Raw genomic sequence first — 72089 nt, 5'->3', positions numbered from 1 at the left:
ACTTGTCTTGTCCACAGCCAACCAAGGTTTGATCTTCAGCATCCCAATCAGTGCCCAGTTCACTGCTAGAAGTAATTCCTGAGTGCAGAGCCAGGAGTAACTCCTGAGCATCTCCAGCTGTGCACCTCTACATACACAGAAAAAAGCTTCAACATCTATATGTAAATTTATATTTGGAATCTCCAAGAAAAATTATATAAAAAGAGTCTGCTAAATTTCTTAAATATTGGTAGGCAAACAAGGACTATCTAGACAAATTCTAGCCCTCATCTCTGGGAGTATAAGGTCTTAATAATTTAATATTGCCAAGAGATTGGATCAAGCCTACCAGATGACCACAAATGTAGATATCTATGCAACACTTGTAAGACGATTTACGGCCCTCTAATTTCCAATGTACTTGAAATGTAATACTACCCTAGATGTGAATAAGACTGCCTTGGGCCAGAGCAATAGTACAGCAGGAAGGGCATTTGCCTTGCACGCAAATGACCTGGGTTTTATCCCTGGCATCCCATATGGTCCCCCGAATACCACCAGGAGTGATTTCTGAGTGTTAAGCCAGGAGTAACCCCTGAGCATCGCCATGTGATCCCCCAAAGAGAAGACAGGCAACAAAGCACAACAATAGCATTAGCATTATCTCTGCCTTGACTTTACATCCTATCACAATAATTTTACTCATATTACACAGATGTTACTGACATCACTCACATTTATCACCGCTTTTAAGTTTCAAGAATCTTAAACTACCCTCTAGATCACCTCTGCTCACAGTGTTTCCATCGAAATGAGGATCTGGTAAGTCTCCCCAGTCATCATTCAGCTACCAACCAGACAGTTCTTTCTCAGCATTCTATATTTCTAAGTGATCACCAGAGGCCACTCCATAATGATCATCTCCTGTGCACAGTACAAAAAGAGTTTCAAGCAGCTATCATTAAAAAAAAACAAACTAACTATTCCCACGTTTTAATTCAATGATCTTGCTGTTTAATGTATTAATTTTAAAAGCACATATTACTATATGACAAAGTTGGTTCCTTTTCATTTTTATAACTGTATTTCAGTGTAACTGGCATTATTTGTAGATATGTAGTTTAAGCACCAAAAGCTTATTCTGATCAGGGATTCAACGCATAAAAAATCAAAAGAACACATGATCCAAGGAGCTATAAAGTAAAAAACCCTGCTTGGTTTATTGATCCAATGAGAGAATTAGCAACGCTATATTGAGTACCTATTGTATTAGTCTGAGCAAGCTGAAATGACTGTTTTTAACCAACCAAAATGATGATTTCACACAATTCCAATCTAATGACAGGCCCAACATATAAGCCCACTAATAATGAATGAAAAAAATGGCTGCACTGTGAAGGTCACTGCCCGGAGGAGAAGTCAGGATTGATGAAGTGGTAAGAGGAGGCCAGCACACAGCAAGAAGACATCAGAAGACAAAGTGACCAGAGTGGATTACCCATTTAATTATTCCAAATACAAATGACCCAGATACACTGCAATGCTTATTGTTTTCTATGACCTAACATTGATCAGAACCCTCGCCCCAAAACCTTATTAATACTTCATTTCTTCCCCAAGTTACTTTATCATAATATGTTACTTTATACTAATAAGCCAACTTTAAAATCAAGAAGCCAGAAATACTGCCTTATATTTACATGCCACATCCATGTGCCTAATGTTCAAATGGCACTTTATAACTTCACTGTATCACTGTCATCCTGTTGTTCATCAATTGCTTGAGCCGGCACAGTAATGTCTCCATTCGTCCCTGTCGCATGCCAGTGTATGCTGATTGCATACTGGGGACTCTTTCACGGTCAGCGTAATGAGGACCGTCATTGTTACTAGTTTTGGCATATTAAACACGCCACAGATAGCTTGCCAGGCTCTCACTTTATAACTTACAAAAAATTTCATACCCATAACTCTACTTCATCCGAATCACATCCCTGCATAATATGTGGGGTATATCCACATTCTCCAGGTTACACAACATACACCCACCCAAAAGGACTCACAGAACCCCAGAATTAAAATTTTTAAAAAGGGGAAAAAAAGAAACATACAGCTTCTCTCCAGTAATGTACCTATGAATACAAAGGAAAGAGAAATAAAACGCTTTCCACACATCTCACATTCAATTTCTCTCTAGTTTGAAATTGCTTGTGCTGATGAAGGCTGTCTCACAGTCCTTACACTAATATGGTTTCTCTCAAGTGTGAATTCTCCTATGAGTAGTAAGTACTAAGGCTATACTACTACGGTATTATGCCTTATGTATGTCAGGCCTTCCCAGACTCCTGACATACATAAGGCTTCTCTGCACTGAGTACCCATATGTGTTTTAAGGGCAGATGATCAAATGAAGGCCTTTCTACATGCCTTACATTTCTAAGGTTTCTCGACAGTGTGCATTCTGTTATGTCTAGACAGCTCTGAGTATTTGAGAAAGGTCTACCTACACTCTTGACATACAAGAGTTCTACTATGTACAGTGAGCACTGAAGATGAGCTAAAGTGCTTCCCACATTCTTGACACTACTAAGGTGTTTCTCCAGTATGACTTCTCATATGCTGAGTAAAAACTGCTTGCTGAGTGAAGGCCTTTTCACAAACTTTACAATTATGAGGCTTCTCTCCAGTGTGAATTCTCCTATGTACTGTAAGATAGGAAGACATGCTGAAGGCCTTCTCACACTCACGCCCCTTTTTAGATCACGCCCCCTGAGATACAGGTCACACCCCAGTTTCTACGTTGTGGGCGCTCTCGGGACTCGAGGCCTGGGAATAGGGCCGATTGGAGGGAGCCAGACGGGATGGCAGGGCTCGAGGGGCACAGGATGGGGCGGCGGCTAAAGGTCTGATATCCAGGCAGCCGCGTGGGAACCGGGGGGCACCCGGGGAGGCGTGGCTGGGATTCCATGATTACCTGTATTATCCAAAGATTTCTAAAGGTAAAAACAACAACAATAATAATAACAGCAACAATAATATTATCCTAAGATTTCTAAAGGGCTGGTTTTAGAACCCAGTAAGACTACGGACCCTCTACTCACAGCAGTAGGCTAAAAAAGTTCCACCCTGCAGTGGCCAGACCTCCACTTTCAAGTCACATTCTAGTTCCAAGGAACTATCCTGCCAACATAATATTAATATTCAACATGCGAATCTTACCATCTCACTCGTTTTTGGTTACTCAATTCCGAAATCAAATTGTTGCAGTGAAAACCCCTGAAGCTGCGATTTCCTTTCTGAAATAAAACATAAAACACAATGGAAGAGTTAGTAATGTTGGGGCTTGAGTGATAGCACTGTGCTTAGGGCACTTGCCTTGCACAAGATAAATCCATGTTCGATTCTCAGAATCCCTTACAGTTCCCCAAGCACTGCCAGCGGGAATTCCTGAGTGAATGATTCAAGAGTAACCCCTGAGAATTGCTTGGTGTTAGCCAACAAGAATAAATAAAGAATCAGTAATGGAAAGTATTTGAAAGATATCCATTGTTTGGAAGCTGGGAGCAGCTTGCGAATTCACGAAGGAGTGTTTTGAGTTTTTTTTTTTATTTTTATTTTTTAAATTTTTTAATTGAATCACCAAGTGGAGGGTTACAAAGTTCTCAGGATTATGTCAGTTATACAATACTCAAACACCCTTCCCTTCACCAGTGCCCATCTTCCATCACGAACCCCCCCAGTATATCTGCCGCCCCCTCCCACCTCCCCAGTCCCCACCCTTGTACGTGATAAGTTTCACTTCGTTTACGCTTATCTCGATTACATTCCATGTTTCAACACACAACTCACTACCGTTGCTGGGGTTTCCCCCCAAAAAGAAAAAGACAGTCCTATTGCCAAGGAGGCATTTGATAGTTCTCCATTGCTAAGAATATAGAGATAATAAGTCCCGCTGTTTGTTACATAACTTTTCCTTTTCCCGATTGACCCGCGCCACCGAGTTCACGCCTGTTTAGTAATCGCCACGCTGTCTGACAAAGGGAAAAAAAAACCGAAGAGGATGGTTATTTCCCGTCATCAGCTGGCGTGGGGCTCTGGCTTAGTTGATAGTCTAGTAGAGTGTCTGCAAGCAGTTTCTGGAACCAAAGGTCTTGCGCTGATATCGGCTCCGGCTTGAGATACCACCAGCGTCCCGCTGGTCCATGTACATAATTTTTCCCCTTATATCCCATTCCCACGCCACCAGGTCTGTTTGCTTAATGGCCATCACACTATGTTTGACACCACGCCGCGTTTCTTCCCGAGAAAGAAGGATATTTCTTCTCAGCCGGCTTGGGGATATAGCTTAGTTCAGTCTAGAGAGATGGCTACCACTTTGATTGCCTTCAATATTTCAACAAAATACTTACTATTCTTGTTAGGATCTCCCACAAAAGTCTGACCCATTAAGAAGGAACCATTACATATTGCTGATACTAAGATGACATTAGGTCACGCGGCGCGTGGTTTTGGGTTTCTGTCTAAAGTCCAGGGAAAATTCTGTCTGAAATTCTATCACTACAATCTTTTACCCTTTTATGGTGCTCATAAGAAGGGAAAACCTAGAGAAATACCGGGCCCCCCGCATGGGCGGAAGTGGGAAAGCTCCCTTGTCCTCTTCCGTCATACTGGGGCTGCGGGCGCGGCGAAGTGGGAAAGCCCACGTGGCTGCACTCTCTTTAAGTGTCCGATGTGGGTGGAGACCAGTACTTCCCCGCCCTCGATCTCCCGCCAGCCGCGCCGCGCATTTGGGTGCATCTCTCCATTTTGTGCTCAGAGAAGTGGGGTGGAGGCTGTGCTGTGCTCAGGAGAGCTTGAAGGAGAGAGAGAGAGATTAAAAAAAAGAGAAACGCCGGGCCCCCGCACGGGGGACCTGGCGGAAATGCTCAAGTCACATACTGCAGGTTGCTGGCGGGCTGCTGGTGTCCAAAGCAGCTCCCTCCTCTTCCTCAGTCATACTGGGGCTGCGGGCGCGGCGAAGTGGCAAGTTTTGTTTTTAATGCAGACCTGGTGATATCTGGGAACATACGAGATGTCAGTGTTGCAAGCTTTGTCTGCCATGTGCAAGGCAACTACGCTTACTGTTGCATTAGCTCTCCGTCTCAAATCAGCATTTTTTCATAGGCTCATGCATTCACTATGTAAAAAGGAAAGCAAAAGACACTTCTTTTTTACTTCTTATTTTTTTCTTTTTGGGTCACACTTGGAGATCCACAGGGGTTAATCCAGGCTCTGCATTTAGGAATTGCTCCTGGCGGTGCTCAGGGGACCATATGGGATGCTGGGAATTGAACGCGGGTTGGCCGCGTGCAAGGCAAGCGCCCTACCTGCTGTATTATCGCTCCAGCCCCACAAAAGTTATTTCTTCGTGGATTAGATACAATAGTAGGGAGGGTACTTCCCTCACATGAAGCTGAAAGGGTTTGATCGCAAAGTTTCACAAATGTAACCTCTGAAAACTGCCAAGAATAAACACTGAAAATTCCGAGCCTCAAAGACAAAAATAAATTTAATTCACTGACAAAGCTTGCTAATGATATGAGGACAAAAATAAGCATGAAAGAAAGAGTAGAGTGGTAACTAGATTCCCCTCAAAGGGCATACCATCAGTACAGACTGAACAATAGACCGGTGAAGCACAGACAGGGGGCCAATGGCTGTGAATCCCATGAATATTCTACATAACTGACAGATAAGAAAATGACAACAAAGCCAAGAAAAGAAAGAATAGGATCATTCTATGATAAGCATTTCGTGAAATTAAGGGCATCGTGAGCGTGGCACAGACACCTGTATCCAGGAGCCCAAGGCTTCCATGGTCAGCAGCGTGACTCACATGAACTCAGGCATCCACACACATCCAAAGGCCCGAGCCACGGAGAGTCCTCAAACACTCACCTGCACACATGCCTCTTCTCCCCGGCTTTGGGGCTCCTCCTTCAAGCCAGGAGATCACTGCAGGCTGATCTTAGATTTTATAAGGAATGATCTTAGATTTTTAAAAGGAGTGATTTTAGCACCCACTAAGACTACGGACCCTCTACTCACAGCATTAGGCTACAAAGTTCCACCCTATAGTGGTTAGACCTCCACTTTCAAGTTACATTCTTGTTTCAAGTAACTATCCTGCCAACATAATATTAATATTCAACATGTGAATCTTACCAACTCACTTGTTTTTGGTGGCTCAATTCCCAAATCAAATTGTTACAGTGAAAACCCCTGAAACTGTGATTTCCTTTCTGAAATCAAACATAAAACACAATGGAAGATTTAGTAATGTCGGGACTGGAGTGATAGCACTGTGGTTAGGGCATTTGCCTTGCACAAGACCGACCCAGGTTCGATTCTCAGAATCCCATATAGATCCCCAAGCACTGCCAGCGGGAATTCCTGAGTGAATGATCCAGGAGTAAACCCTGAGCATTGCTTGGTGTTACCCAACAAGAATAAAAAAAAGAATCAGTAATGGAAAGTATTTGAATGTCATCCATTGTGGGGAATGTTGGGAGAAGCTTGCGAATCCACGAAGGAGCATTTTGTGCTTCATTTTTTTAACCAGACCTGGTGATGCCTGGGAACACAAGAGATGTCACTGGTTTCAACCTGTGTCTACCATGTGCAAGGCAACTACCCTTCCTGATGTATCAGCTCTCCCTCTAAAATCACCATTTTTTTCATAGGCTCATGCTTTCACTATGTAAACAGAAAAGCAAAAGACACTTCTGTTTTACTTATTAATTTTTTGCTTTTTGGGTCACACCTGGCTATTCACAGGGGTTACTCCAGGCTCTGCACTTAGGATTTTCTCTTGGCGGTGCTCAGGGGACCATATGGGATGCTGGGAATTGAAACCAGGTTGACCGCATGCAAGGCAAGCGCCCTACCTGCTGTATTATGGCTCCAGCCCAATAGAAGTTATGTCTTAGTAGAATCGATAGAATAGCAGGAGGGCACTTCCCTCACATGAAGTTGACAGGGTCTGACCCCTGAGCACCACCAAAAGTAGCCTCTGAAAACTACCAGGAATAAACACTGAAAGTTCCGAGGCCCAAAGCCAATAATAAATTTAATATACTGACAAAAATTGCTAATGATCTGAGGGCAAAAATAAGCATGAAAGAAAGAGTAGAGTGGTAACTAGATTCCCCTTAAAGGGCATACCATCAGTACAGACTGAACAACAGACCGGTGAAGCACAGAGAGGGGGCCAATGGCTGTGAATCCCATGAATATTCTACATACCTGACAGAGAAGGAAAAATGACAACAAAGCCAAGAAAGGAAAGCACAGGATCATTCTATGACAAGCAGTTCGGGAAATTAAGGGCATCGTGAGCGTGGCACAGACAACTGTATACAGGAGCATGAGGCCTCCAGGGTCAGCAGCGTGACTCACATGAACTCAGGCATCAACACATTTCCCAGGGCCCAAGACACAGAGGGTCCTCAGACACTCACCTGCACACATGCCTCTTCTTCCATGGCCTCATGGATCCTCCTTCAAGCCAGGAGATCACCACAGGCTTCAACCCAGGAACCCCTGTCCCCATAGAGAAATGATATTGGTGACAAGCCAACTCCATGTGTCCCAAACAAAACCACGCAAATTTCTAGAAGAGCTTGAACAGAAACTCCACTTCTGATAAGCCCCAAATTGGTAGTTATCAGTCACAGAAGTCCCAAGTTTTAATTTCAGTCTGAAATTGTTATGCTGAAGCCCCCCAAAAAGCACAGGAAGTGACTCCAAGCACTGAAATACAACAGAAACTAATGGCATGAGTCCCTAAAAAGAAAGTGAACTTATGCTCAGAGCGATAGTCGAGCAGGGCAGGCACCTGATGACGCACAGAGAGAGATTTGATCTGTAGCAACCATAAGGGACAGGAGTAATGCCACGAGAAATTCCTGAATATACAGCCAGAGTTATCCCTGAGCACTGCTGGGTATAGGACCCTAACATAATCAAAACTCAAAAAAAAATAACAAATGTAGTTGCAGGTCAGGTACAATAGAATACCTGCCATATAGGTGCTGAGCCATTTAGTCAACAGCACCCCTGTGGGCCCCTGTGGTCATACAAAAAGTAGATTTATTTAGCAATGGAACGAACTATTCACAGGAAGCTTATCGATAGTACAGCACATGGGGGGCTTTCCCATGCTCTTCACTGACCTGGGTGATCCCCTGAATCCCAGCAGCAAGCCTGACAATTGCCAAGTGTGGCCAAATAACAAAAACAGAAAAAGAGAAATGATAGTTATCAACATTGCTCACAATAATCCTGGACCATCAGAACCACTGTCCCTGGGGAACACAAAGACCAGCCCTGCTTCCAAGCTGCTCTCACCGAAGGCCCGTAGGTGGTAGCAGGTCTCCAGTGGCCCTGAGCACATACGCTGTGGGATAATAACAAATACAATAGAAAACAAAGCGGCAGATGGAGTTACACTACAGCGGGTCTGGCGACTGTCAATCCCCACTGTCCAATCTGGTCCGGCAAGCACTGCCAGCTGCATCATTGAGTGAAGTGCCAGAAATAACCCAAGAGAATCACTCGTTGTGACCCTCCTATCACCTCACAAATCAAAAGGCAATGCCTGCCACAGAGGCGGGGACGGGTGGTGGGGTATGGAATGAGGGGGTGGGAGGGATATGGGATCATCGGTGGTGGAGAAGGGGTACTGGTGGAGGGATGGGTACTCGAGCATTGTATGACTGAAACACAAGTACGAAAATATGGACATCTGTTAACTGTACCCGCACGGTGATTCACTAATTAAAAAATTTAAAAAAATTAAAAAGGAAAATGTTGCATAGATCAAAGTACAGTTACTTTGCAAAGACAATTACTATAAGTGAAACAGATATAAAGTACACAATAATTCCTGTCCTAAAATATAATGATCACTAAATGTTGCTCAAAAGAAAAAAAAAACAAATAAAACTGAAGACAGACTTGAATCCATGCCACCAGATAGGGTCCCTGAGATCTGGTAGGAATAACTGAACACTGAGATAGAAGTGCTCACAGAGCACTGCTGGTTGTGGCTAAATCCAAATAAAAGGAATCCAACACACAAGGACAAAGTAGCCTCAAATAGCAGAGAGTCGAAGCAATCAGACCAGGAATTACATCCCAGGACTCCTTCCTGAAACTCAAGAGACAGAGACCCTAGAAACCGGTATGTGCCTGTTACTGCATCATGTCACCACATCGTTCTCCTCCCACCTGGGGACAGTGTGTTAAATCTCGCGTCACAATTATCTGTAGCTTCTGTAATTCCCAAGGATCAGCAGTTGGCTCTGTGGAATCACCTGGAAGAGAAGTCAAACCCATGAGCTCCAGAATGGAGCACAACTCATGGCCCTGACCGGACTCCCTGCACTGGATTCAGAAAGGCCCTGACCAGCATCACCCTCAGGCACAGCTCACAGATCCACCCAGAAAGACATTGCCAGATGTTCCTTCCTCTCCAGGGGACACAGAAGTGCGTTGTAATCCACGATGCCCTTCGCTCTCAGGGAAGGTAAAGCAAGCAGCTAACCTGCTGTCCTGTTCTTAGGGCTCTTGGGTCTATCCTAACTGAAAATTCTTTAATTTCTGAACAAATATATCTAGCTGAATAGGTAAGAATCAGGTCCCAGAGTCAGATCAATGAAACACAGGGGAAGGTGGACACTGGCCTTGCACACAACTACCCGGGTTTGACCTCCCTCATCCCTACCGTCCACAAAGCCTACCAGGAGTGATTCCTGAGAGTAGATTCAGAAGGAAGCCCAGATTATGATGTATGTGATCCCAAATAAAAAACACACACTCAAGAAATGTAAGTTGTGGGGGCCAGAGCGATAGCACAGCGGGTAGGGCATTTGCCTTGTACGTGGCCGACCCGGGTTCGATCCCCGGCATCCCATATGGTCCCCCAAGCACTGCCAGGAGTAATTCTTGAGTGCAAAAGCCAGGAGTAACCCCTGAGCATCGCTGGGTGTGACCGAAAAAGCAAAAAAAAAAAAAAAAAAGAAATGGGAGTTGTGCAATAAGTAGGAAAAAGTACATCTTCTATCACAACTTTCTGGAATTTAACCAGAGTAAAAACATTTTTAGATGGACTCAGTGATAGCACAGAGCATGGGGTGCCTGCCTGGCATGCAAATCAATCAAGTTTCAATCTCCATCAGATGGAAAGGGTCCCCACGTCTTGCAGAGGGTGATCAATGAGCAGAGCCAGAAGTACTCATTTACGTCACAGGAATGACCAACTGAAAATCAAACTATTATACTGTAGCAGTCGGCTTCCAAGGTCAGGGCCTGCACTCTTCGCCTATCTCTTACACCAGAATTCAAATTCTATATTAATCCTGTGAACCCTCTGATAAGAACAAACTGGCATGCCCACGGAGGCTAGGACAATGCCCACCTTGTAGATTTCACGGCAGGGCTGCAGACACCTGGCAGCTCCTGGTGTGACCCTGAGCTGAAAACAGTTTGTAATTTCCAAGGTTTGCATCCGTCTGACTCAACTTTACACCCTGAATCCCTGAGTACTGCTGGATTTGAGATTGCCTCTCCCCTCTCCTCTGACAAAGGCACAGAGAAATTCGTCTGCCAACAGTGATATGTGAAATTCAGCAATAAATCTCAAGGCTCCACTCTTTGTTTTATTTTGGGCCACACCATGGGATGCTCAGAATTTACAGGTCAAGTTTTCACAGATTATGTCATTTTACTCATTCAGTTATGTGATCCTGTGTAAGAAAAGTAGGCGGAACATACTTTTAGCCCAAAAGAAATCTAAATGATGAAAGTCTATAATTTTGCTCAGAGACACCAAGCCCTTCGTTTCCAGCTGACAGCCTCTTGTTCGAAGTTTTCCAGCATGTTTACATCTAAGAACTTCCAATGAAGGTATGAAGAGAGGTGCAGGAGAGAGCACACTAGGCTGGAGCAAATGCAGGCCACATGGAAGCTCGAGAACCTTCACTGGTACCCACTGGCACTGCTAATGTGAAGAAAGCAGGGCGCAACCCTCAAACACAGCCAGTTGTGTCCTCAATTCCCAGCCCATTTGCTCGAGTAGTGAGATAGATCCAGGGATGTGGGGTCCTCCCTGCGGGCGTCATCCTGTCCCACAGGGAGGACCCTTCGTGGGGCTAAGGAGGGGATGCAGCCGAATGAACAGACACAGATGCAGAAGGAGGAGGAGAGAAAGAGAGAGAGTTTATTCTACTGCACTTACAATACTTATACCTCTTGGTGGGAAGAGGTGGTATGCATACTTGGACCCCCATAGGAACAATAGTAAAATGTTGAACAGGCATGGCCATTGGCTAGTGAGACAAGTGGTGAAATGATAAGATGACAGGAATCCCAAGCAGCCTCCGCTTGACTAGACGATAAGAGCCAAGCTCTGTAAGATGGCTCCCTACATCTCCCCCTGTTTTGTTTTAAATTAAATGTGGTCAGGGGAGGCATTGTCCAGTATCCCTTGTGACACAAAGACTCCATTTTTGTATGGAGAGGAGGGAAGGGATAAGTGGACTGGAAAAAACAGTAGGAGTAACGGCTCAAGAGAGAACGGGGGTTCTCCAAGGGTAGAGGAAGCTCTACACACATCCTAGCACTGGACACGAAAGAATGAAAGTACACATCTCAAGGGTGGGGGGGATGCGGGCGACACATGTGCCCAAGCAGCATATGCGCGCACTTCCTTTGTTCAAGGTGGCCTTTATAGGGTTTCTTCAACCTGCCCCCACGTGGGGCTTCTTCCCAGGTAAAAGTCCATTGCTAAGGAGGTTACCAGGGAAGTTGGGAGTGGTGATGGTCTTCTTTAGGCTGGATCACACTTTAATCAGATTAAGGGAGACGTTGAGGAAATTCGAGGAAATTCAAGGAACTTTGCGGGGAGGGGTCCAACCTCCTCAGGGTCCACTGAAGGTCTTATCAGGTCTGTTTTCTGTATCCACAAGGTGGGTCAGTCTCAGGATTCTCCTTCCCAGAGACTTTATTAATCTGCTTCATTGCCAAGGGCCTTTCCCTATCTACCTGCCTACATCATATTCCCCCCTAGAGATTTCACCACCTTAAATCTTTAAGGGGAAAATGGTCGGTGATCCATCTTCTGAAGCTGCTTCATGCTGACAGAGGGGCGCAGACCCTGCCTACACAAGGGGTGAAATCTCATACTACCTTAGTTTTAGTGGACCCCAGGCAATGAACTGGTTGGGTTCCTGAAGTTATCTGAAAGAAAAGATCAGATCAATTAGACTGAGGAATGTCACTTTGAAATGATTAGACCCTAGAGACATGGAAGGTCCTTTCTGACCTAGTAAGGACAAAATAGTTTGTTGTCTTAGAAAACATAAGAGTTAAAGCAACAGAAACCAAAGCAACATAATGCCATACCCATTTCTGTCATAAAAACAATGGAAAAGAATAACTGCTTCACCCATTGGTTGATAGAAAATGACTTCCTATGTCCAGATTTTTCTAGTGGCCTAGAAGCACCACGCCACTTCTCAGGTTGGAAAAGCTATCCATCCACTGAAGCTATCAATTGGAACCAATAGATATTCATACCTTGAATGAGTGTTTGATCATTTGCATGTCAAGCTGCCAATCCTTTCCTTCGTGAGTTCCTTGATGCTGAACAAGTGTTAGGAAAGAAAGCCCAGAATTTCCACTAGGTTCATTAATGAAAAGAAAGCACAGTTCTGAGTTCCTTCCCATGAAAGATGGCTTTCAGACTAGTGATAGCAAGTTCAACATTGAGTCCCAAAGACTAGGCTGCTTACTTTACAGTCAGCAAAACACATTTTACCTGAATTACCCAGAAGGGATACCTTTTAGATCAAGATTAGAATACATTTCCTAGATCACTCTGTAGAATTTAAATCTGATTCTTTAAAAGGCAAGTTACAGAAACATGGTTTTCTCTCCACCTTCATTTTAAAATTTGCCTGATGGCTTAACAAATCTGACTTGTTCTTTTGCATAAACACAGCAATATTGGAGAACTCTCCATTTGGGGTACCCCATTATTTACTGAGAAGTCCTGGGGGTTGGGCTAAAGACAGGAGGCACACCAATAATGGCATTAATTCTATGTGGCATGTCAGAGTTACCCAGGCCTGGCCATAAATGCCCCACGATGAACTGGATGGTCTCAAGTCTTCAGGCTGAACTGGAGGTGGCCTTGGGACTTATTTTCCATAGATGCATCCTGGCAGAGAGGAGTCCATCCCCTCCCTTTTTCGGGGCTGAGAGAGATCCTGGTTTCCAGGGTTTTTCTTGATGCTGAGTAGGCCCAGATTGTGTCAGTCACACAGATTCCCGGATTTCTCATTTTCCATAGCAGTGATGATTTCCATTCTTTCCTTAAGCCAACTGGCCTCTAGGGTCTCCCTGAAGTTTGTAGGGTACTTGAAACAGTACCTGTTAAATACTTGCTCCTGTCATTTAGAACAATCCCTTGACTCTTTCCCTGAAAGAGGGCTTTGGTGTCCCATAATTGATTTTCCTGTCTGCATGAGGGGTAGGCCCTATTACAGAGAGGAAAGACCTTTATCTGGTTTTATGCAAACCAACCTAGTGCCATGAAGCATCAAAAACATACTGAAGGTACAAAAGAAGAGAAAAACATTTCACTTTACTCACAGTGAGATGCAACACACCCATTTGTAGTGGGTCCTAGTCAAAGAAGCTAAAATCTGTAGAGAAAAGAGTGTACAATTTAACATCATATTTAACCCATTCAATCCCATGTTGAAAACCTTGATTCCCATTAATAAGAGCACTGTACTGGGAGTCCAGTGTACAGTTAAACATGTCTAATTCATTTAATCTCATTTGAAAAACCCTTGATTTTCCGCAACTTTTGAAGAATTCAATTATCTAAGAGCATTGTAACAGGAGTCCATACAATCCATCCAATATCTTTTCCACAGATCCTACAAAAACATACTAGAGCAATTCTGCATGTGATTTAAAGAGTTTCTTAGAACAGTGATCACTTTCCTTCCTTCAAACACAACCTAAAACCTTCTACACATTCTTTTACATTCATTCTGTCCTGTAACTTTCCTTCAACCCATTTCAAAATCAACTTCACTTTAACAGGATTACTTCCCTTTTTCCAACTGATGATATCTGCATCCATTATCTTTCTGACTTAAGACATACATCTATATTCCTTATAGTCGTCCCACAAATTTAAACTCTTATTTTACTGAACTCAGTACAACATGATTTCCCAAATTTGGACACTAGTTATCAATCATCTCATTTAAGAAGACAAAACTACTATGCCATAACATTTCAAAAGCATTATCAGTTCTGTAGATAATCAAAAAGTTTTAGAAAGTTCTCACAACATATATTCAGTTGGTAAAATTTCACTTCACATTAGAAATTAACCAGGAGACATCTTAGGATTCAGATTTCTAGGAAAACACAAATATAAAGATTAAAACACTCATAGATTACCATAAAACATTAAGGATCTCACACTTGTGTACAAAGCTCTCTGTGATGGTCCAAGCTAGGTATGATACCTGGTGACAAAGCTTTGCAATGAATAAAGTTATCAGAATAATAACATGCATTTTCATGTACTGGACAGACTGATTTAACAATAGTCAGTAAAATTTTCCACATTTTCCATGAAATTCTCCATTCTTATCTCAAACTTTAACCAAGGCGCAAGGCTATGGCTTCAGACTATTAGACTGACACCTGAGATTAATCTATTATAATTCTTTGCTAAGTAACTCTAGAAGTTTTAGTTACTGAAAGTCTCAGATCAAATAAAACACTTATAGAATAAATTTTGCAACCAATTTTATAACTCTAGAAACTCATATTTTAACTAAACCATTACTCTTTGAACCTGTTTTTACTACAATTATTTCAGCTCACATTCAAATAATCCAATGCAGATGTATATGTACATTGACACAACAGCATAAGACCTTTAAACCATCAATTTTTATGAAACATGAGTAAACCTTCTTTGGCTTAAGTTCAATAGTTCTTGTACCTTAGTTCAAATCATGAGCTTTCTAACTTTATCAATTCCACAGTACAAACATGCTTTCAAACACAGAAAGAGCCCTTTGGGTATATATATATATATATATATATATATATATATATATATATTTTTTTTTTTTTTTTAACCAAACTTTGATAATAACATAGAAAAAAAACATTTGGACTGTCAAATGTTTATGGAAACACAAGTTTATTTTGAGGGTTTCTGTACCTCTGTTGCTTGAAAAACAGCTAAATTCCTCATTAAAACTGGCTGAGGCTTATAAGGTAAACCTTGCACTCTCTGAATTCTTATTTCACTTTTTACTTTTCTGGCTCTAGTTCTGTAGCTTTTCCTAGATAATACAGATACTGGAATTCAAAAGAATTTCAACTGTTAATAACTATTAATGTTCTTCCAATAAGAAATTTAGACTAAAAATTTCAATTTTGTTGTAGGCGCCACATTCTAATTAGAAATCTTAGTTTAAACCTGATCTAACAAGTTCCAAAGATACCTACATCTTTTAAATTGCGGGGTTTCATATCACTCTGCTCTCCCTTGATTTTGTTTGCCCAGGTCTAAGAATTACTGACTTCAAACTAGATCTAACACTCGAGTATTCCACAGACAGACAGACAGTAAGTTCACTAAAAACACCACACGTACACGTGCACACGTCTGCAGTTGATCTATCGATCTGACCCTTCCGAAATGGCAGGGAGAAAACTGAAAGACCGAGAAAGGAAGGAGCAGTTCCCAGGGCAAAGTTAAGCCCTGTAGGCCGATTGGGAACATTGCTCCCCGTTTCCCTGCCTGACCAGCCAGTTTCCTGCCTGTTAAAAATGGGTCAAGAAAGCGCTTTTGTTGATATAAGCTGGAAAAACCTTCAAAATTGTTGAAACCTACGGTGGTCAGATGCTAGCATTTTTTCTTTCTTGGTCAAGACTAGTTCTGAGGCAGGGAACTAGTATCTTCTTATCAGATTTGGGGATAGACTACCTTAGTGATATACTTTTTCATGCCTGATATTATTAAACACTTAACCACATGATCTTGCATTTTCCTGCCTTCTCTGCTGACAATAATAAGCAGAACTAAGAGAAAGATAATGAGACAAATACACACACACTAAAGGCACATGCACAAAGCACACTCCTGCACTCGCTCGGACCGGTCCTTCTTTCACGCGGGTGCGCACCCCACTAACCAGTTCACACAGATTCCTGAACCTGCCCTACCGGCGTTCATGTTATCTTTGGTCTTATCCCCCTGACAATGGGGTTGCTCCAATGTACATTGGGCTCTTTCTAATTAGTAGCTGGCAAACTAAAGGCAAAACAGGGGCAATCATCAGGATGCAAGGGAATTGAGAAAAAGCAGTCTTTTAAATGGAGTACTGTCTTATACATTTCTGAAGGAATGGCTGCTGGGGACGGCAGTCCAGGCTGAAGCGCCCCAAAAATGACTATGGTTTTATTTACTGCTTGTAGATTCTGTAGCACTCGCCAACTGCCGTTTTTCTTTTTTATAAAAAAATGGGTGTGTTCCAGGGGGAGGAGGTGGGTTCTATGGGGGTGGGGTGCCAGGCTCTGCTGGCCTCGGCCTCGGCCTGTAATTTTTCAATGGGAAGGGGCCCTTGGTGTCAATTAGTAAAAGGTCCATTTGTGAGAGAATATCCCAGCCCCAGAGATTGACAGGGAGCCCAGGCAGAACATAAGGGCGCACAGTCCCGGATTTGCCCTCCTTGGTACGCCAATCAACCAGGGACGAACTTAACATAGGGTTTTGGGATTGGCCTATACCCTGAAGGTGAGTCAGCGAGGGGGTGAGGGGCCACTCTTTTGGCCAGTCATTTTTGGCAATGATCGTTACATCTGCACCAGTGTCAATCAGACCCGAAAGCTCCTTCCCGTTGATTTCTAAAGTCATCATGCCCTTGTCCAGGGTCAGGGATTCGGGTTTCGAAGGGGAGGGATCAGGGATGCCAGAAATCACAGGATAAAGTCTTGGAGGCGCCTCCCTGCGGGAGGGCTCAGATAGGGAAGCAGGATGGTCAGAGTCTACAGTAGTAGAATTTGAGGAGGCAGCCCCGTGCATGGGGGTGGCTTCATCCCCACAGACTGAGGGAGCCTTGGAAACAGAGGATAAGCAGGCCATAAAGCAATAAGAGAAAAGAAAGGGTCACTGGTAGGCTGTTTCTGCCACTTCGACAGAAATGAAAACACAGGACAAAGGGATTCAAGCCTCCCACCAGTGACTGTCTTCACAGGGAGGCTGTTTCTGCCAACTCACAGAAATGAAAACACGGGGGACTCAGCATGCTCCCTGAGCACCACGCGCTTCCCTCGCCTCCGGACTGCCGGCCCCAAGCGCCGCTGCCATTCTGTCTTCCGGCAAAGGTCTGTGACGTTCCCTTGACCCGCCCTTCCGGACCCAGCCTGCTCCGTGGCCCTGAGCACCCCACGCTTCCCTCCCCTCCGGACTGCCGGCCGAGTGGCTGGCACGCCGACCCCAGTCCATTGACCGCTACTGGGTTGTGGGAAAGTGGGCATGGCCTAATCATCGGGGGCGTGGCCTAAGGAAAGTGGCCGTGGCCTCATTACCGGCCAGCCAACGCTAACTCGGCGGCAGATAGTTTCCTCAACATCCTATCCAAGACTAACATCCTAGCTAAAACACATAAACAATAAACATCCTAGCTAAAACACAATAAAACACAAGACTTCACATAAGAATTGAAGGAAACATCTCAGTAGGAGACCAGGTTCTACAACCGGCAAGTAAAAAGGCAACCACTATTAACTGAGCCTATCCACAATCCTTTTTCGCAACAAAAGGAAACAGGGATACTCATCTTCAAGGGCCCTCTTTCATACCACAACAACAACATGAAGAAACAGCGAAAATCCCCACTGCAAGCAGAGGACGATCAAAGGAGTTCAGAAACCTCAATGGGCGCTTCCTACAAACTTGACCTCTCTGATAAAGAATTCAGAGTTGAAATCCTCAACATGTTCAATGAACTCAATGCAAAGATGGACAACTTTAAGGAAGACCTGGCAGAAACAATACAACACACAGCCGACAAAATATGGGAAGAAATGAGAGCAGAAATAAAAAACATTCAAAAAGAAATGAAGGATTCGGTACATGAAATCAAAAACTCTGGCTGCCCTCAACAATAGGATGACTGCAGCCAAAGACAGAATCAGTATGCTTGAAGATGAGCTGCAAAAGGCCTACAGGCAACAACAAACCATGGCTAGAGACCTCAAAATAGCTCTAGCCAGAATCAGAGTCCTAGGGGATGATTTCAAGAGGAACAACATTAGAATCATTGGACTACCAGAACCACAGGGAACCAACCCCAACGAAAAAGACAGTCAAACAAATCATTGCGGAAAACTTCCCACAGCTGGACAATGCGGGCATCCAGATTCAAGGCGCCCGAAGAGTGCCAGCTAAAAGAGATCCTAACAGAAAAACCCCAAGACATATCATAGTTACAATGATGGACATCGTTCAGAGAGACACAATACTGCAAGCAGCAAGGTCCAAGAAGGAAATTGCATACAAAGGAGCACCCCTTAGACTCACAGCAGATCTATCAGAGGAAACCCTCCAAGCTCGAAGGCAATGGTGGGATATAGTGAAAAAACTCAATGAAATCAACGCTTCACCAAGAATACTTTATCCGGCTAAACTCTCATTCAAACTAGAAGGAATCATACAATACTTTGGGGATAAGCACAGCTCAGGAACTTCATAGACTCAAAACCAAACCTAAAAGAAGCACTAAAGGGGCTATTGTAAGACAAGAACAAGCCCAACAAGCACAACAAACCCTTGCACAAAGATGGCACAAAATCCCATAACAATAATCTCCCTTAATGTCAATGGTCTGAATTCACCAATTAAGAGAGACAGACTGGCAAAATGGATTCAAAGACTGAACCCAACATTCTGCTGCCTGCAAGAAACACATCTGAATAGCCAGAACAAACACAGACTCAAAGTCAAAGGATGGGAAACAATCCTGCAAGCAAACAACTCCCTCAAGAACGCTGGGGTGGCGTTCTAGTATCGGACAACATAGACTTCAGGTTGAAGAAGATTAGAAGGCATAGTGAAGGCCACTTTTTATTAATCACGGGATGTGTACAACAGGAAGAAATCACACTCCTGAATGTCTACGCACCCAATGAGGGACCAGCTAAATACCTACAACAGCTGCTAAGAGACCTTAAGAAGGACATCTCGAGCAACACAATAGTAGTTGGAGACTTCAACACCGCACTGTCTCCTCTGGACAGATCAAGAAGATTAAAACTCACCAAGGAAATACTGGCTTTGAAGGAAGAAATAGAAGAGAGAGGGCTAATAGATCTATACAGGGCTTTATATCCCCCAAAAAAGGAATACACATTCTTTTCCAGTGCACATGGAACATTTTCCAGAATAGACCATGCGCTAGGCCACAGAGCATACCTCAACAGAATCAAAAAGATAGATATTGTACCAGCTATCTTTTCAGACCATGATGCACTGAAGATAAAACTTAATCGTGGACAGATGCAGAAAACCAAATCACACACCTGGAAATTAAATAGCTCGATATTGAACAATGAGTGGGTCAGGAAGGAAATCAAGGAAGAAATCAAAAGGTACCTAGAAACAAATGAGAATGAAGACACGAGCTACCAGAACCTGTGGGACGCAGCTAAAGCCGTTTTAAGGGGAAAATTTATAGCTCTGCAAGCATATCTCAGGAAGGAAGAAAGGGCCCACATAAATAACTTGACTTCACAGCTCAAGACCTTAGAAAAGGACCAACAAAAGGAGCCAAAACCAGGCAGAAGGAAAGAGATAATAAAACTTAGAGCAGAAATTAACGACATGGAAACCCAAAAGACAATCCGAAAGATCAATGAAACCAAGAGCTGGTTCTTTGAGAAAATAAACAAGATTGATAAACCACTAGCAAGACTCACAAAGAAAGAGAGAGAGAGAGAACCCTTATAAGCCGAATCAGAAATGAAAAGGGGGACATCACAACAGAAACCAATGAAATTCAAAAGATCATCAGAGACTACTTTGAAAATCTCTATGCCACGAAACAAGAGAACCTAGAAGAAATGGATGAATTTCTCGACTCCTATAATCTCCCAAGGCTGAACCAAGAAGACCTGGAGTACCTGAATAGTCCAATTAACATCAAGGACATTGAAATGGTAATCAAAAGTCTTCCCAAAAACAAAAGCCCAGGTCCAGACAGGTTCTCTAGCGAGTTCTTCCAAACATTTAAAGAGGACCTTTTGCCAGTCCTTCTCAAGCTTTTCCAGGAAATTGAAGAAACAGAAACCCTCCCAAACAGTTTCTATGAGGCTCATATCTCCCTAATACCAAAAGCAAACAAAGACACCACAAAAAAAGAAAAACAGGCCAATATCCCTGATGAACACAGATGCGAAGATCCTCAACAAAATATTAGCAAATAGAATTCAACAACCCATCAAAAAGATCATACACCACGACCAAGTGGGATTCATCCCGGGGATGCAAGGATGGTTTAACATCCGGAAATCAATCAACATAATCCAGCACATCAACAAAAGAAAAGATAAAAATGATATAATCATATCAATAGATGCAGAGAAAGCATTTGACAAGATCCAGCACCCGTTTATGATGAAAACACTCGCCAAAATGGGTATAGAAGGGACCTTCCTCAATATAGTCAAAGCCATTTATCACAAGCCTATGGCAAGCATTGTCCTCAATGGGGAAAAACTAAGAGGCTTCCCTTTGAGAACAGGGACGAGACAAGGATGCCCACTCTCTCCACTTCTGTTCAATATAGTACTGGAAATACTTGCAATAGCGATTAGGCAAGAAAAAGATATTAAGGGCATGCAGGTAGGAAAGGAAGAAATCAAGCTCTCACTATTCGCAGATAATATGATACTATACCTTGAGAACCCTAAAACCTCTACCAAGAAACTCCTAGAAACAATAGACTCATATAGTAAAGTTGCAGGCTATAGAATCAATACCCAAAAGTCCATGGCTTTCCTATATGCAAATAATGAGAGAGAAGAAAGTGACCTGAGAAAAGCAATCCCGTTCACAATTGCGCCTCAAAAAAATCAAGTACCTCGGAATCAGCTTAACAAAGGAGGTAAAGGACTTGTATGATGAAAACTATAAAATACTAATTCAGGAAATAAAAGAGGACACGAGGAAATGGAAAGACATCCCCTGCTCATGGATTGGAAGAATTAATATTGTCAAAATGGCAATTCTCCCCAAAGAATTGTACAAATTCAATGCGATCCCTATAGGAATACCCTTGACATTCTTCAAAGAAATGGAGCAAGCGCTCCTGAAATTCATATGGAACAATAAGCCCCCATGAATAGCTAAAGCAATCCTTGGGAAAAAGAAAATGGGAGGAATCAACCTCCCCAACTTCCAACTCTATTACAAAGTGGTAGTCATTAAAACAGCATGGTATTGGAACAAAGGCAGAGCTGCAGACCAATGGAATAGGGTTGAACACTCTGACATACACCCCCAAATATACGATCATCTAATCTTTGATAAGGGAGCAAGAAATGTGAAGTGGAGCAAGGAAAGCATGTTTAACAAATTGTGCTGGCAAAACTGGACAGCTACATGCAAAAAAATGGGCTTAGACCTCCATCTATCACCATGTACAAACATCAGATCAAAATGGATGAAAGACCTCAACATCAGACCAGAATCCCTAAGGTACATTGAAGATAAGGTCGGCAAAACCCTCCACGACATTGAAGCCAAAGGTATCTTCAAAGCTGACATGCCACTGGCCAAGCAAGTGAAATAAAGATAAATAAATGGGACTATGTCAAACTAAGAAGCTTCTGCAACTCAAAAGAAACAGTGACCAAAATACAATCTACAGAATGGGAAAGGATATTTATGCAGTACCCATCCGATAATGGGTTGATAACAAGGATATACAATGCACTGGTTGAACTCCACAAGAAGAAAACTGCCAACCCCATCAAAAAATGGGGTGATGAAATGAACAGAAACTTTTCCAAAGTAGAAATCCGAATGGCTGAGAGGCACATGAGAAAATGTTCAACATCACTAATTATCAGAGAGATGCAGATCAAAACAACAATGAGATATCATCTCACACCACAGAGACTGGCCCACATCCCAAAAAACAAAAGCAAGCGGTGTTGGCGTGGATGTGGGGAGAAAGGGACTCTCTTCACTGCTGGTGGGAATGCCGACTGGTTCAGCCCTTTTGGAAAACAATATGGACGATTCTCAAAAAGTTAGAAATTGATGGGCCGGCGCGAAAGCACAGCGGGTAGGGCGTTTGCCTTGCACACGGCCGACCCGGGTTCGATCCCCGGCATCCCATATGGTCCCCCAAGCACCGCCAGGAGTGATTCCTGAGTGCAAGGCCAGGAGTGGCCCCTGAGCATCGCTGGGTGTGACCCAAAAAAGCAAAAAAAAAAAAAAAAGTTAGAAATCGAGCTCCCATTTGACCCAGCAATACCACTCCTGGGAATATATCCCGGAGAGGCAAAAAGGTATAGTAGAGATGACATCTGCATTTCCATGTTCATTGCCGCTCTGTTTACAATAGCCACAATATGGAAAAAACCAGAGTGCCCCAAAACAAATGATTGGCTAAAGAAACTCTGGTATATTTACAGAATGGAATACTACGTAGCTGTCAGAAAACATGAAGTCATGAAATTTGCATATAAGTGGATCAACATGGAAAGTATCATGCTGAGTGAAATGAGTCAGAAAGAAAGAGACAGACATAGAAAGATCGCACTCATATGTGGAATATAAAGTAGCTGAGCGGTACAAGCTTACAATGTTGTGATTCCTGGCAGACATTTCTCTGAACTTAGTTACTAAAATACTGAAATACAGAAATCCAAAACTATGCTGCTGCTAGTGCGGCCTCCTGACCTCATATCTCTTCATTCTCAGCAATGGAAAACAAATTACCAAATGCTTTCTTTTCAGCAGATCGACTTTAGGGGGGAGAAACTCCAAATCAATAATAGTGAATTTTTTTTTTAAATATTGAATGTAATCAAAGTAAAGTGAAAGTAAAGTGAAATTTACCAGTTACACATGTGGGGTGGGGGGCTGGGGAGGTGGGGGGAAGGTGAGAGGTATATCGTGATTCTTGGTGGTGGAATATGTGCACTGGTGAAGGGATGGGTGTTTGAGCATTGTATAACTGAGACTTTAACCTGAAAGCTTTGTAACTTTCCACATGGTGAATCAATAAAAGAAAAAAAGAGAAATGAAAACATGGGACAAAGGGATTCAAAGCCTTCCACCAGTGACTGTCTTCACTGGGAGGCTGTTTCTGCCAACTCGACAGAAATGAAAACACAGGACAAAGGGATTCATTCAAGCCTTCCACCAGTGACTATCTTCACTGGTAGGCTGCTTCTGCTAACTTAACAGAAATGAAAGTACAGAAAGGAAAGGGTCACTGGCAGGCTGTTTCTCTAACTCGAAGGAAATGAAAGCACAAAAGGTACAAGAAGGGGGCGGGGGGGTGGGGACACTCATAACAAACCACTCAGATGCATGTCTGGCCGGTGAGGAACTTAGCCATAGTGGATCAGCCTGAGAGGTGACTTGCGGCCGGTGTCTAAACCAGCACCACCCTAGACCATATGTTCCTCGTGGAATCGCAGACAGCCCAATTGGACTCTGTAACCTTAAAGGGATCTTAAGGATGCCAAGTCGTGGAGCCAACAGACTCAGTACAGGGACGAGGATGTCCAAGACTGCACAATCACTCACACATACACACAAGACAAGGGAATTCAAGCCTTCTACCAGTGACCGTCTCATCCTTAACACGAGACTGTATTCGAGCCCGGTCCCATACCAGGGTATGCGCCAAGAAAGAGGCGACCCTCAGAGACACTCACTTTTCCGTGAATTCTCACGACGGCCGACGTGAACTTGACCAGGTGTTCGGTGGTCCCCTAGTTCCCCAAGCTGGGTGGCAGATGTGAGGTCCCCCCTGCGGGCGTCATCCTGTCCCGCAGGGAGGACCCTTCGTGGGGCTAAGCAGGGGACGCAGCTGAATGAACAGATGCATACGCAGAAGGAGGAGAGAAAGAGAGAGAGTTTATTCTACTGCAGTTACAATACTTATACCTCTTGGTGGGAGGGGGCGGTATGCATACTTGGACCTCCATAGGAACAATAGTAAAATGTTGATCAGGCATGGCTGTTGGCTAGTGAGACAAGTGGTGAAAGGATAAGATGACAGGAATCCCAAGCAGCCTCCGCTTGACTAGACAATAAGAGCCAAGCTATGTAAGATGGCTCCCTACACAGGGACAGAAGCTCGAGGGCTGAGCACCTGCTTTACTGGTGGGGGACATGGCACACGGCTCCTCTACATCCAGAGACACATGGACAGAGGGGAAGAGTCCCTGATAAACTCCAAGTTTGTAGCAAAAAAGGGGAAACTAAAAGATGAGGTAGGAGAGAAGCCCACAGTGGCCAAAAAGAAGTTTAGGAGGCACCCGGCAGTGCTCAGTGAACCCTATGACATACTGGGGAACAAACTTCTCAGCCGCATGACAAGCAAGTGCCCTGTCTGCTCTCCTATTGCTCGGCTTTTCTTTCTCTTTTGTGCTTATTGGGTCATATCTGGCGATGCACAGGGGTTATTCCTGGCTCTTTACTCAGGAATTACTCCTGGCGGTGCTCAGGGGACCATATGGGATGCAGGAAATTGAGTACAATTCGGCCGTGTGCAAGGCAAATTCCCTACCAGCTGTTTATCGCTGCAGCCCCATAGGCTTTTCTTTCTTCGTGGTCATTTGAGCCACATCTCTCAATGCTCAGACACTCCTATGGGGTATGGGAGGATTGAACCCAGGTCTGTCCTGAGAATATGAACACTGTCCTGGCTGCACTAAGGCTCTAGCCCCTTGAGTGAGACATTGAAGACCTAGTGCATCAGTCACTGCAAAGTCCGTTTCTGCAAGTACTCACCATAACAGAAGGGAGAGCCTCTGGTCCAGGAGAGATACCTCCGTCAATGAGGGATTGCACTGAAACCTGACAGGTGGAGCAGAAATGATTTTTCTGGGGAAAAATAAAATCAGAATGTTAGCAGAGATAGTAAATGGATAGGATGCTTTTCGTTCAAGCAGCTGAGCCCAGGTTAATATGCAAGAGCACATAGGTTTCCCCACCACAGCACTGCCACGAGCCACTCCTGAGCTAAGATAAAAGAGTGAGCCCTGGGGCTGGAGCAATAGCACAGCGGGTAGGGCGTTTGCCTTGCACGCGGCCGACCCGGGTTCGATTCCCAGCATCCCATATGGTCCCCTGAGCACCGCCAGGAGTGATTCCTGAGTGCAGAGCCAGGAGTAACCCCTGTGCATCGCCAGGTGTGACCCCCCCCCAAAAAAAGAGTGAGCCCTGAGCACTTGCTAGCTATGGACCAAAAACCCTTTCTTATGCTTAGGCTGCTGCTCTTGCCTAGCAGGACAGCCTGCCAACTGTTGTGAATACACCCTCCAAATTTTATATCTGTGTATCTTTTTGCTTGTTGGGTAACACCCAGCGATGCTCAGGGTCTACTCCTGGCTATGCACTCAGGAATCACTCCTGGAGGTGCTAGGGGGACCATATGGGATGCCGGGAATCGAAGCCAGGCTGGCCGCATGCAAGACAAATGCTCTACCTGCAAATTTTATTTCTCGGTGTCGCCATATCTCTTTTGATCATGACTCCACAAACTCTCGGACCCACTTGGGATTTGATGGCGGACCCCAGCACAACAGGTGCCTGGGGACAGCTCCAGAGATTCTTCAAAGGACCACTTTGCCTTTGCTTTTGTCAAAACTTTGCCCAAGGTGTCGACAGAACCCATGACCCCATACCTTTTAGACTCTCAGGAGTCCCCTGTTCCTCACTGGGGAGTCTAATGATGGTCTTCTCTCTGGGCCTGTAAATCACAGTCTGGGACTGTGTGGAAGACTGGATGCAGCACTACTGCCATGAGCAGGCCTGAGTGCAACTCGTCGAGATGGACCACAGGAGCCATTTAAAACATCTCAGAAAAAGTGCATTACACTCAGGACCAATGTTTTATGTTGTTTTCATTTTCTTGTTCGTACTGTATTTATTTGGGGAGAGGCCACACCACGCACTGCTCAGGGCTGGTTCCTGGTGGGGCTCTGGAGACCATGTGGGGTGTTGGGAATGGAGCCCAGCTGTCCACTTCATACAAAGTAAGTGCCCTTCCCATTGCCCTATCACTAGAACCCACCACCCAGCAGCTGCTGGACATCTCTGTGGTTCTCACAGTCAAAAGAGGCCCACAGCAAAGGGAACGTCCTTTGGGAGGATCACTGTGAGGAGACTGAAAGTCCTCAGACTAACTTCTGGGTGTTTGGATTTGACCAGAAATAGCCCTCTGTCAATATGTCACCTTTGTTCTCAGGTCATTAGGATGGTTTTTGAGCATATAAATAACATTAATATGTTTTCACCAGTTGTTTAAATTACATTCACTATTATGATCTTTTGACCCTCAGAGCTCAATGGAAAGCAGAAGTTATAATTCTTTCCTACACAATAGAATCTGCTAGATATAACAAGCAGCTATCTTATGCCAAAACTGACAGCTCCTTAAATTCACCCAATGACTCATCTTACAACAGAAAAGAGTTAATATGACATCAACATAAATGTATGACTTATGAAAGTTGTAGAATTAGCTCCATGTGGGACAAACAGTTGCAAACTGATAGAGCATTAAATAAATGTCACAAAGGCATGAGACATAGAAGTATAATGACATGGAAAAAGAAAAAGTTTGGCTCAACACAATTTTAAGTGACCATACCCAAAATTATATTTAAATAACAGCTGTTAAGAGTATGTTGGGAGGGTAAATGTGATACGGAGTAATGTATGATAATGCCTGTCACATGGACACTTTAGCATTTGGCAATATTCTGCAGCAGAGGACATATCCATAGAAACACGAATCACGAGTGATTTAATACTTGAAAACTTTTTAGAGATAAACAAGCGTCGAACCTTCACTCCTAACAGTCTAGATCATTATTAAATTTTGATAATTTTTTATTTTTGTCCCACTCTGACAATGCTCAGAGGACCCTGTGGGGTGCAGGGATTAAACCCAGTTCTGCCAAACGGAAAGCAAATGCTCTAACTGTTGTTCTATGACTCAGGACATTTGTTTTCAATTATTTTGATTTGAGGGACATTTGATGAAGATGGTGGCTCAGGGGACCCTATGGGTTTGTGGGTATCAAACCCAGGGCAGCCAAGTGCAAGACAAATGACCTCCTGGCTGTACCACTTCACAGACCCCTAGAATATGACATTGAAAAAAAAAAAAAAAGCCTAGAAACTCCCTTTCTGCAAGTACTCACCCGAACAGCAGGGGGCGGCCCTGGCCTGGGAGAGATGGACAGTGGGGATGGGATGGTGCTCAGAAACTTGGGAAGTGAAGCAGAAATTTTTCTGGGGCAAAAAAAAAACAATCAAAATAACCCTAAATAAACCAAAATAAAATAACCCTAGAAGGTTAGCAGAGCTAGTACAGATAATACTTGCTTCCATTCAAGCAGCTAAGTCGGGTTCAATAATTCAAAGCCCAAAGGTTCCCCCCACCACTTCCAAGAACAATGCCTGAGCTCATATTCAAGAGCAAGCCCTGAGGACTGTGTGCTGTGATGCAAAAGTTGCAATTAAAAATATTAATAAATGCAAAATTTCCTGTACAAAGGCACTGGAGACACAGTAAAGTGGGTGAGGTGCTCGTCTTGCAAGAGTTTGACTCAGGTTTCATTATGGGCATCCCAAAAGGTTCCTGAGCACTACAAGGAGTGATGCCTCAGTGCAGAGGCAGGAGGACTGAACCCACCCTGATGCATCCCCGTCTCCACTCTGTGTTCTCAAAAAGCTCTGTATCTACCTGCCCCCCCCCCAAATCTACTGAATGTGTTAAATCATGTGAGAATCAAAATGCACCCCCAAATGCTTTTAAGCCCCAAGAAATTAAAAAAAGGGCCTCCATGACCACCATCCTAGGGCAGGAGGCTTGTACCCTGCGATGGCGTTTGCCTTGCACACACGACCCGGATTGCACCCCGGTATCAATAGGGTCCCCTGACTACCAACAGGAGAGATCCCTGAGTGCAGTCAGGAGCGACCCAAGAGCAGTGCGGCCCTGGCTCAAAGAAAGGGCCCCCACGTCCCTTTGATTGGAAAACTTGACACTTTATCCCCAACTGTAATCACCCTAAGGATTGGAAGGGGCCAGCAAAGGGCCAACCTGGGACAGTCCTGGAGGACCGGACCCACCCCCCTCTGGCTGCCATGGGCGCAGCAAGTGTCCCGGCACTGGGGCCCACACGGCGGTGGCTGCACGCGGCCCCCAGACCTGCGGACACTTTCTTTCTGGCTGGGGACTGGAGCAAAGGTTGGCGGGGAGGGCCCCAAACCCCAGGGGGACCCTGAGTTGAAGGGCCTGGATTCAGCCCCGAGCGGGGCCAATGCGGCCCTAAAACACAGTGATACACAGTTAAAAAGGCAAAACAAATGAGAAAAACAGCATAGCAGCAGGATGGAGTAACAGGACAGCGGGTTTGGGGACAGTGGGTAGGTCGGGCGATCCCCACCATCCCCTCTAGTCCCCAAGCACTGCCAGGTATAATGTCAAGTACAGAGTAGAAATGACCCCTGAGAAACTCTGGGTGTGTCCCTCCTATCACCTTACCTTACCTCACCAAAGAAAACAAACCTGAATAAATCAGACTCATATTCAGGCACATCAAAGGGTTCCCAAGTCCTGGCATGAGGAATCCTTGAGCAGTGAGCTGCGAGTACTCCTTGGTCATCTCTGGGTATGGCTCCTAAACCCAAATTCAACAAACCAAACAGAGGAAAATGTCTTCGAACAGCAGAGCATTGGGCACTCCGACGAGCAACCACATCCCAGGGCTCCTTCCAGAATCAACGCAGAGACAGAGGGCCCGGGAAGCCTGTGTGCTCCCGTCACTGCATTCTGTCATCTTCTCATATTATCACTCTCCCCTTACCTGGGAATGGTCTGCAGGTTGGCAGATTACCATTGTCTCCCGCTTCTAGGAGTTGTGCCCAAAGACCTAAAGTACAAATCCGAGCTGTGAACATCAGAGAGGAAGTGCCTGTTCTGGGGCCAGAAATGTCCTGAATGGCCTCACCCTTTGGCACATGCTCACAGACCCACCCAATGGAGACACTTTTGTATGCTCCTTTCTCTCCAAGGGATGCAGAATTGAGTTCGCATCCGGGCTACCCCTGGTGAAGATACGGGAAGCAGCTGAGATGCTGTCCTATGTCTCAGGCGACTTGGGTCCATTCTAACTCAAAATACTATGAAATCGAAACAGGAATCCAGGGCAACAGATGAGAATTAGGACTGGGAGCAGAATGGCAGCATATCTGGGAGGGCATCTGTCGTGCAGAAGATTGTGGCTGACTCTGGTTGGATCCCCTGCATCTCACAAGGTCTCCTAGTGAGAGGAATGATTCCTGATCTCACATTCAGGAGTGAGCCCACAGCACTGCTGACTGACCCCAAAACAAAAACACACAAATCAAAGAGATTTTTTTTTTCCAGTTTTTGGGTCATACCCGGCGATGCACAGGGGTTACTCCTGGCTCATACACTCAGGTATCACTACTAGCGGTGCTTGGGAAACCATATGGGATGATGGAATTAAACCTGGGTCAGCCGTGTGCAAGGCAAATGCCGTACCCGCTGTACTATTGCTCCAGCCCCTGAAATAGTTTTGTTTTAATGAGGAAAAAGAACATCTGATGTCACAACTTTCTTGACTTTACCCAGAGTAAAAGCATTTTTATGACGGTCACAGAGATAGCACACAGCATGGGGTGCTTGCCTGGCAAAGAACTGACCCAGTTTCATTCCCCATCACCCACAGGTTCCCTAGCTGTGCGTGAGGGGATCAATGAGCACAGAGCCAGGAGTAATTCCTGAACAATGCCCTTCATAACCTCAACCAAAAATAAATTTATGGCCTGGAGTTACAGTGTGCCAGGATATTGGCTTTACACACAGCTGACCTGGGTTCAGTCCCTGGGACCCCACTGAGTACCATAAGCATCAAACACAAAAAGCATATAAAAATAATTATATGTTTAATGACTTGCCTCCATCTGGTTTTGAAGGACACAGATTTGGGGTTTAGGGCCACAAGTGGCAGAAATTTGGGATTATTCATGAGGTGCTTAGGGGACCCTGCATTGTGCCCGAGATTTCCCCATGGCAGGCTGCTGGCAAGGCCACGGCCTGCACTCCTGGCCTATCTCTGGCCCAGGAATTCAAATTCTATATGAAACCTATGAGCCTTGTGAGAGGAACCAACTAGCTCTGTGGAATCACCTGGAAGAGAAGTCAGAGCCCTGAGCAGCAGAGAGGAGCACAACTAATGGCCTCGACCAGAAAGCAGGGCTGGGAAGGAGCTGGGAAGGCCCTGACCAGCTTCACCCTCAGGTTCCAGCTCACACACCCGCCCAGAAAGACGGTATCAGATGGTCTTCCTCTCCAGGTGACACATAAGTGGGCTGGGATAAGGGCGCAGACTGGTATGCCAGAGGAGGGTGGGACAAGGACCAGCTAGAAGAGGCCGTGGCAGGGCTGCTGACATCTGAAAGCTCCTGATGAGACCCTGAGCCAAAAACACAGGCTGCAATTTTGAGTTTGCAGGGGCCAGAGAGTGAGAGACCAGTGGGCAGGGCACTTGCATGCATGCAGCAGACTCAACTTCACACCCTGAATCCCTAAGTAGTGATCCCCAGTCACTGCTGGATTTGACATCTTCATTCCCCTCCCTCCAATAAAGGGACAGAGGATGTCATCTGCCAACAGTGGTGTGTGATGTCCAGCAATATATCGCAAGAGTCAATTCTTTGATTTGTTTGTGTTGAGAGGCCACACCCTGCAATGCTGAGAACTTACAGGTCAGGGTTTCACAGTCTATATCATTCCCCCCCCCCCGATTTTTGGGTCACACCCAGCATTGCACAGGGGTTACTCCTTGCATTACTCCGGGCGTTGCTTGAGGGAACATATGGGATGCTGAGAATCAAACCTGGGTTGGCTAAGTGTAAGGCAAACACCCTATCCACTTTGCTATTGCTCCAACCCCAACTAGGCCATTTTATTCATTCAGTTATGTGTACTTGTGTAAGGAAAATAGTGGGGAAAGTACATCTGGACCAAAAGAAATCTAAATGATGAAAAGTCTATAATTTGGCTCAGAGTCCAACTCCTTTGTTTCCTCCTGATAGCCTCTTGTTGAAAGTATTCCAGAATGTTCGTATCTAAGGACTTCCAATGAAGGTCTGAGCAGAGGGGCAGGAGAGAGCACACCAGGCTGGAGCAGATGCTGGCCACAGGGAAGTTCGGGCACCTTCACCGGTACCCACTGTCACCAGTACTGTGAGCAGAGCAGGGCACAGCCCTCAAGCACTGCCAGGTGTGCTGACAGACCCCCACCCCATCTGCTCCCCAAGTAGTGAGACAGAACCAGGGACAGGAGCTCCAGGGCTGAGCACCTGCTTTACTGGTGGGGGACACGGCACAGCTCCCGTGCATCCAGAGACACATGGACAGAGAGGCAGAGTGCCTAACCAACCAGCTGCAAGTTTGTAGCAAAAATGGGAAAACAAAAAAAAAAATGAGGCAGAAGAGAATCCCACAACAGCTGAAAACAATTTGGGGAACACCAGGCAGTGCTCAGCAAACTCTATGGGGTGCAGGTGAATGAAACGCTCTGCCGCTTTCAAGTCAAGTGCCCTGTCAGCTCCTCTATTGCCCCGGCCATTACTTTCTGGATTTTCTTTTCTGGTATTTGGGCTCAGACAACCTTATGGGGTATGGGAGGATCTAACCCAGCTTCATCCTGAGACAGCACCCTCCTGGCATTGCAAAGGCTCCCACCCCTAGAGTGAGCCATTTAAAACCGAGGACAACAGGTCTGCAAACCCCATTTCTGCAAGTACTCACCCAAAAAGACAAGGGGCCACTGTCCCGGGAGAAACCAACAATGAGCGAATGCTTTGAAATTTGAAAGGTGAAGCACAAATTCTTTTTCTGGGGAAAAAATAAAATCATATAGATTTAGCAGGTAGTATGTGGATAGGATGCAGCTGAGCCGGGGTTTATATGCAAGAGCACACAGGTTTCCACATTCCAACTCTGTGGGGAGCATGAGCAAAGATCCAAGTGTGGGCCCTGAGCAATTGCAGCTGTAGCCTCCAAATTGCAATTATTATTAATAATAATAATGAATAAAAATACAGGTCTTGTCTTGCCCGTGACAAACCAAAGATTACTGGCATGCAATGTTTCACTGAGCACCACAAGAGTGATCCCTGAGTGCAGATGAAGGAATAACCCCTGAAAATTGCGATGTGTTCCCTCACACTAAAAAAAACTCTAAAAATTATGTAAAAGAAAGAAATAAAGGTATGTTGACCAATGGTCAGCCTAGATTGCATTATGGTACATCTAAGGGTACATCCTGGAAGTGACCAGCCAATTACCTGCCACATTTGGTTGCACAGACCCCTCTGGTCCAACACAGCTGGATGCTTTACCCGCATCCACCAGGGTCTCTTACAGCTCCGCATCTCCCAGGATCCCAAAAACCTACTGCAGGCGCAGGGAACCCGGGAAAATCAAACGGTCAGCCACACACTCCTGAGTCCTCGGCTGTGCAGAGGGCAGTGGAGTGGGAGAGCATCTGCCGTGCACGGAGCTAACGGGACTGAGCCTGACATTCCACAGTACCCTGAGTCCCGCCAGGAGAGTCCCGTGGTGCAGAGCCAGGAGGGACCCTGAACGCTGACAGATGTTGGTCAAATATTATGAAACAAAACTTTGTTTTTAATTAAAAGAGAGACTCGCCTCCCCCCCCTTTCCATGGGAACTGACCCTCTGACCCCGAGAACATTATCACCCCAATGACGAAGTGGCCCGCCAAGGACCGACCCGGGAACATTCCCGGGTGACCCGCCGCTCCAGCCCGTGACGCTCGGGGGCTCCAAGTGTCCCTGCAGGAACCAATAAGGAGGCGGCCACGCACGCCCCGCAGACCTGCGGGAAACTGCGGAAACTGAGACTCCCTCTTGTCTCTTTCCCTCTGGTTGGGGCCTGAGCGACAGGGCAGCGGGGAGGGAGGGACCTTGTCCGACACCCCACGGGGTCCCCCAACCCCCGGTGGATCCCGAGTGCGGAGCCTGGAGTCGCCTGAGCCCCGCCAGGCGCGGCCAGGCCTCCCCGGGACTCGCGGTCCTCCAGCAGCTCTGAGGTAAGTTCCCTCAGAAAACCCCTCGTCTCCCTGAAGGTCAGGAACGAGCGGGACGAACCTCGGCAGAACGCTGGGCCACTCGGGTGGGGCCGCCACCCCAAGCCACGGCAGTGATTGACCCCGCCGGTATCCCCTGTCCTCCCCAGGAACCCCCTTCCCCTCCTAACAGCTCCTCACGCTCCAAAATGGCGGCCTACCGGAAATTCCGCCCACCTCAGACAGGGTCTGTGTGACGTCACCTACACGTCCGGCTGGAGTTTTAAAGGGCCAGACTCCAACTAATCCTGAGCAGGTATGTTCTGGTCAGGAAAGCTGATTTTTTACCTGTTTTTCGTCTTGGATCAAGTCAGCATGAAATCTGTGGGGTCACCAAGTACTAGATAGACAGAGTATAAAGCCAAAATGTTTATGTTCTCACAAAGGGAATAAAATCCACAAAGATTACCTCGCAAATACCCACCAGTAAGCGACCCAACTCTGACCCCCAACCAACACCACAAAAAAACTATGCTCAGAAATCACTGGGCATTAATATCCAGATATCACAATCACAATACCTTCCGTTCATTGATCCATTTTGGGGGGCATGTTCTGTAGTGCTGAGCCCTTTTCCCTGATTGCTCAGGGATCACTCCACCCTGGGCTCGGGGAACCCTCTGTAGTTTCAACCATGGATCCTGGGTTAGCAACTCCCAGCTGAACTGTCCTAGCCTTGATTTTTGTTTACATTGCACTGAACTTCCAATTGCTGGAGTAGCTCCAACTGTTCATGTATTCAGTTACAGGAGTGAGTTAGAAACTAAGTGAATCCCATGCCCAGAATTAGTTAAACTAATTTTGTGGGTGACCCAGAATCAGGCTTAGGAATTGGTGAATGCAAAAGTTTATATGTGTAATCAATATTCCTTTATATGGGTCTGTGTGTGCTCATAGCCATTGGTGTTCTCATGCTGCTCCTAGCTCTGTGCTCAGCAACTCTTCAAACAGTGCTGAAGTTCGACTATGCACTGAATTTAACTGGGATCTAAAATGGATCAGCCACATGAACGGAAGGTCTCTTTCATTCTCTGTAACGAGTAGTCATTTCTTAGTTTAGCAGTGGGTGAATTGCACTGTAGCACTGTGGTCCAGTGGTACATCAATTTGCTGGATAGTACAGAGGGAAGAGTGTTTGCCTTGCATGCAGCCAACCCAGGTTTCATCCCCGGCATCCCAGATGGTCCCAGAAGCACCGCCAGGAATAATCCCTGAGACCAAAGCCAGGAGTAACCCGAGTGGATGAATTGTAGCACTGTCATTCCCTTTTTCATTTATTTTCTCAAGCTGGCACCAGTAATGTCTCCATTGTGAGACTTGTTACTGGTTTTTGGCATATCTAATACACCACGATCAGCTTGACAGGTTCTGCCATGCTGGCGGATATTCTTGGTAGCTTGCCGGGCTCTCCGAGAGCGACAGAGGAAACAAATCGAGGTCGGCTGCGTGCATGGCAAACATTGTACCCATTGTGCTATTATGAAACAAAAATTAAATTCTTCAAAATTTGAACTGGTAGTCAAAATGAATTGTACAATGGTTGTGCAGGAGAAAGTCTCTTTTTTAGGATGTGTGGACCTATTGTTCCGCTATAATTTGATGTTTCTTTTACTAGCACTGCCATCATGTTGTTCATCGATTTGTTGGAGCGGGAACTAGTAAAGTCTTCATTGTGAGACTTGTTGTTACTGTTTCTGCTATATAGAATATGCCACGGGTAGCTTGTCATGCTCTGCCGTGCAGGACGATGGAATCGAACCCAGGTTGGCTGCATGCAAGCAAAGACACTGACTGCTGTGCTATTGTTCGAACACTATATTAATTTTGTGAAGGGGTATATCAAGCAGTGCTCAGGGATGAGTCCTAATGGGGCGCTGGGGGCCTATGGGGTGTTGGGGATGGATCCAGCTTTCTACTTCATACAAAGCAAGTGTACTCCCCACTGTGCTATCACTAGGACCCACAAACCGCTTCTTTGAAACATTAACACTTGCACGAATTTTCTACAGAGGTAAACACAGTATTCAATTAGTATGAATAATAATACAATGTCTTTAGGTTTCAGTTTGACTAATGTCAGTGCCCAGTGAGACAAAGGCCCTCCACTCCCAGCATTAGGCTCTGGATTCCCTCCTGAGCTGTTGAGCCACTAGAGATGTGGTGACTGGGATGGAGCCTGGACCCCCACCTTTCAAGTCACATGCTTGCTCCACTGATCTATTCTGCCAGCATAAAAATGTGTCTATTCCACGAGTGAATCGTGCCATTCATACCTATTTGGTGACCAGATTCTAAAGTCAAATTGCAGCAACACGAAATCCTCATGCTGTGGTTTGAGTTCTGAAATCAATCACAGCAATCAAGGTAAGAATTAGTCGAACAATCCCTGGGTGGATAGGCCGAGCAGTTGGAGGACATGTCTGTGGTTCTCACAGTCCAAACAGGCCCACAGCAGAGGGAAGATACTTTGGGAGTATCGCTGTGAGGAGCCTAACAATCCTCAAAGAAATTCTTGGGCTTTTGTATTTGACTAGAACCAGTGACATCTGTATTTGACTAGAACCGGTGACATTTGGGCTTACTCGGTTAGTCATGGGTAAGACCAACACCCTCCCCGCTGTATTGTCACTTCAGCCAACTAGCTTTGTTTTGTGCTCACTCCTTCACTTTTAAACATAAATGTGGAAGAAAATCTTAGTGGGTCAGAGAGAGAATAACAGGTAAGTATACAGGGTGACAGGGGCTATTCCTTGAGTACCGCCCAGAGGAAGGCCTGAGGACCACTAGGAAAAATCTACAGCAACACAAGGCCCCACAACAAAATAAAAGGTTTCTGGACAGGGTCCAGCACATTCCTGTGCTGTCAGGGTCAGGAAGGCCAAGCCTAGCCCTGCCTCACAGCAGGACAAGTGCTCTGTCCCACAGCCACCCGCTGCTGCCCGATCCCTGAGCTGGAGGCGATGGTGGCCAAAGGGGCCCCCCAGGATCACACTCACACACATGACCCCTACAACCTGGTACAATCCCCACCACATACCGCAAAACTCTGTGTCTCCCTTAAGACACTTCAGAGCCTCAGAACTGCTGGGATATTGGGGAACATGTGAAAAACAAGCATGAAAATTCCCCCCACAACGGCAAGGCCCCTCCACTTACAGTGTAGAGACGGAGAGGTACGGGGCTCTCACAGGATGTCTCGTGTATTGTCACAAAATCGGCCTTCTCAGTCAGCTTTTCAAGAAGCCATCCTCCTTTTCCTTTATCCATGTGAATAATGACTGCCGGACCCTGTTTCCAGGATACCAGCCACTGGAGGCCCTGAGTTCACTCTCCCTGAGTGCAGAGTCAGGAGTAAGCCCAAGCACCCAGCAAGGACAAGGATAGCAAGTCCCCAAATGTATATTAAGATAAAAACAAAGGTTGGAGGTTGCAGTGATAGCACAGTGGGTAAGCTGTTGGCCATGCACGCGGCCGACTCGGATTTGATCCTCAGCATCATATATGGTCCCCAGAGGACCACCAGGAGTAATTCTGAGTGCATGAGCCAGGAGTAACCCCCGTGGAACACCTGGTGTAACCCCCCAAAAATGGAAGATGGCGGGTAGGGAGTTAGTACAGCAGGTGGGCAAAGGTCTTGCCCATCAATTCTGGTTTAATCCCTGACAACCCCATATGGTCCCCCACCAACCAGTCATGATCCCTGAGTGCAGAGCCCACGAACACACCCTGAGTCCTGCTGGTTTGGCCCAAAGCAAATTTTCAAAGTCCTAAAAGACTCCACTGGTGGTAGGCTACAATGCACAGGATTGGGAAACATGCTGTGCATGCGGGAACATCTGATTTGATGCTGGGCGCCACCAAATCCGAAGATCACTTGAAGTGACCCCAAGCTCTGAGCCAAAAAGCAACTGAGGGGGTGGTACTCTTAGAAATAAATGATCTTGGAGGCTGGAGAAACAATGCATGTGTAGGGCATTTGCCTTATAGGCGGCCAACTCGGGTTCAATTCTCAGAATCTCATATGGTCCTCTGAGCACCGTAAGGGGTGATTCCTGAGTGCAGAGCCAGGAGTAAACTTTGTGCATTGCCACATTTGACCCAAAAAGCCAAAAAAATGATCTTAGGTGCAGGAATGATAGCATAATGTCCATGGCATTTCATATGCCTTGCACGAAGTTTGAATTCCAGCATTCCATTTAGTCCCCGTGCACTTCCAGGAATAATTCCTGGCCAATAGTAACCCCTGAACACCATTGAGTGTGGCCCAAAAGCCAAAAAATAAATGAGTGAAATTAAAAAATTACAAATTAAAGAAAATGAAAATGCCGAGTGTGTCCACAAAATATTGCCAAGAGCCAAAGCAAAACAGTTAAGTGTGAAAAGTGAAATAAATTTATTTGGTTTCTTTTGTGTCACAGACAGCAATGCATAGGGCTTATTCATGCCTCTGTGCTGAGGAAATATTCCTGGTTGTGCCTGGCGTCCATACTGGATGCCGGGGATCGAAAAAGGAATGATTCCTGAGTGCAGAACCAGAGACACCCATGTGTATCACAAGCTGGGCACCAAAATGAAACAAACAAACCAAAAAATTATGTTGAACTCATAAGAATTAAAGCCAGGTGCTGGGGAGATACTCCAGCAGCTTGGGGCTCGCATGTAACCTGCACACACTTAGCCTTCTGACCCCTGTTCATTCCTCCAGGATGAAGATCACGGCCACATCGGGGAAGGTCACCGTGACCTGAACTGACACACACAGGGGACAGGAGTGAGGACATCCTACCCCAGTCTATGGGGCATGAGGATGAGTCACCCCAGCGCCATAGAGGAGTTCAGGACCTCCCCGTTCTCCGCACACTCCAGTCAGGAGGAACCAGCCTCCTCCCACATTTCAGGCTAATGTACCCAAGAATCCCTCACAAGAAGCCAGATGTGCTACAATGACACTAGACTAGAAGGTTCCTTCAGATTCTGGACTTGCACGCAGCCACCACAGGGATAAATCCAATGGGCACTGCAGAGGGTAACACCAGAGCACAGACCCAGCAAGACTGTGGACAAAAAAACTAGACAGCCCTCCCCCGCCAATGCCATATACCACAGTCCCTGTTCTAAGTTCCAGGTATTAGAAGGGGACACAACATGTCCAGCGAGTACCTCAATGCTGTGAGAGGACATATGTGTCTGTAAGACTCAGAACTCCTGTTTCAGGGTCAACCCAAATCCTTTCTGAGGCAGGTAAAAGTGACGACCCCCAATACTCTGCCGGCCCAAGATCCTTTGCTCCCAGGGACAGGCACATCCTGAGAATTGCACATTTACAGCAGCGAGTGAATGAGAGACTTTGTGATTGAGCAGGCGAGTCTTTTACAAAGGAACGACAAAACAGTGGAAACGCATGTCCTGGGGCCAGTCACTGAAGTCCCCAGAGCCCAGACAGTGCCTGCACTCCCTGGGTCCTGATGAGCGTCAGGAGTTAATCCGGAGCACAGAGCTAAGAGTAAACCATGAGCATCTCCACTGTGGCACAAAAACAAAAATGAAAGAAAATAAAGCAGCAGGATGGAGTAATAGTACAGTGGGTCCGAGAAACCCAGGTAAGACTGCCGATCCCTGCTGTCCATATGGTCCACCAAGAACCCTGAGGTGCTTTGTTGGAGTGCAGAGCCAGGAATAATAGCACGAATCATGGGGTGAGGCCCCCATCAACTCCCGAACAAAACATTACCCCCAAAGAAGTTAGCCTTGTACCACTAGCACCCCATAAGATCCCCAAGTTCTGACAGGAGTGATCCAGGAGCACTGAGTTGGAGTACTTCTTGACCACCATCAAACCTAAATATAACAAAAAAAACAGCGACAAAAGTGGCCTTAGACAGCAGTCAGTCACCCCTGCCAGAAACCCTATCCCAGGGCTCCATCTGAAAACAGCTTGAGACAGATCGGCCAGGAAGCCTGTTCATACCTGTCACTACTCGTGTCATCCTGTCACTCTCCTCCTACCTGGGGACAGTAAATCAGACAGCGTGTCACTATCTTCCCGACTCTAATTCACTAGGATCTGAAATAAGCTCTGTGCAACCTGGAGAAGTCAGATCTGTGAGCATCAGAGAGGATCACAATCCCCAACCTTGACCAGAAGTCCCAGCACAGGAACTGGAAATGCTCTGACCGGTGGAAATACTCCGGAACCAGATCCCTGACCTACCTGGGGAAGACACTGCCTGAAGCTAATTCTTCTCCTGCAGACACAAAGTGGGTTGCGATCTGGGCTGCTGAAGCAGACCGGAGTGTTGGGCTTGCCTACAGGAGGAAACTGATCCTTGGAACTCTTCCCTGAACCCTATAGGAATGTCCCTACAAGAGGGAACAAAGAGCTGACTCTGACCCCAACTGCTTAAGCGCATCAGCGCCCCCTGCAGGCCCGCACCAGTGCTGCCCCCTGACTCTCCCCAAGAGAAAACAGCCCTGAAAATGTCTCTGCAATGGGGCAGCCAAAGGAGTTCAATATGGACGAACCTTCAGTCACCGTCTGGCAGGATGTACAGGGACACGTGCGTGGGACATCTCTACTGGAGACAGGATCACTTCTACGTCCAGGTCAGCCCAAGGTGCAACCCCAGGTCTATCCAGCTAGTACCCGTCTCCTCTGGGTCCTGATTTACTCTAATCCCAATCAGCACAACTGCATGGTCCTCAACCAGCACTCATTCCTGTCTTGCAGCAACATATTTGAGAACTGCACAAACAGCGTGTTGTAGAGTATAAGTACCCTATATCTGGCTGTTTACTAATGACTATGGTATGGACTGTTCATATTATTTAACTATAAATCTTCTATTCTGGGGGAGAGAGTGATAGTACAGCACATCTAATCAGGCTACCCAAGACATATACCTGGGCAAACCTTATGGGCCTCTGACTTCAGCTGGCAGCAGTGATCCCTGAGTCAGGAGTAAGGCCTGAGCACCGTAGGGGGTGGCCCAGAAGTACGGTAACAACAAAAGAGAAACTAACAAATCAGAGGAGAAAAAAAGAAAGAAAAAAATCATCTGCAAAGACAATTTTTTTTTTATTTTTGCTATTTGGGTCTCACCTGGCGCTGCACAGCGGTTACTCCTGGCTTTGCACTCAGGAATTACTCCTGGTGGTGCTCAAGGGACCATATGGGATGCTGGGGATCGAACCCGGGTCGGCCGCATGCAAGGCAAACGCCCTACCCGCTGTGCTATTGCTCCAGCCCAAGACAAATTCTTACAGGAAACATTCAAAGAGTCGAAGAGCGTGTCCTTAAAACCCTGTATAATGGCTTTTTCTATTCTGCAGAAGCCTATAGTTTCTCCTGAATGCTCATTCTTCTCTGTCTCTGCTCTCAAATTTTTCTTGTGTCTGTGTGTGTGTGTATTGAGCTAGAAGTGGCAGTGCTCAGGACTGATTCCTAGCTCTGCACTCAGGGATCAGTCTCGGCAGGTCTGAGGAATCCTGGGATGCAGGGCTCAGACTTTGCTTGGCAGGTGTGAGGCAAGCCCCCTAATCTCTGTACTACTGCGAGGGGCATTGCTGGATAAAATCTTCCCCAGCACCCTAGAAGTGATCCCTGAGTAAAGCTCTGCATCTCCACAAAACACTATCTGCCTCCAAACACACAACCCTGAGAAACAAAACGACCCACGTACTCACCCAGTGGCCAGTCTCCGGGGACCCTGGTCAGGGAGAGATGAAGTGAGGAGTGGTTCGCCTCTTGACGAGTGGGAGTAGAAATTCCTGACCTGAAAAAAAAAATCAATGTTGGGGTAAAACAGATAAGCAGTTAGGGTGTTCGCCTTGCTGACTCCGACCAATGTTCTGCATCCAATTCGACTCCTTAGAGCACTGAGGGAATAATTCCGGATCGCACAGCCAGAAGTGAAACCTGAGCATCTCCACATTTTCCTTGAACCACGTGACAAACGGTGGCCGGACTAAAGTGGCTGTGACACCAACCAAAAATAGGGTGACATGTAAATTTTTCCTAGGCAAACCCCAGCCCCTTGTGAGAGCCAAGCCCTGCATACCCGCATTTTCCCTCAACCAAAGAACAGACAGGAAACCTGACCTCTTGCCCGCGGGGGCTGAGCGGGGCTCCTCAGAGTGAATCTGGAGGGTCTCAGGTCATTCATGTCCAGCCAAAGGGGCCGGGACAGGCCCAGCGCACCCCATGTGGAGGGTTGGGATGGCCAAGACTCCGCCCTCGGCAGCCCCCTCGCTTAGCCCCCCGCCCACCCGCTGCGGCCCCATTGCCGAACTGGAGGCGGTCATGGCCACAGGGACCCCTAGAATCATCAGTCACACGCTCGAACCCTGCGACCCCCAAAGCCTCTGCCTCGTCTCAGGAACCGCCTGGATATCGAGGACAAGTGGCAAACAAGCACGAACTTGCCCCTGAAGCTGGCGCGGCCCCGCGGGTCACAGTGCGGAGACCGGAGGCCGGGGCTGCTCTCACCCTCGACAGAGTTGGCCTCACTGTCCCCTTCTGCATCAAGACGCCACACTGTCCTTTAACCAGGTGACAAAATGATGGACTGAAGTGACTGTGACGCCAATACCAGGAAAACTTTCGGAAGGCCCCGACTGTGACGTCAGCTCCACTTCCGCCAGCCTTAAAGGGCCGTTTCTTTCTCTGAAATGGGAACGGTGGGGTCTGGGTTGTGACACCCTTACTGTTCAATAATCACAGCTGAACAGAACTGCTCACTGACACAGGGGAATCTGGGCTCTGCCCAATATTTGTAAAAGATCTGACTTTTACTTTTGTAAATGACCCATCTTTTCAAAACACTAGCCCGTGTTTTTCTATTCACAGTCAATTCCATCATTAACTGTCAGCCCATGACACCTCCTGTCACTGCCTCAACTCATCTTGTCTTTCTCCTCCTACCTGGGGATGGTGTGTCCGATGGCATGTCATCATCTCCTCCTGTCTCTGTTTTTCCTTAGGATCAGAAACCTGGAAAAATCAGAGTTGTGAGCACTGGAGAGGAGGACAACCAACAACTCTAACCAGCCACACCCTCAGGCACCAACTCACAGACCTGCCTGGGGGACACTGTCCAATGCTTCTGTTTCCGCAGGAGAAGTAAAATGAGTTGGCATCTCTGCTGCCTTTCACAACACACGCTCTGGACTTGGCTACATGACAGAAAACACAGCCCTGCCCTGGCCTGGGACTCCTCCAGGGACCCACAGAAGGTTCTCACAGGCCCATCCAGGGACAGATCCAAGGACAGGAGCTCACACGCATCAGCGCCCCATGCAGGCCAACATCAGGCCTGCACCCCATGCAACCAAAGCCTGAAATGTGGCTCTATAAGGGTAGGTGGTGAGGGGAGTCCCACCACACCCTCGACCCCTGCACCCTTAAAAGCTCCGCCGCGCCTCAGGAACCGCCTGGATATCAAGGAACAAGTGAAAAACAAGTGCAAAATTGCCCACCAAGCTGGTCAGGACCTCGCAGCTCAGTGTGGAGATGGAGAGGCGCCAGGCACGCGCTGGAGTCGGCCCCCGTCCTGCCACAAAATCAGCCTTCAGAGCCCCACGTGATTGCAGGGAACCCACTTTGTCCTTCACGAAAGTGAACAATGACTCTCTCACCCGTTTCCAGGAATAGAATCACCAGGAGGGCCCCACTGTGATGTCACTTCCGTTTAGGCAAGCAGCCTTAAAGGGCCAGACTCCAGATGTGCAGAGTACCATTATCCCCACCCAGCTGAATCTGTGGCTCGAGGGGGTGGGCTTGCATAAACAGGTGGAGAGGGAGCTGCTAGAGTGGCCTGTCACACAGTGGGGGCTAGTGGGGAGTAAGGAGAATCCCCTGGTCTTGTGCTGGGCAAACAATGAACCAATGCTCTCACACAGCCCATCAGGAGAAAAGCAAGGGGCTCATTGAAAGGAAAACAGGCAGATAGGGAGCGGGTGGGACATGGGACAATGAGTTTCTGGAGAAGTCATCTATCAAGGTAGGGTGAAAACAGTGACCCCCAAGCCAGCACTGAAGATGCAGAGAGGAACTGGCCACGCAGCAGCCAGTAGAGCTGGAGAGACACTGGAACAGGAGCAAGGGCTGGTAAGAACATCAGAGAGCACTGTCCAGTCAACAAACTACCCCTTGATAACACACGAGTAGTTGACTACTGTCTACAAGAAAAACCCAGGAGGCAGTTTCAGAACAAAATTTTAAACAGAGAGAGAGAGTTCAGCGTGCTGCCACCTGCTGTGAACTTGTTCGATATGATTTCCAACCCTGGCATCCCACATGGAGTCTGAGCACCATTTTGAGTGACCCTTAAGAACTGCCAGGTGTGCCACCAAACGAAAAAAATATGATTAAGCAAATAAAATGTAGCATGTGGACCAACCCCAGAATGAGGGCAAACATGAAGCTAACAGGCAGTAAACCATATTTGTAATTTTGTGTCCTTTCTTGGCATTTTGGACAGATCTCAATGGTGTTTTCCATTCTGGTGAATATTAGATTGCTGGAACTTTACTGCTTCCAAGCAAAAGTTTGCCCTTTGTTCCCCCCACCCCCGATACTGCTGATTTGAGGTTAGTGGAACCCAGGTATACCCTTTATTACTAGTAATCAAAGTTACGTGGAATTTCCTACTGAGGAGGGGGTGGATGTTGGCGAATCTCTCACATTCCCACCGTTTGTAAATATCTCCTTAAGGGGCCTCTGGTTAATCTAAAAAGCCGGCAAATGTCTTTCTATGCACAGTAACGTCCATGTAAATTGTCTCTATCCATCCTATTAAAGACACTTGTCAAGGCCATTCTGCTTACTTAATACATTTTGAAATTTTTTTCCTTGATGGTTTTCTAAATCTAAGGAAAACTGAATATAGAGAGTGCAGAGATGTTGCAGCAGGTAAGGTGCTTCCTGCACACAGTTAGTGTGACAACAACACCAGGACCCCATAAGTTTTCTTGAGTCCCCCTCATCATAAACTGCTGACATCAGAGGCAGGATGATGTCCTGAGCACAGCTCAGTGAGGCTCACCAGAGCATACTACAGGAGGGCCTGAAGATTGGAGGTTTGCCGTTTTTCTAATTTCAAAGGGATTGCATCATGGTTAATCTCTGTCATTAATCCAAGCAAACCAAGCCAGGGCCTGTGAACCAAGCCAGAGTCTGAGCAAAGAATGAGACAGTGGTGAATCTTGACAGCGTGAAGTGAGGGGAGGATTTGGTACCTATTTATTTAGTTCTCATTTAATCACCTTCTTCCTGTCTTCTACCACCAAGATCCATTATTTACAAGCTAACAGATTCATCACGTCAAAATGCTGGGACAGTAACATTGCTGCACCCTTGTGATAACAAGAAAGTATCTTTCCCTTATGTGCTGACATCATGGGAAGGGTGTCCCACACTACCAGGATTATTTCCTTCTTACCTCAACACTGGGGCACCCCCACCTCCTTATACAAACAAACCATGTATTACTGAATGGGCCTGTACTTACTTGGTGATAGGGCATCAGTCATCTAGTATGAATTTAACATTGTCTCCAAAGCCTGAGTGGAACACAAAGGCCTTCCCACACTCCTGACATTCATAACATTTCACACTGGTATATTTTCATGTCTAGTATGAGATGAAGATTGAATAACGGCCTTTTAAATTTCCTTACATATATAAGGCTTCTCTCCAGTGTGAATCCAAATCCCCTCCCCTGCCTAGACACATAAATAAAAGCAAAGAGGAAGTTGTCTGCCGACAGCAAAAGTTTGGAATCCAGCCTTATATTCTCAAGAGTCAGTTCTTAGTCTTTGTTTGGGGACTACACCTGACAGGGGTCAGAGCTAACAGGCCAGGCTTTAATGGACTATATGATTTTACTCTCATTAGATAATTTTGTGTAAGAAAATGAAGAAAGATTACACTGACCCCAAAAGAAATATTAATGGTGAAAGTCTGTAATTTTTCTCAAAGCCTCCAATTCCTTCTTTTCTTTCTAATAGCATTGTGTTACGGAAGGGCAAAACTGACCCCTGTTAATGCAGATATCTGCAAAATCAGTCTTGGATTCCCATCAATGAAACTAGCCAACCTAAACCCACCTGGGAAAACTCCTAGGCGCAGCAAGTGGGCTCAAACAATCACTATGCCCCTAGTCAAAATGCCCCCAAAATTTCTTTTGTTAACCCTAAAAGAATGAATAGCTTATGTAAACAAACCTATCACTGGGAACTTATGTTCACCTATTGCCTGACCACGGATATGCTATACAATTGTCAAAATACCTTTGCTGAATAAATAGCTAAGTTTTTTTCTGAAATAGTAAGACATGTACTGCTTCTGTAATCAAACCCTATATAAACTGCTTGTTGACTGAAGTCGGGTTTGCTGTCAAGAAACCACTCTTTGGGTGAGATAGTTGACCCCAGTGTACTGGAATACAACTCCTACTGCTTTCGCATTATCAAGTTAGTGTCTCTCCTTCTTCTGCTTGGGAACCCATAGTTCCTGGCTTAACCATTGAAAGATTCCAGAATGCTCACATCCAAGAACTTACAATAAACGAATCAACAGAGGGCAGGTGAGAGCACACCAGGCTGGAGCTGTTGCTGGCCAGCTGGAAGCCCTGCAGGGGGCAGGGAGGGGGCTTCCCTGGTACACACTTTCAACTGGTACAGTGAGCAGAGAGCAGGGAGCAGGCCTCAAGCACTGCCAGGTGTGGCCCCAAACTCCAATTCATGTGCTGCTCTAGTAGTGAGACGGAACCAGGGAGAGGAGCTCAAAGGGCAGAGCACATGATTAAAGGTGTGGGACATGGAATCTCAGAGACACCTGGACAGAGGGGCAGAGTCTCTGACCATCTCCAAGTCTGTAGCAAAAAAAAAAAAAAAACAGAAGAATAGGCAGGGGGCTGGAGCGATAGTACAGCAGGTAGGGTGTTTGCCTTGCACGTGGCCAACCCGGGTTCCATTCTCAGAATTCCCCTATATGGTCCCCAAGCACCAGCAGGAGTAATTCCTGAGTGCAGAGCCAGAAGTCACCCCTGTGCATCGCCAGGTCTGATCCAAAAAAAAAAATAAAATCAAGGAAAAGAACAAGCAGGAGAGATATTCACAAAGCCCCCAAAAGATGTTCAAAGAATGCTCATTGTCATGACAAATTCTGGAGTGAGACTTTTCTCTGGGGGAGTTTTGCACCAAACCTGGCAGTGTTCATAGGACCCTATGAAATGATGAGGCAAGCTACACGCAAGCCAGGTGCCCTACTCGCTGTACCATCGCCTAGCATATCTGCTCTGGGAGAGATGGACAGTGCGGAGGGCTGTGCTGAGACACTTGACAGATGAAGCAAAACATCTTTTTTTTTCTGTAGAAAAAGTTACACAGGGTTAGCAGAGACAGTACAGCTGATAGGTTGTTTTTCTTTCTAGCTGCAAAACCACATTCAATTCTCCAAAGCAGATAGGGTCCCCGAGCAATGCCAGAAAAAATGTTGAGCTCAGATCCTAGAGTAAGCACTGAGCACTAAGTGCTGTAAACCAAAATCTGCAATTCAAAAAAATAATAATAAATCAAATTTTTATTCTGTGCAAAGGGGCTGGAGACATAGTACAGCGGGAGAACTGCTTGTCTTGCAAGCAGAAAAACCGGATTTGACTACTGGAATCTAATATGTTTCCCTGAGCACCATCAGGAGTAACCATGTATAACCAGATGTGCCCCACACCAAAAACAACTACTAAGAATGAATTAACTGAAATAAATCGATAAAGGCGAGGGAACCAGCGGTGACCATATACTGCGGTATGGGAGACCTCAGGGCAACCACTGAAGTGTGCATGTTACTCCTGCTAAGATTTCACACTAGGTTGCATGACCCCTGATGTCCAACACAGCCCTGAAGCACCGCCCCCTCTGCCACCAGGCTCTGCATCCTCTGACAGCTTCCTGTGGGACCTCCAGAACCTACCAATGAGTGGGGAGCATGTGAAAGTCAAAAAGCTCCACCAGATACTATTGAGTCCCAAAAAGTGAGGAATTGTACCTCCTAACCCCAAGGGGCAGGAGGCTAGTACACTGAGAGGACATCTGCCTTGTATGCTGCTATGTCTGCAGCCATCAGCCCCCAGGATCCCGAGCACCCCCAGAACAGATCCCTGAGTGCAGAGCCAGGAGTTAGCCCTGAACAAATATTTTTCAAAGGAAAAGAAAGAAACGACTCCAACAGATACCTTTGAAAAGGGTGTCTGTGACTCTTAGGATGACTCTGGATTCACTCTCAGGAATGAAAGGCGGCCAGCAATAGGCTGGCCTGGGGACACTTCCCACATGACCCCTGCCCCGACCCTGTGACCATCCTTGCAAGGGAGTTAACGCATGCCTAAGGCAACTGCACATGTCCCCGGGAAACTGAGGCTCCTTCTGGCGCAGACACTTTCTCTTTGGATGGGGGCCTGAATGACAGGTCAGAGAGGAGAGCATGGTCCTTGTGTCCCGACCCTCCCTGGGGTGCCCGAGTTCCCTGGGAGGTGTCTCGGAGCGCCGAGCCGGGAGTTGCTCTGAGCACCATGTTTGTGGCCCGAAACACATAGAACAGTTATTTAAAAGAAATGACCCTCACTTGTTTATCCCGTTATTTTCGTTGTTCTGCAACTTTCCGAGACCTCACTCCCAAACTCTTGTTCCTCTCAGCCCCGCATCACTTCTCACATCCGGGTTTCTTTGGAGATTTCGGTGTGATCACTCCCGGCCGGCCTTGGGGGACTCAGTGTGGTGGCGGGGATCGGGCCAGCGCACTCCTGAGACGGACGCCCCCTCCACGTCTCTCCAGAGTCTCAGGAAAACCCCGAATAAAAGCGATAAAATCCTCCAGGGGCGAGTGGTGCTGGGTGAGGGGCCGCAGTTCCCGCCCCCGTCACAAGGCGACCTGCCGCCCACTCAGAAACACTCAGTTGGCGAGACAAAGGCCCTTGGGGATGCCCCCTATCCCCGGCACCCCAATTGCTGAAGCCTTCCATCTCCTGAGCTGGCAAGAATGGCGGGCATGGAACTTCCAGGAAGCAAAGCTGCCAGATTCTGTGATGTCACTGCATCTCTGCTAATGGCCTTAAAGGGCCAGGCTCCAAGGACTCCAGACTATGCAGTTTCTGGTAAGGAATGTAATTTTTTTCTGTTTCTTGCCTTCAGTCAGGTGACCATGATGTCTGGGGGTCACCAGGTACAAGATAGAGAGTGAGGGGCTGAACAGATGGCATATACAGCAAAGGCTTTATGTTTTCATAAAAAGAACACAGTTCACTAAGAGTCCATGCAAACCACCTCCAGGACCATGCCTCGGCATGGTCTTATCCTGCTTGTTATTCCCAAGGATCAGCATTAGGCTCCAAAACAGAGACCTGGAGGAGAAGTCAGAGCGGTGAGCAGAAGAGAGGACAGAGCTCTAGCCCTGACCTGGAAAGTCCCTGCTTGGCCCGGAGATGTCCTGATGGCAGGCACTCTGGGGTACCAGGTCAAGCCCCACCTCGGGGAGACGGAGACACTGCCAGAAGCTCCTTCCTCTCCTGGGGATGCAAAGTAGGCTGGAATTTGGGCTGTCTGTCAGGAGAGGAGTGACGGGCTCGGTGGACAGGGGAGGATATTTGCAGCCCTGAAATCTGGGACTCCTCCCTGGGTCCCAAGGAAGGCCCTTATGGGCCCAGTCAGGGGCTGCCTCCTAGGCCAGGAGCCCCTGATTAAGCATCCCTGAGCTTTAGGGCTGCCCACAGCAACCACAGCCCCCAAAGTGGCTCTGCGTGGGGGCAGCCAAAGGGACTCAGCATGAACAAAACTTTATCCTCGTTCTGCTCACACAATTATCATGATTGTGTATGTCTCTGTGTGAATGTGTTTCAATGTTTGAGTCACAATAGGCACTGCTCAGGGCTTATCTGTACTTGGAAATCAGGGAACACTCCTGTTGTGGCTTGGGGGACAGATTGGAATTCCAGGGAATGAACCTGGGTTGGCCTCGTGCAAGGTAAGAGCCCTCCCCACTGTACTAACACTCAGGCCCTGTCTAAATAAATTTCTTTCCAACACAGCAGAAGTGATCCCTAAACAACTATTTCCTCCTCCTCAAAAAAACCAACTACCCGGGATGGTGTTTGAATATTAAAAGTAATCAAATATTAAACTACCTAGCAAATAAAAAAAAATAACCCCTTGTGTTAAAATAACAGCTTTACACGCAATATTCACCCCAACAGCCAGGGTCACCAGGTCAGCGTCAGGGAGTTGGTGAAGAATTGAGAGATGCTTTTCAACTTACCTTGAGAGCGCAGAAATTTTTTATCAGGAAAAAGACACCAAACTGGGGCAGGAAAGACACAGTACAGGGACTGGAAGTAAGAGGCACTCATGTCCTGCCAGTAATTGGTCTTTAGTGTACCCTTTTATGGTGAAGTATCACGTTTTCCTTTAAACATATGCCCGTAGGAAGCCTGATCCACCTGACTTCATTAGGAAATAAATGTGCACCTGGAAGACTCCCATATGTGACATCATCCATTTCACCAAGGAGCCTTAAAGTGCCAGGTTCCAAGTGTAGACAGTCCATTATGCCAGCTCAGTTGAATCGGTGCAAGGGGGATGGGCTCAGATAAAGGAGAGGAGAGGCAAGTGCTGGAGGGGCCGGTCATGGAGTTCAGGGCAGTGCATTAAGGCGGAGTCCCCTTATCCTGTACTGGTCAAACATAGAACCAGTGCTCCCACACACGCCTCCATCATAAAAACAGAAGCAGACTGATTCAAGGCAAAACATACAAACGACTCATGGGTCAACGAGTTTCTCCAGGATCATCCAATAACATGGGGTAAAAGCAGTGACTCTGAAGCCAGCCCTGAAGATGCAGAGGAACTGGCCTAGCAGCAACCCAGAGAGCTGGAGAGACACTGCACAGGACAGAAGGCTGGCAAGAACTTCCGAGAGCACTTTACAGTGAACACTCTACCCATTGAAAACACGCAAGTAGACAACTCTCACCTATAAGGAAACCCCCAGGACACAGCTTTAGAAACATGTTTTCAACCAAGAGTCTGGGGCCGGAGAATAGTACTTTGGCTTAATGCTTGTGTTGAACATGGTTTCTCTGAGTTCCACTCCGGCATCCAGAACAACACCAGGACAAACTCCTAAGAACTGCCAAGTATGGCATAAATTAATTAAAACGTACTTCAATAAATAAATCCCACGTATAGTCCAACCCTAAGAACGGAGGCGCATAGGAGCTAATGAGCACCAAACCGTGCAGAATCATTTTGTAGACTTGGCCCTTTGGACAGACCAAAAATGGTTTTAATCAATCTGGTGACTAGTAGAGTTGAGATTATACCACTTCCAAATGCAATATTTTGTCATCTCTTCTCCTAATGTAACTCAAATGATGAGAGTGGAATCCAGGACCGTGACTGCCCTTTACTGTCAGTCATCACAGCTGATGCTACTGCCTGCTGAGATGGGAGTTTGGACACTCACCCTGGTTCCCACCATTTGTAACACAATTTGCTCAAGACGCCCACTCCACCCTTTCACAGACCATCAGAAATATTTCTATGCATAGTCATTTCAACAATCTCCAATCCACCCTATCAAAGAATAATGACAGGGTCATTATCCTAAACTTTTCAGAAATATTTATCCTCAATGCTTAGGTAAATCTGATAAAAATCTGAATAAAAGGAGTGCAGAGCCGATAAAGAGGGAAGGTGCTTCATTGCGTAAGACTGATCTGGATTCCAAGTCCCGTTCCCCATAAGGATACCTGTGCACTCCCTCTCAGGTTTGAATGAGCTCAGACACGAGTACGGCCTGAGCAAAGCAGGTACGGCTCCTCAAAACGTAACAGAGGAAGGCCTGAAGGATGAGGTTTGCCAATGTTTCCATTCCTAAGGATTTACTGCAACATCCAGGTTGATTTCTACAATAAACCCTTCAAAATAGGGCCTCTGAGTCAAGCCAGAGTATGAGCAAAAAATGAGACACTGGGGTGGAGTGACATAGGGTAGGGTATTTGCCTTGCATGCACCCAACCAGGGTTCGATTCCCAGCATTCCAAAGGTCTCAAAAGCACTGCAGTATTAATTCCTGAATGCAAAGCCAGGATTAACCCTGTGTATCCCTGGTTTTTTTTGGGTGTGACAGCAAAATAAAGGAGACACTGACAGGTGTGATCGAGGGCTGTGATCTATGGCCCCGGGCTGGGATCCCCTCTCCGCCCCTCTGACCTGCTCCTAGAGCTCTGACAATGGTGGCCTACTCGAAATTCCAACACTCTCAGACAGGGACTCTGTGACGTCACCACACTTCTGGCCGGAGTTTTAAAGGGCCAGACTCCAACTATTCCTGACCGGGTACTTTCTGGTCAGGACAGCTGATTTTTTTCCCGTTTCTCGTCTTGGATATGGTCAGCAGGAAATCTGTGGGGTCGCCAAGTAACAGATAGACAGAGTATGAAGCCAAAGATTTTATGTTTTCTCAAAGGGGATAAAATCCACAAGGATTTCCTTGCAAATACCCGCCAGTAACTGCCCCAACACTGACCCCCAACAAACACCACAAACAACAATGCTCAGAAATCACTGGGTGTTAATATAAAGATATCATAATGTTTTCTTTTCATTGATCCGTTTTTGGGGGGGCATGTTCTGTAGTACTGAGCACTTTTCCCTGACTGCTCAGGGATCACTCCACACTGGGCTCGGGGAACTCTCTGGGGTTCTAACCATGGATCCTGAGTCAGAACCTCCCAGCTGGACTGTCCTGATTTTTATGTATATTGCAGTGAACTTCCATTTGTTGCAGGAGCTCCAACTGTTCATGTATTCAGATACAGGTGCAAGCTAGAAACTAAGTGAATCCCGTGCCCAGAATTAGTTAAACTAATTTTGTGGGTGACCCAGAATCAGGCTTAGGAATTGGTGAATGCAAAAGTATTATATGTGTAATCAATATTCCTTTATATGGGTCTGTGTGTGCTCATAGCCATTGGTGTTCTCAAGCTGCTCTTAGCTCTGTGCTCAGCAACTCTTCAAACAGTGCTCAAGTTCGACTATGAACTGAATTTTACTGAGATCTAAAATGGATCAGCCACATGAACGGATGGTCCCTTCCATGCTCTGTAATGAGTAGTCATTTAGTAGTTTGGTAGTGGATGAATTGCACTTTAGCACTGTCGTTCAGTTGCTCACCAATTTGCTCAAGCGGGCAGCAGTAATGTCTCCATTGTGAGACTTCTTGTTACTGTTTTTGGTATATCAAATATGCCATGTGGAGCTTGCCAGGCTCTCCCGTACTGGCAGAACACTGTCGGTAGCCTGCCGGGCTCTCCAAGAGAGACGGAAGAACCGAACCCAGGTCGGCCCCATACAAGGCAAACACTCTACCCGCTGTGCTATTATGAAACAAAAATTAAATTCTTCAAAATCTGAACTAGTAGTCAAGAAGAATTGTACAGTGCTTCTGCCAAGAAAGTCTCTTTTTTTAGATATGCGGATGTACCGTTAAGCTATAATTTGATGTTTCTTACAGTAGCACTGTCATCACGTTGTTCATTGATTTGTTCGAGTGGGTACTAGTAACGTTACCATTCTGAAACTTGTTACTGTTGGGTATATCGAAAACGCCACACGTAGCTTGCCAGGCTCTGCCGTGCGGGATGTAGGAATCAAACCCAGGTTGGCTGCGTGCAAGGCAAAGGCACTCTCCGCTGTGCTATTACTTGAGCACTGTATTAATTTTGGAAGGGGAACATCAAGCAGTGCTCAGGGATGAGTCCTAGTGGGGAGCTGGGGGCCTATGGGGTGTTTGGGATGTATTCAACTTTCTACTTCATACAAAGCAAGTGTCCTCCGCACTGTGCAATCACTCGGGCCCACAAACAGCACAAACTGTTGTTAAAATATCTAGAATTAAAATTGGTGAGAAAACAAACTGGAAATATCAAACAGGTGTAGAAATTATATTTATATGAATATTGTTATATCTGAAAGATAGTATCGAGAGTATCCTGCTCTCACGGCAGAGCTTGGCAAGCTCCTTGTGGCATATGAAATATACCAAAACAGTAACAGTGATGGGTCTTTTTCCCCAGACCCAGAAAGAGCTTCCAATGTGGCATCTTAGGAATAACGAGGAAAGAGAGGCTGCTAAAATCTCAAGTCGAGGACGAATGAAGACATAACTGGCGCCCACTCGAGAAAATTGATGAACAATGGGATGCCAATGATACAGTGATTGTTACATGTGATTTCAGGGATTTTAAGACAAGAATTTTTATCTTTTTGTAGCTTCCAGAGGTATTACCTATTTATATTTACTTCTTTTATATTTATATTTGAATATATTTATATTTATATTTAAATCCGCAGAGTAACTGTGTGTAGCCCTTCAAAGAAAACAAAATACCCAGATGCCAACCATTGGCCCCCAGCACCCCTATGGCACCTGAGATCTGTCAGAAGTGATCCTTAAGCACTGAGGCATGAGTACCCTTAAGCTGGGTGTGGTTCAAAGACAAACACAACTGACTCAAATGAGGGCTCATGCAGTAAAGAGCCAGGCCCTCTGACAAGGAGACACATGGCAGGATCCTTCCTGAACAGATCAGAGACATTCAGCCCCTAAAGCCTCCTGTCACTGACTCGCCTCATGTTGTCACTCTCCTCCTACCTGGGGACGGTGTGTCACATGGTGTATCACCATTTTCTCCCGCCTCTGTTTTTCCCGAGGATCAGAGACCTGGAGGAGAAGTCAGAGTTGTGAGCACTGGAGTGGAGCACAACCACCAGCTCTGACCAGCCACACCCACGGGCACCAGCTGACAGACCTGCCTGGGGGACACTGCCCCACACTTCTGTCTCCGGGGCAGATGCAAAGTCTGGAGTCACCAGAAGGTTTGACTTTACCAGTTAAAGATAAAGTCGGGGGCTTAGGAGAGCCATAAGAGCACTATAACCTTCTATGGTGAAGAAAATTGGCAATTCATGAATCAAGCCTAAAGCCCTTAGGGTTAATATCCAACACTTATGTGTAAAGAGAAATTCTGGAGTGACACATTTAAAGTGGGTCCATAAGCCCTCTATTCTGTTTTTTCTACACTACAGAAATACATATTTTCTCTTGAATTCTACTACTCATCTTTCATTGCTCTTTCATTGCTCTCACATCTTCTGTGTATGTATGTGTGTGCAAGTGTTTCAAATTTGGAGGGCAACAGGCAGTACTCAGGGGTTATTGCAGCTCTGGAATCAGGGCTCAGCCCTACTGCGACTCAAGGACCATATGGAATACCAGACGTAAATTGAACCTGGGTTGGCAAGGCAAGAATCCTACTTGATATATTTGCTCTGGAACTTTCTAAGTGAATTATTTCTACCACATCAGGAGTGACCCTGAGCAACGCTTCCCCAACACCACCAACAACCCTGGAAATCAACTATTTGTCTTTAAAGGAACCCCAAAATTTTAGCCCCATTACTCACCACAATAGCTGGGGGTAGTCTGGTGAGGGAGGGAATACATGTGTGGGGTGCTTTGCAACTAAGCCTTAGAAAGCAGAAATTCTTGACCTAAGGAAAAAAAACACAAAAGTTGGGAGGAGAGACAGTAAAGCGGGTAGGGAATTTGCCTTGCATGCAACCAACCGAGAGCAATCCCCAGCATCCCATGTAGACCCCGAGTACCATCAGCAGAATTCCCGAGTGCAGAGCCGAATGTAAACACTGAGCATCTCCTGATATGTACACAAGCCCAAGCAAACCAATAATGAAAAAGTTTCACTTGTAACCCCACCCCCTGCAGGGACCAAGACAGAGGTGGCCCCGCCCCACCACGGCAGTCAATCAAAGGACAGATGACAACTGGTTCTCCTGCTGCAGACAGCCCTGCCCGTGGAAGTGAATCTGAAGGTTCTACACTCGTGATGCCAGGGCCAAGGCCTCCGGACTGGGCCGAGCACAGTCCGGTGCTGGCAGGATCAGGAGGGCTAGGCCCCGCCCATTGCAGGCCGTGTAGCCCCACACCCACATGCGGCGGACCAGTTCTAGAGCTGGAAGCAATCCTGGCCAAAGGGAGGCCCCATGATCACTCGCTCACACCGGTGACCCCTGCACCCCAGCACAGCCCCCACTACACCACCAAAAGCCTCTGGATCCCCGAAAGCCTTGACACACCTCAGAAACCACTGAGATACAGGGAACAAGTGAAAAACAAGCGCGACCGTGCCCCCCAAGATGCCCCCCCTTCACATTGCAGAGACGAAGAGGCGCGTGGCACTCGCAGAAGGCCGCTCCAGTCCTGCCACAAAATCTGCCTTCACAGCCACCCTGCCGCCAGGTGCAAATTCCTCCTCCATCACGAGACTAATGGCGACCCGAGCCAGGCAACCACAGCTATAATAGAAAGGATTCCTGAAGGGCCCTCTGTGAGGTCACTTCCACTTCTACCAGGGGCCTTAAAGGGCCATGGCTCAGATTTAAAGAACCCAGCTTCATGAACTGTTGGTGCAACGGGAACGGACTAAATAAAGGAGTGGAGAGGGAGCTATGTGATGGTGGGCCACAGAATGGGGAGCTGGGGCGGGGAGGAGAAAATCCCTGATCCTGTACAGGTCATTCAAACATTGAATCAATGCTATCACAGTCCCTCAGGAAAAACGCGCGTGGGTTGACTGAAGGTAAAACAGGCAGGTAGGTACAAGGTACATGATGCTGGGGAATTAATCAAGATGGGGTGAGAGCAGTGACTGCAAAGCCAGAGATGCAGAGAGGAACTGGCCTAGCAGTAGCCCAGAGAGCTGGACAGACACTGGAAAGGGAAAAGGCTCGAAGAACACAGTCTTTGGAAAAAGCCCAACCACTGGAATCTTGCCTAGAAGGGAAACGACAGGAGGCAGTTTCAGAAACACAATTTCAAATCCAGAGGATGGGGTAAGAGGGGTAGCACAGTGAGCTGGGCACTTGCCTTGCATGCGGGCAATCTGGGTTCACACCTCAGAATTCCGAATGGTCCCCCGAGCATAAACGAAATGCAAGAAAGAAATAGCACTGTAGTACTGTCATCCCATAGTTCATCGATTTGCTCGAGTGGGCACCAGTAACACCTCCATTGTTAGATTTGTTGTTACTGTTTTTGGCATATCGAATATGCCACATGTAGCTTGCCAGGCTCTCCCATTCGGGCGAGATATGCTCGGTAGCTTTCCGGGATCTCTGAGAGTGGTAGAGGAAGCCAGAAATAAGTATACATTAGAAAAATAATTATTTTACAGGCATGAAATAACAAAGAATTTGCACTGATGATTAGTTACCAAAGTTGACCATTTTTATTATTCTATTTATTGAAAATATATGAATGTTTGGGAGCTTAAAAAGCAATCTCTTTGTCAGAATGATAGAACAGTGGGTAAGGTGTTTGCCTTGAACATGACCAGTCCGGGTTTGATCCCTGCATCCCATGTGATGCCCCAATTACCGCCAGTAGTAATTCATGAGTGCAGAGATATGAGTGACCACTGAGCATCACTGGGAGTGACCCAAAAAGCCAAAACATTATAAAAAGCAATCACTTCTCTATTGTTTTGGTTTGTTTGTTTTTAGACTACAGTCAATGGCACTCTGTGCATACTCCTGGCTCTATGCTCAGGAACCAATCCTGCTGGGGCTCCAGGGATGATGTTTTTGCATGGTATTGAACTCAAGCCAGTTGCTTGCAAGGCAAGCACCGTACCCGCCTTACCACATCTCCAAACTCAAGCAGCATTCTCTTAAGGAACATATACTCCCAGGAGCAAACCCGAAGTTCCTATGCCTCCTCCTTGCTGCAAATACCTTCTCCTGCACTCGTGTCTATCCACTGAACCCTTCTCCAAGGTCCAGTTCGCCCTGCCATCCCATACACAAGGCGGCCTTCTTTCTCTGAACTGCTGGAATATTCACTGTACTGTTTGCCCATGATCTTCATATGTAAACACTAGCAAACTTTTTAACAGACATAGTCATTTTTTGTGAGTCATTTTCACAAAGTCCTTTTTAAGTTTTATTTTTTTAATAACTACAGAAAACTTCAATGATATTCTCTTATAAACGTTTCCATGTTTGGGGCTGAAGATATAGTAAAATGTGTAGGACCTTGCCTTGTCCAGAGCCAACGAAGTTTTGATCCCCAACATCCCACACTGTCCCCGGTTCACTGCTAGAAGTAGTTCCTGAGTGCAGAGTCAGGAGTAACTCCTGAGCATCTCCTGCTATGTACCCCTACACACACAGAAAATGGTTCCACATCTATATGTAAATTTGTATTTAGAATCTCGAAGCAAAATTATATAAAAAGTGTCTATTAAATTTCTTAAATACTGGTAGGTAAACAAGGACTGTCTGGACAGATTCTAGCCCTCAGCTATGGGTGTATAAGGCTTTAATACTTTAATGCTGCCAAGAGATTAGATCAAGCCTAACAGACGTCCACAAATGTAGACATTTTTGAACACTTGTAACATGATTTATGGTCTCTAACTTCCAAAGTCTTTGAAATGTAAGACTACTGTCCTAGATTTGAACAAGACTACCTTGGGCCACAGCAATAGTACAGCGGTTGGAGCATTTGCCTTGCAAGCAAATCACCTGGGTTTGGTCCCTGGCATCCCATACGGTCCCCGAGAAGTGCCAGGAGTGATTTCTGAGTGTAAAGCCAGGAGTAAACCCTGACCATTGCCATGTGACCCAAAAATAAGAAGACAGGCAACAAAGCACAACAATAGTATTAGCTTTATCTCTGCCTTCACTTTACATCAAATCACAATATTTTTACTCATATTACAGAGTTGTTACTGACATCACTCACATTTATAACCACTTTTAAGTTTCAAATATATTAAACTTGCCACTTAGATCACCTCTGCACACAGCCTTCCTATCTAGATGAGGATCTGGTAACTCTCCCCAGTCATCATTCAGCTACCAAAGGCTAGCATCAGGTCTAGAGAGCTCTTTCTCAGCATTCCATATTTCTAAGTGATCAACAGAGGCCACTGCATACTGAACATCTCCTGTGTACAGTGCAAAAAGAGTTTCAAGCAGCTACCATTAAAAAACAAAGTAACTATTCCCAAGTTTTAATTCAATGATCTTGCTGTATAATGTGTTAATTTTAAAAGCACACATTACTATGTGACAAGTTTGGATTCTTTTCATTTTGGGAACCGTATTTCAGTGTAACTGGCATTATTTGTAGATATGTATTTTAAGCACCAAAACTCTTATTCTGATAAGGGATTCGAAGCATAAAAAATCATAAGAACCCATGATCCAAGGACCTAGAAATCAAAACACCCTGCTTGGTTTATTGATCCAATGAGAGAATTAGCAACACTTTATTGAGTACCTATTGTATTAGTCTGAGAAAGCCGAAATGACTGTTTTTAACCAACCAAAATGATGATTTCACAAAGTCCAATCTAATGACAGGCCCAACATATAACGCCACTAATAATGAATGAATAAATTTTAGCTGCACTGTGAAGGTCACTGCCTGGAGGAGAAGTTAGGACGGATTAAGTTTTAAGAGGAGGCCACCAAACAGCAAGAAGACGTCAGAAGACAAAGTGACCAGAGGGGATTACCCACTTAAGTATCCTGAATATATTTGACCCAGATACACTGCAAATCTTATTGTTTTCTATAACCTAACAGTGATCAGAACCCTGTCCCCAAACCTTATTAATACTTCATTTTCCCCCCAAATTACTTGAACATAACCTGCGACTTAATAGTAATAAGCCAACTTTAAAATTAAGATTAACGCCAAAAACTCTGCCTTATATTTATATGCCACATCCATGTAACTAATGTTCAAATGGCACTTTGTAACTTCACTGTATCACTGTCATCCTGTTGTTCATCAAACTGCTTGAGCGGGAGCCAGTAACGTCTACATTTGTCCCTGTTGCATTCCAGTGTAGGCCAATGGCGTATTGGGGCTCTTTCAGGGTCAGGGGAATGAGGACCAACATTGTCACTATTTATGGCATATAAAGTACGCCATGGGTAGCTTGCCAGGCTCTCACTTTGTAACTTACAAAATAATTTCACAGCCATGACTCTACTTGATCCGAATCACATCCCTGCAAAATTTGTGGGGGTATCTTCATTCACCAGGTTACACAACACACGGCCACACAAAAGGACTCACAGAACTCCAGAACTAAAATTTTTAAAAAAGGGGAAAAAAGGGAAACATACAGCTTCTCTCCAGTAATGTTTCTATGACTACAAAGGCATGAGAAATAATATACTTTCCACATTTCTCACATTCAATTTCTCTCTAGTATGAAATTGCTTGTGCTGATTAAGGCTGTCTAACAGTCCTTACATTAATATGGTTTCTCTCAACTGTGAATTCTCCTATGAGTAGTGAGTACTAAGGCTATACTACTACTATATTATGCCTTATGCATGTCAGGCCTTCCCAGACTCCTGACACACATAAGGCTTCTCTGTACTGTGAGGACCCATATGTGTTTTAAGGGAAGATGATCAAATAAAGGCCTTTCTACATGCCTTACATTTATAAGGTTTCTCGACAGTGTGCATCCTGTTATGTCTAGTCAGCTCTGAGTATTTGAGAAAGGTCTACCCACACTCCTGACATACAACAGGTTTCTCTTCCAAATCAGTTCTCCTATGTACAGTGAGCACTGAGGATGAGCTAAAGGCCTTCCCACATACGTGACACTAATAAGGCTTCTCTCCAGTATGACTTCTCATATGCTGAGAAAAGACTGACTGCTGAGTGAAGGCCCTTCCACAAACCTTAAAATTATAAGGCTTCTCTCCAGTGTGAATTCTCCTCTGTACTTTAAGATATGAGGACATACTGAAGGCCTTCCCACACTCCTGACATACATAAGGCTGGGATTTCTACCATGGACAGTAAGATACGTGGATCTGCTAAAGGTCTTTCCACACTCCTGACATATAAAAGGCTTCTCTACAGTATGAGTATTCATATGCCCATTAAGGGAAGATAAATCACTGAAGGCCTTTCCACATGCCTTACATTTATAAGGCCTCTCGCCAGTGTGAGTTCTCCTATGTACAGTAAGCACTGAGGATCTGCTAAAGTTCTTCCCCCACTCCTGATATATATTAGCCTTCTCTACAGTATGAGTATTCATGTGCCCTTTAAGGGCTGCCAATCAAGTGAAGGTCTTTCCATGTGTCTTATAGAATCACTGTTTCTCTCCAGTGTGATTATCCTTGTGACAGAAAGTCTTGAGTGATAAGCAAAGACCTTGCCACAGTCCTGACATGAATATGGTTTCTCTCCAGAATGAGTCTTTTTGTGATGAAAAACAGGAGAGGAGCAAGTTTACACCTATCCACAGTCAAGACATGAGTAAAGTTTTCATTTCTTTTTGAATTTTCTTGAAGACACTAAGTTGTCAGGACAAGGTAATGGCCTCTCCACATTGCTCATATGCATGAGGTTTCTCTGCAGTGTGAACTCTCTGATGTATAATACATTTTAAGGGGGAAGTGCAAACTTTCCCACAGTCCATATACTTAAACTGTTTCTCTCCAGTTTGGAATCTTTGTACTGAAACAATGCAATTATAACTCACTGAAAGTTTGTTTTCCCAGGTAAAAATCCTGCGGATACTGTCCACTGTGTGTTTCTAAGAAACATTATTCTTGGACGAGGTCAGTCCATGGTGACTTTCCTTATGTGAATGTCAGCATGTGAGACTCACTATAAACAGTGCTCCTCTCCTACAGTGCTGGGGCTGGTGCCTTTGAGGGGTTTGTATCCAGAAACTGAGGAGAACAGACTGTGAGGAGCTTTTCCCACGGAAAAGACTATTCACAGTGAGGTTGCTCTCTCCACTCTGATCACCCTCAGAAGACATTAGGCCTGCCTCGGCATCCCCATGAGGCAGAGGGCGGGATTGCTGACTCCGAGACACTGGCATATACTGAAGGATCATAGACATTCCACTGGAGCTGGCTGCTTCCCTGTACAATGCAGAGGAGGATTCCAATGACTGCCCCATTCCTTCATAGTCTCCCTGTCCAAAGAAACTGAGGCCAATATTTCCACCTCTAGGCTTGCAATTTCTGACAGATGGATGGATGTGCTACGGTATTAACCAATGTTTCCACATAGTGGTTGCACTTAATTGAAGGCTGCACAATCATTAATTTGTTTAAATTTTTTCAAATCAATAATAATATTTATAAAATGGACATAAGACTATCCGTAGAATGTCAGAGAAGTAGTTTCCAACAAAATAAAATACACCCGAGTCTGGTTTTGTTTGTAGCACAGTGTGGTGCCCCTGACCCATGTGTTAAGGCAAGGCTGCCACCCTACACAGCAAGATGGACCAGGGGGGCCACTGAAAACATTTTACCACAAACGAATCCTCTCCAGGATCAATGCGGTTGCTTTTTATTTTTGGTTTGTAGTTTGTATTTATTTTGAGGTGGAACACACCAAGCGGTGCCAGAGATCACAGATGGTGGGTCCAAGGGTATAGTGCTGGGAATGGAGCCCAGGTTTCCATTCCGTGGAAGGCAAGTCCGCCCTATACTCTATCACTCGTGGCAACAAACCAATTATTTTAAACAATTAACACTCGTGCCTACTTTCAATCCAATGAAAAATCACAGTATTTCTTCAAAATTAAAGGTAGTAGGAATTCGAGTAATAATGCTAGAACAATGGGGAGGGCATTTACACTGCATGTGGTGGACACAGTTTGAATTCTGGCATCCCAGATGGTGCTCGAAGCACTTCTCAGAGTTATTCCTGAGTGCTCAGCTTGAAGTAACAAATCAGCATCATCGGGAATGAATGAAAAAGCAAGAAATTATAATAATAATAATCACAATAATGATAATAATAACAACAGCACCAATAATATTATCCTTAGATTACTAAAGGGCTGATATTAGCACACAATAAGACTACAGACCCTCTACTCGCAGCAGTAGGCTACAAAGTTCCACCCTGTAGTCGCCAGACCACCACTTTCAAGTCACATTCTTGTTCCAAGGAACTATCCTGCAAACATGCCAACATAATATTTATATTCAACATGCGAATCTTACCAACTCACTCGTTTTTGGTGACTCAATTCCCAAATCAAATTGTTGCAGTGAAAACCCCTGAGGCTGCGATTTCCTTTCTGAAAATAAACAGAAAACACAATGGAAGATTTAGTAATGTCGGGAATGGAGTGATAGCACTGTGGTTAGGGCATTTGCCTTGCACAAGACCGACCCAGGTTTGATTCTCAGAATCCCATATAGTTCTCCAAGCACTGCCAGCGGTAATTCCTGAGTGAATGATCCAGGAGTAACCCCTGAGCATTGCTTGGTATCACCCAACAAGAATAAAAAAAAGAATCAGTAATGGAAAATATTTGAATGACGTCCATTGTGGGGAATGCTGGGAGCAGCTTGTGAATCCACGAAGGAGCGTTTTGGGTTTTTAGAGCAGACCTGGTGATACATGGGATATATGAGATGTCCGGGTTTCAACCTGTGTCTGCCATGTTCAAGGCAACTAACCTTCCTGCTGTATCAGCTCTTGTCTCAAATCAGCATTTTTTCATAGGCTCATGCATTACTATGTAAACAGAAAAGCAAAAGACACTTCTTTTATACTTCTTATTGTTTAGCTTTTTGGGTCAAACCTGGCAAGTTACAGGAGTTACTGCAGGATTTGCACTTAGGAATTGCTCCTGCGGTACTCAGGGGACCATATAGCATGCTGGGAATTGAACCCGGATTGGCCGCGTGCAAGGCAAGCGCCCTACCTGCTGTATTATCGATCCAGCCCCACAAAAGGTATTTCTTAGTGGATTAGATACAATAGCAGGGAGGGCACTTCCCTCACATGAAGCTGACAGGTTCTGATCCCAGAGTTCCACCAAAAGTAACCTCTGAAAACTGCCAGGAATAAACACTGAAAATTCTCAGGCCCAAAGCCAAAAATTAATTTAATACACTGACAAAACATGCTAATGATCTGAGGGCAAAAATAAGCATGAAAGAAAGAGTAGAGTGGTAACTAGATTGCCCTGCAAGGGCACACCATCAATGCAGGCTGTATAAGACCGGTGTAGCACAGACTAGGGGCCAATGGCTGTGAATGCCATGAATATTCTACATATCTGACATATAAGAAAAAATGACAACAAAGCCAAGAAAGGAAATAACAGGATGATTCTATGACAAGCATTTCGTGAATTTAAGGGCGTCGTGAGCGTGGCACAGACAACTGTATCCAGGAGCCCAAGGCCTCCAGGGTCAGCAGCGTGATTCACATGAACTCAGGCATCCACACACTTCCCAGGGACCGAGCCACAGAGGGTCCTCAGACAATCACCTGCATACATGCCTCTTCTCCCCGGCCTCAGGGCTCCTCTTTCAAGCCAGGACACCAACGCAGGCCTGAGCGACAGGGCAGCGAGGAGGGAGGGACCTTGTCCAACACCCCACGGGGTCCCCCAACCACCGGAGGATCCCGAGCGCTGAGCCTGGAGTCACCCCGAGCCCCGCCTGGCGCACACTGGCCTCCACTTCTGATATGCCCCAAATTGGTAGTTATCAGACACAGAAGTCCCAAGTTTTAATTTCAGTCTGAAATTGAGTTATGCTGAAGCCCCCCAAAAAGCACAGGAAGTGACTTCAAGCACTGAAATACTACAGCAACTGATGGTGTGAGTCCCTAAAAACAAAATGAACTCATACTCAGAGCGACAGTCCAGCAGGGCGGGCAACTGATGACACACAGAGAGAGGTTTGATCCCTAGCAACCATATGGACCAAGAGCACTGCCACGAGAAATTCCTGAATACACAGCCAGCTTGATCCCTCAACACTGCTGGGTTTAGGCCCCTAACACAATCAAAACTGAAAACAAATAATATCAAATTATGTTGCAGGCCAGGTACAATAGAACACCTGCCATATAGGTGCTGACCCGGTTTAGTCCACAGCACCCCCATGGGCCCTATGGTCGTACAAGAAGTAGATTCATTTAGCAATGGAAGGAACTATTCATAGGAAACTTATCAATAGTACAGCATGTGGGGGGCTTTCCCATGCTCTTGACTGACCTGGATAGATCCCTGCATCCCAGCAGTTAGCCTGACGATTGTCAAGTGTGGCCAAATAACAAAAACAGAAAAAGAGAAATGAACATGTGAAAGTTTTCAGCATTGCTGTCAATAATCCTGGGCCATCAGAACCACTGTCCCTGGGGAACACAAAGCCCAGCCCATCTCCCAGGCTGCTCTCACGGAAGGCCCGAAGGTGCTGATAGGTCTCCAGCAGCCCTGAGCACAAATGCAGTGGGATAACAACAAATACAATAGAAAACAATGTTGCAGACGGAGTTACACTACAGTGGGTCCAGGGACAGTGGGCAGGACTGTCAACCCCCACTGTCCCAACTCGCCTGGTAAGCACTGACACCTGCAACACTGAGTGCAGAGCCAGAAGTAACCCAGGAGAATCACTCATTGTGACCCTCCCATCAACTCACAAAACAAAGGGGAATGCCCTGCCACAGACGCGGGGTGGGGTGGTGGGGTATGGAGTTTTATTAATAATAACAATGAATAAGAATACAGCGCGTGGGGTTCTTGTCTTGACCGTGACTACTGCAGGATTGATTACTGGCACGCCATGTTTCCCTGAGCACCACCAGGAGTGATCCCTGATTGCAGAGTTAGGAATAACCCCTGAACATTGCTAAGTGTTCTTACCCCCTGAAAAAAAAAAACTCTAAAAATTATTTTAAATATTAAAAGTGTGGTGACCTACGGTGATACTAGATTCCATTATGGTACATCTTGGGGTACGTCCTGGAAGTGACCAGCCTATTACCTGCTACACTTGTTTGCACGAACCCCTCTGGTCCAACACAGCCCAGATGCTACACCCGTATCCACCAGGGTGTCTTACAGCTCCGCATTTCTCAGGATCCCAAAAACCTACCGCAGGCACAGGGAACCCGGGAAAATCAAAAGGTCAGCCACACACTCCTTAGTCCCCGGCCAGTGGAGAGGGCAGTGCACTGGGAGAGCACCTGCCGTGTACAAGGCCGATAGGACTGAGCCTGATATTCACAGGACCCTGAGTCCCGCCAGGCGGGACCCTGAATGTGGCGGGATGTCGGTCAAAAATTACAAAAAAAAACATTGTTTTTATTTAAAAGAGAGACTTGCCCCCTCCCTTTCCAGGGGAACCCAGTCTTTGGCCCCGACTCCATAATCACCCCAATGATGGAAGTGGTCCACCATGGCTGGGCCCAGGAACATTCCCGGGTGACCCTCCTCCCCAGCCCTTGACACCCAGAAGCTTTGAGTGTCCCTGCAGAAACCAATGGAGAGGCGGCCACACACGCCCCGCTGACCTGCGGGAAAACTTGGGAAACGGAGGCTCCCTCTTCTCTCTCTTTCTCTGTGGTTGGGGCCTGAGCGACAGGGCAGCAGGGACGAAGGGGCCTTGTCCCCACACCCAATGTTGTCCCTCCGACCCCCAGAGGATCCCAATGTCAAAGCCAACGTAAACCCGAGCCTCACCGGGCATGGCCAAGCCTCCCCAGGACTCGCACCCACCAGCAGCCCTGAGGTAAGTACCCTCAGAAACCCCCTTGTCTCCCTGAAGGACAGCAATGAACAGGACAAACCTCAGCAGGATGCGGAGGCTGCCCAGGTGGGGCCCTAGCGTGGAGCGACCCCGCCAGGAACCCCTTTCCACCCGAGGTACCCCCTTGCCATCTGACCCTGCTCCTTGTGCTCTGACAATGGTGACCGACTGAAATTCCACCACCCTCAGACAGGGACTCTGTGACCCACACTTCTGGCATGAGGTTTAAAGGGCCAGACTGCAACTATTCCTGATCTGGTACTTTCTGGTCAGGAAAGTTTATGTTCTTCCTGTTTCCCGCTTCTCGTCTAGGATCAGGTCACCAGGAAATTTGTGGGGTCGCCAACTACAGGATAGACAGAGTATGAATCCAGAGATTTTATGTTTTCACAAAGGGAATAAAATCCACAAGGATTTCCTTGCAAATACCCACCAGTAACCACCCCAACCCTGACCCCCAAACAAAAGCACAAAAAACAATGCTCAGAAATCACTGGGCATGAATATGCAGATATCATAATGTTTTCTGTTCATTGAACCATTTTGGTGGGGTACATTCTGTAGTGCCAAGCACTTTTCCCTGATTGCTCAGGGATCACTCCACACTGGGCTCGGGGAACCTTCTGGGGTTTTAACCATGGATTCTGGCTCAGCACTTCCCAGCTGGACTGTCCTGATTTTTGTTTACATTGCACTGAACTTCCAATTGTTGCAGGAGCTCCAACTGTCCATGTATTCAGTTTACAGGAGTGAGCTAGAAACTAAGTGAATCACATGCCCAGAGTTAGTTAAACTAATTTTGAATCATCACTCACAGGGGACAAGCGTAAACACATCCAACCCGATTCTATGGGGCATGAGTATGAAACACCTCAGTAAGCTACAGGAGCTCAGGGCCTCTCCCCCTACCACTGTGGTCAGGAAGAACCAGCCTCCACCCACATTTTAGGCAGATGAGCCCAGGAATCCCTCACAGGAAGCCAGATGTGTTACAATGACACCATACCAGAAGGTTCCTGCTGGTTCTGGACTTGTCTGAAGCCACCCCAGGAATAAATCAAATGAGCACTGCAGAGAGTAACACCTGATCACAGACCCAGTAGGACCAAAAAAAGCAACACTGAGTTGGAGCAACACACGAGAGACACCTCCTCCGCCAATACACATCCCACAGTCCCTGTTCTATGTTCCAGGGATGAGAAGGGACACACAATGTCCAGCAAGTGACTCAAAGCTGTGTGAGGACATACAGGACTGTAGGACTCGGAAGTCCTGTTTCAGGGCCACCCCAAATCCTTCCTGATGCAGGTATATGTGACTTGACCCCCCAATACCTCTGCTGGTCCGAGATCTTTTGCTCCCTCAGAACTCACATACACAGCACCTAGTGAATAAGACTGTGACTAAGCAGGCGAGGTTCTCTCAGAAGGAAGGACAAAACAGGGCAAACGCATGTCCCGGGTCCAGTCACTGGAGCAGACACGGTGCAGACGGTGCCTGTGGTCCTGCTGACGGTCAGGGGTGAATCCGGAGCAAGAACTAAGAGGAAACCATGAGCATCTCCACTGTGGCACAATAACAAAAATGAAAGAACACAAAGTAGCAGGATGGAGTAACAGGACAGTGAGTCCAGGAAATCCGGGTAGGGCTGGCGATTCCTGCTGTCCATATGATCCAGCAAGAACCCTGAGGTGCAATGTTGGAGTGCAGAGCCAGGAATACTCCCAAGAATCACAGGGTGTGGCCCCCCATCACCTCCCCAACAAAACAACCCCCATCAAGTAGTTAGCCTTATACCACTAGTACCCAAGAAGATCCAAGTCTGACAGCAGTGACTCAGGAGCACAGAGTTGGGAGTACTTCTTGACCACTATTAAGTCTAAATATAACAAAAAAACAGGGACAAAAGTGGCATCAGAGATCACTCAGTCACCCCTGCCATAAACCCTGTCCTAGGGCTCCCTCCTAAAATAGCTCAATACAGATAGGCCAGGAAGCCTGATCACACCCATAACTTCTCGTGTCATCCTGTCACTCTCCTCCTACCTGTGGACAGTGAATCAGAAAGCGTGTCACCATCTTCCCATCTCTAATTCCTGAGGATCTGAAATAAGCTCTGTTGAAGACCTGGAGGAGAAGTCAGAGCCGTGAGCACCAGAGAGGAGCACAAGCTACCAACCTTGCCCAGAAGTCCCAGCACTGGAACTGGAAACTCTCTGACCAGCAAAAATAATCCGGCAGCAGATCTCTGACCCACCTGGAAGACACTGCCAGAAGCTCTTTCCTCTCCTGCAGACACAAGTGGGTTGGGATCCAGGCTGTCTGACCAGACCAGAGTGTTGGGCTCGGGCTACAGGAGAAGAAACTGAGCCCTGGGACCTTCCCTGAATCCTACAAGAAGGTCCCTACAGACCCGCACCAGGGCTGCCCTTTGCCCCGCCCCCAGTGAACACAGCCCTGAAAGTGGCTCTGCCATAGGACAGCTAAAGTAATTCAGCATGGATGAACATTCAGTCACTCTCTGGTACGGTGGACAGGGAAACATGCATGGGACATTTGTATTGGAGCCCAGGGTCACTTCTACGTCCAGGTCAGCCCAAGGTACAGCCCCAGGTCTGTCCAGCTAGTACCCATCTCTTCTGGGTCCTGATTTACTCTAGTCTGAATCAGCACAACTGCATGGGCCTCACCCAGCACTTGCTCCTGTCTTGCAGCAATATATTTGAGAACTGCACAAACAGCGTGTTGTAGAGTATAAGTATCCTATATCTGGGTGTTGACTAAGAACCATGATATGAACTATTTCTATTATTTAACTACAAATCTTTTATCCTGGGGGACAGAGTGATAGTACAGCATATACTATCAGCTTACCCAAGACAAATACCCGTGCAAAGCTTATGGGCGACTGGCAGCAATGATTCCTGAGTTCAGAGTCAGGAGTAAGGCCTGAGCACTTTAGGGTGTGGCCCAGAAGTACGGCAACAATAAAATGGGAACTAACAATGGAGGGGAAAAAAAGAAAAACTTCACATGCAAAGACAAATTCTCACATGAACATTTAAACAGTCAAAGAGCGTGTCCTTCAAAGCCTGTTTAACAGCCTTTTCTATTCTGCAGAAGCCTATGGTTCCTCCTGAATCCTCATTTTTCTGTCTCTTCTCTCACATATTTCGTGTGTGTGTCTGTGTGTGTGTCTGTGTGTGTGTGTGTTGGGCCAGAAGAGGCAGTGCTCAGGAGTGGTCCCTAGCTCTGCACTCAGGGATCATTCACGGCAGTTATGAGGAATCCTGAAGTGCAGGGCTCAGCCTTTCCTTGGCAGGTGCGAGGCATGCACCCTAATCTCTGCACTACAACTCCTGGCATTGCTGAGTAAAATCTTCCCCAGCACACTAGAAGTGATCCCCGAGTAAAGCTCCCCTCTCCACAAAACACTATCTGCCTCCAAACACACAACCAAGAAAAACAAAAGTACTCATGTACTCACCCAGTGGGCAGTCTCTGGGAGTCACCAGATCAGGGAGATTTGAAGTAAGGGGGGCTTCACTTCTTGACGTGTGAGAATAGAAATTCAAATTCCTGACCTAAACAAAAAAACAATTTTGGGGTAAGACAGATAATCAGGTAAGATGTTTGCCTTGCTGGCCCCAACCAATCTTCCACATCGGATAGGACCCCCTGAGCACCGAGGGAATAATTCCTGAGCCCAGAGACAGGAGTAAAACCTAAGCATCTCTGGGTGGAATGCCTTTGAAAAAAATATAAACAGCAAACCACTAATTGGATAAAACATAAATTTTCTTTGACAAACCCCAGTTCTTTTTGAGAGCCACATCTGGGTGGTGCTCAGGGGACCATATGGGATGCTGGGAATCGAACCCAGGTTGGCTGCATGGAAGGCAAATGCCATACTTGCTGTGCTATCGCTCCAGCCCCCGACCCATTTACCCTATTAAAGAACATTTCCAGGGCCATTTTCTTAAGATGGTATCTTTTCAAAATATAAAGCTTAATCCATATCAAAGTCTAAAATAGTATCTTGAATGCTATGTATGCAAAGAGATGATAAATGAGGTAAGATGCTTATAAATATGGGTGACCTGTATTCCAACTGCAGCATCCATGACGTGTGTGACCGCTCCCAGGGACGGAGCCCTGAGCTGAGAGCCAGGTGTAGGACTGACCACAGTCCCTCAGGCATAAAGCAGGAAGGCCTGAACAATGAAGGTTTGGCTCATTCTGGACTTATGATTCTCAGCAACATTGTGGTTGATGTCCACCATAAATCCCTTCAAAACACAGCCGCTTAGCCAAGACAGAATCAGGTCAAAGATTAAGAGAATAGTGAACCTTGGCAGTCCTGAGTGAGAGGCATTTATGCATGTAGGTATTTAATTTACTAAAGACAAAAAGCACAAACTGTTGTTAAAATATCTAGGATTGGGGCTGGAGCGATAGCACAGCGGGTAGGATGTTTGCCTTGCACTTAACTGACCTGGGTTCGAATCCCAGCATCCCATTTGGTCCCCTGAGCACTGCCAGGAGTAACTCCTGAGTGCAGAACCAGGAGTAACCCCTGTGCATCGCCGGGTGTTACCCAAAAAAAAAATAAAAATAAAATAAAATGTCTACGATTAAAATTGATGAGAAAACAAAGCTGCAATATCAAATAGGTGTAGAAAATAAATTTATGTGAATATTGTTATATCTAAAAGGTAGTGCTGAGAGTATCCTGCTCGCACGGCAGAGCAGGAATCTCTCGTGGCATATTCAATATGCCAAAAAAGTAACATTGATGGGTCTCTTTCCCCTGACTCTGAAAGAGACTCCAATGCAGCACCATTGAGAACAACAAGTAAAGAGAGATCTCAGGGCTAGGACTAATGGAGACGTTACTGGCGCCCGCCCAAGCAAATCCATGAAAAATGGAATGACAGTGATATGCTACCTGCCCTGACAACATAATCACCCCAATGACGGAAGTAGCCCGCCAAAGACCGGCCCGGGAACTTTTCCGGGTGACCCCCGCCCCAGCCCGTGCCCCCCGGTGGCTCCGAGTGTCCCTGCAGAAACCAATAGGGAGGCGGCCACGCATGCCCCGCCGACCTGCGGGAAACTGGGGAAACTGAGGCTCCCTCTTGTCTCCCTTTCTCTTTAGTTGGGGCATGAGCAAAGGACAGCGGGGAGGGCGAGGCCTTTTCCGACACCCCACGGGGTCCCCCAAACCCCAGATGATCCTGAGTACAGAGCCTGGAGTCACCTGAATCCCGCCTGACGCGGCAAGGCCTCCCCCGGATTCGCGCCCCTACAGCAGCCCTGGGGTAAGTTCCCTCAGAAACCCCCTCGTCTCCCTGAAGGGCAGGAACAAACGGGACGAACCTCGGCAGAAAGCTGGGCCACCCGGGTGGGACCGCCACCCCAGAACATGGCAGTGACAGACCCCTCAGGGTTCCCCTGTCCTCTCTGGGCACCACCTTCCCTTCAAACTGCTCCTCAAGCTCCAACAATGGCGGCCTACTGGAAATTCCGCCCACTTCAGAAAGGGACTCTGTGACGTCACCACACTGTGGCCGGAGTTTTAAAGGGCCAGACTCCAACTATTCCTGACCCGGTACTTTCTGGTCAGGAAAGTTGATTTTTTAACTGTTTTTCGTCTTGGATCATGTCAGCAAGAAATCTGTGGGGTCGCCAACTACCGGATAGACAGAGTATGAATCCAAAGATTTTATATTTTCGCAAAGGGAATAAAATTCACAAGGATTTCCTTGCAAATACCCACCAGTAAGCGCCCCAATCCTGACCCCCAACCAACACACACAAAAAAATAAAATAATGCTCAGAAATCACTGGGCGTTAATATCCAGATATCACAATCACAATGT

Source organism: Sorex araneus, chromosome X, assembly GCF_027595985.1.
Source record: "Sorex araneus isolate mSorAra2 chromosome X, mSorAra2.pri, whole genome shotgun sequence".
NCBI lineage: Eukaryota > Metazoa > Chordata > Mammalia > Eulipotyphla > Soricidae > Sorex > Sorex araneus.
Note: the sequence above shows the minus strand (reverse complement) of the source record.